Here is a 70319-nt window from a genome sequence, read left to right as displayed (position 1 = left end):
GGACTGCTGTCCTGGCTCTGGAGGTGCAGAGCTGAGAAGCCCAGGGGTGGGCACAGTCAGGGCTTGAAGAAATGTCAGCAGGAGGAAATGGCAATACCTATGTGAATCTTTTTGGGTGCTCAGGTCCCTTTGCTGTGTTCTTGGTTGCAAATATCCCTCCCCAGCTAGGAAGAGCAATTAAAAAAAAAAAAATCCTATTCTGACATTTCCACTTACTTTTTTCCTGCTGATGTTGTGTGGATGCTGCTGGAGCAAGGGTTCAGGTTTCTGCTGTGAGAACCCACATTACACACTTTGCTTGGCTCCAGTTTCCAGTTCATAAAGCAGCTGGAGCTGAGGGAAAGCTCCTGGATCACTCGGTGCTGCTCAGGATTAAGCTCTCAGCCATCCTTCTTTTACTGTTATTGCTTTTGAGGCTGTATCTTTTTTTATCATTTGGTAGTTTTTGTGAAGTGGCTGTGAAATGAAAACAATAACAAGAACCCTCTGAGGCTCTGAGCTGCAAACAGAGCTGGGATCTGCTCTCTGGTATCAGCTCTGCCTGCCCCAGGAAGCTGAAACTTCTGATGGGAAAGTGTCTGTCCTGGGGAATCCAGGAGAGGGTGATGAGGAGAAAGGTGCTGAGCTGGTTGGTGTGTGCTCACAGCATCAGTGATGGAGGAAATCCTCAACTGGACCCTTCCTTTCCAAACCTGGGAGGCCACAGATAGGGTTTTTCTCCTTTTGGGAGAATAGTGCCAATTATTAATTACTATTTATAATATATAATAAAATTATATAAAAATAATGCAACTCATTATGTATTTATATAATATAATAAAATTATATATAACAATATTATGAATTATTAATGCCAAATAAGACCAAACAGCTCTTCCAGGGGGCTGTTGGATGGAGATGGCCCAAGATGAGCAGTGCCTGGTGGTGCTGCACTGATCAGTGTTTGAAGTCCCAGAGCTGCAGGTCTGGAGGCAGAGCCAGGGTGTAGCCTGAGGTGCAGCTTCAAAAGAATTTGAGCTGTCAGAAGCAGAAAAGGGCATTTGAAAACATAACACTTCACTTTCCCAGTTACATGTGTGACTGAATCAGCTCACCCATGTGTCATCCACTCCCAGTTCTCCTTTTATAGTAAAAATGAATACTGGACAGACTGGGGGCCAAATGCTTTTTTTTTTTCCTTTTTTTCTTTTTTTTCCTTCCTCTGTCCATCTGTACTGCAGGCATGGTTTGCAGAGCTGCTGAGCTATCACATCTTAACCAGAGGTGGGAGGAGATGGTTTGTACCTCCCAGAGCTGGGCTGCTCCTCTGCCCTCCTGGGAAGCTCTGTGTCCCCAGGCAGGATGCTCACATCTCCTGTCACACCCCCCAATATCCCCCTGCACACATCTCTGGGTTTGTTCCTCTTGTGGCAGATCCACGCTCTCCTGACTTCATTGGGGCAGCTTCATTTTTGGTGCAGAAGCTCTGGAAAATCTCTTCGAGTGTGTGCAGAGCTGGGGCTGGGAGTTTAAACTGGCTCCTGGGTAGAGCTTGCAGGAAACAGAGTTTGTGTTTAAAAAAGCTTTTCTGTAAACTCTTTAAAGCAGGTGAAAGGAGATTTCACCAAGGTGACCAAAGAGTAGATGTGCTCCTAGGAGTCTTGAATAAAAAATAAGTGTTGGTCAAAGATGTACCAGCCTTGAAGGCTTTATCAAACTGGAATTATTTAACTAGGATTTTCCTTGGGATCAGTAAGGGATGGGAGGCTGCAGGAACTGGGCATGGGGGACTTTATGCTGTCAAAGTATTTCAGACTTCAATCTGTAAATGTTTTTCCACTTCAAAGTGCAGAATTTTGTACTTTGTATAACAACAACCACAGCAACACAAGGTGGAAAGCTTAAATATTTGACTTTTTCTGGAACGTAGAGGGTGTTTTAGTTCAGAAAGCAGCCAGATTTTCACATCCTCTGTCCCTTGTCCCTGCATCCCTGGCAGGGGATGAACCCTGCAGAGGAGGGCAGAGAGCTCAGGGGTCCTTTCTAAAACACAGACTTTTGCAACCCCATTCTTCCATTCCTGCTCTTAGTTGCTTTTTCCACGGTTGCTTCATGGCATCGGGATTGCACTGCGGGGAAATGGATCTCTCCGGAGTTGTTGTTTTGGGGTAAAAGAGGTGGATTGAGTTCCAGCAGCAGCCGTGCCAGGTACGAGCCGGCAGCACCATCTAGTGAGGGCCTGGAGCAGCAGCTGGGATCCTCTGGATGGCACCCGATTTTATTTATTTTGTCATGAACTAAACCACAGTCAGTATAAAAGCTGCAGGCACTGACCCTGACCCTGCAGTGCTGCCCACTCCTGTCATGGGACAGTGCTGGGTTTCTCCTGGAGAGAGGCTTAAATACAGCTCAGACAAGTGTGTGTGCCTGCTGGATGGAATAATTCACCTTAGTTTTGCATTTCCTAATCCTGTAGGAGGGATTAGTGTGTTTAAGCATGTATGCCTGATATATGTTATTGTTCATTGAATGCCCCGGGGTTCTGGGTATGGTGTGGACGTGGTGCTGAGGGATGTGGTTCAGGGGTGGACTTGGCAGTGTGCTAGATGGTGTTTGAATTAGGTGATCTTAAAAGTCTTTTCCAACCAGAATGTTTTTATGATTCTGAGATAATGTCTGGCCTGCTGGAGCTCAGGGGTCAGTCTGGGAAATGATGCCCATCAGGGGATCTCAGTGGAAGCCTCTGCTGACTTAATCCAGGTTACTGCTGCTGGGCTCTTACACACTCCCTTTGATCTGCCTCGCAGAAGTTTTCCCCCTGGTTCATCAGAATTCAGTGTAAATGTAAACTTCACCCCTGGTTCTCTCTTGGTGGTTGCAGGTTTGTGTTTTCCTTGCCTGGGCAGAATCTCCCCGAGATGCTGGAGGCTGCTGGGGGCCCTGGGTGTCAGCCTGGAGCAAGGGATGCTGTGGGGTGAGCTGAGGGGCAAAGCAGGACAGGAGATCCAGCAGTGACTTTATCCCAGGGGATCAGGAGCAGAGGGCTGGTTCCCAGCAGGCTGATACTGAGGGAGGCTGAACTGAGAGAGGGGATTGCTCACTGCCCCATAGCTCTCTGGCTTTGATAACAGAGCTCTGAGCTGGACAAATCTGCCTCCACAAACTCCCCTGCAAGCTTTTTCAGATCCATTTCTTTCTCATCTCTCCACTCTTTAAAATCAGAGGAGGAGATGAAGGCAGCAGCCTGGGACTGGCCTTTGCTCTCTGCCACCACCTTCCCTCCCTTTGGTCCTGGGAGAGATCCCCCCATCCAGAGCCATCAGTGTCCTGACATTCCCTTCTCCTGCTCCTCACAGGGTACCCGGGTCCCCTCCTCCTTGCAGACCACAGGCACTGCTCATGGTGCACAAATGAGGTGAAATATTAGTTTTATTATTATTTATCTTGGCAATTTCCAAGGATGAAGCCCAGGCCCTGCTGACTCCCCCCATGGGAGCAGAGACCAGCAGCACCCTCATACCCCAGCTCCTCAGGCCAGAGCACACATTCATTCTAAAAACCACTGGACTACTCTATTCAGTTCTGTATTTTTAGATAAATATCTGGTATATGTACCTATTTTGGTAGTTATTTTTACTCATTAGCACAACCATTTTTTGGTGTACTGCTATTTATTGCTTCTTCCCTACATGACTTAATGATAAGAAAAAATAACTTTGGTTCTGGCAGGAAGCATTGTTTTGCTGCTTGAAGTAATGATAGTATTTTAATAGCTTCAGATAAAGAGCTAGCACTTGGGTTTGGCCAAGAGCTGCTTTTACTGCTTGAAATAGTCTGGAGGGTGCATTTTGAACGGGCAACTTGCCACTAAAAGTTATTTGTACCACCCAAAAGAACAAAGCCCAACTATTTTTACTGCTGGGATAAACCAGGCAAGATGAGGCAGAGGAGCCCATCCTCACTGGGGCTTGGGTGAGCACAGCAGCCTGGGCAGCTTCCCTTGTTCTTAGGCTGTGAGAGGCTGGAGCATCCTTGGGCAGGTTAGGAACTGCAGTTTATGGGGCTGATTCAAACCCTCTGGATCTCTGGGAAATGTCTGGTGGGTTTAGATCAGGCTCCACCTTCTTTTTTGGGGAAAACCAAGGTCCAATTTGTACTGAATTGGGTCAAAGCTACTGAGTCCCTAAGGTGAACACCTGCCAAGTCATCACACATGGATGATCAAGGAAACAAAGAGCCTGAGGAAACATCAGAGAAAGGCACCAGCAGAGAGGCTTCCCCAGGGGCTGGCAGAGGTGGTTGCCATGCTTGGTGTCCCTGCACAGGGCTTCCACTGAGATGGAAAGGCAAAGCAGCAGGGTCAGCAGGTTTCAGTGCTGATGGCTGCAGCAGAGAGTCAGGACGTGCCTGAAGGTCCATCGTGTGGGAGGGATGCTGAGGGGTTGATAAGGACTGATGGGAGCCAGTTTCCCACTGAAAGTGCTTCTCTGATATCTGTAAATATTTGTTTAGCTCACTGTCCATCTGTAGCCAGCTCAGGGTTTAGTTTTCTAGTGCAAACCAGCACCCAGAAAGGTCACCTCAGGTTTTGAGTGCTGGCTTTGGATGAGAAGCTGCTTTTCTGCTGTTTGGAGAGGGGGTGTTGGTGGGAGTGAGGAGGTGATGGATGAGGAGAACTGGGGGTTTCTGGGTTGTAGCATCCTTGTCATCCCTTCCTGCATCCTTCACCTTTTCCATGAAGAAAAGGAACAACTTCACTCTCTTGGCAGGGCAGAGCTGAGCTTTCCTTAGTGTCTGGGATCCCCTTTCCAGGCCAGGCAGCAGCTTCCCTGCTGGAGGGTCCCATGTGCTGCAGGAACTCCCCTGCCACCTGCTTTCCAGGACACTGGCTCTCTCCAAGGTTCACAAGCTCCTCTAAAGCTCCTGTAGCCCTCCCTGAGCCTTTCAGAAGCAGCCCTGGCACTGCCCTGATCGTTGCTGGGAGAGGGGAAGCTCCTCCCTGGGGAGCAGCACCCCAGTGGCTCCTCCATTTGCAACCAGAATCCCCAAATCCTCTTGTTTAATGCTGTTAAGCATAACCCATTATCTGATTCCACAGAAGCAAGATTTTCCTTTGCTGTTTGCTTTTCTGTAGCTTGTTGTTTGCTTGGTTGTTTGGGGTTTTTTGGGGTTTTTTTGTTTTTGTTTTTTTTGGTTTTTTTTGGGGGGGGTTTGTTTGGTTTTTTGTTGGGGTTTTTTTTTTGGTTTTTTTTTTTTGGTGGTTTTTTGTGGTTTTTTTTTTTTGGGGGGGGGTTTTTTTGTTTTTTAGTTTTTTTGGGTTTTTTCCCCAGTGGACAGGAACTGTTCAGGAACAATGTTATCAGGACCCAGCAGGCCCTTCAGTAAGGCTTTGGTTTTCCTTTGTACCATTCCATTCACATGCATGTAGGGGTGTGAACAGTTCTGGTTTTGAGCTCTGTAGAATGATTCTCTGTAGTGTTTAACTGGGTGTGTGGTGCCAAGTTCCTGCTGGGATGCTGAAGCCTGGTGGGAGCAGAGCTGAGGGATGCAGGGTGGCTCTGTCTGCACCAGGGACGTGCTCCCTGCTGAGGGGGTTTGTGTCTGTCTGTCTGTCCCAGTGTTCATCCTGTGTCCCCAGAGGAGCTCTGCAAGTGGGGAATGGGGCAGGTCCCAGGCTGGGGATGGGAACCCCTCCTCTGGCTCACCCCCCAGCCCTGGTGAGCTGAATTTCCATCCTCTGGTGTCATTCACACTGCTAAACATAACTGTGTTGGAGGCTGTTGTTGCACAGACTGAACATAATTAAAACCAGCTTGCATTTGGAGTGTTGATAGTCTTAGCTACATTAATTATATCCCCAAGTGGAGCTGCCAGTCTCCTCTGTCCAAGTTTGCATCTGAAAACCCAAATCTTGCTTGGCTGTCCCTACAAAAGGCTTCAGCACTGGGGCTGGAAGCTGGTGTCACAGCCTGGCAGCCCCATGGCAGGGCTGGTGACCTCCCCTGGTGCTGTGGGGGGCAGCCCTGCCTTCCCCCTGTCCCCACCTCTCCTCTCCGTGCCTTCCAGCAGCTGGGGTTCCCTCCAGCATCCCCGGGTGATGTGCCGAGTGCTGGCACCACACGGACAGGGTGGCAAAGAGCAGAGCCCTCCAGACACATGGCAAATGGGCTTTATTAACAGGGAATCCAATTAGGCGTTTCCTGAGGCAGGCTTGGGCTTGGCTGGGGAAGGGATAATCTGGTGTTAGTAACTCTGCCCTGGGGCAGCTGCCAGGGGGTGGTTGGAGCCTTGAATGCTTAAGCTTAAGCTCTAAAGAAAACAATAATAATTAAAAACTCCCCAGTAATACTGCTGTTAAAGCTTCACAGGTTGGTTTGGAAGGACCCGGAGGGTTGGCAGCTCCTCCAGCTGCTGCCATGATGGACCAAGAGCTGGTTCTGGTGAGGCTGTGGCACCCACCCGTGCCCCAGAGCACCAGGGCTGGGCTGTGTTAGCTCTGCCCTGCCCAAAACCAGTTCTCTGCCACTCACTTGGTGCTTCCAGTTCTGCTCCCATCTGGAGCTGGAGGGGTTCCTTCCCCAGCACAGGGGACCCCATGCAGCATCATCAGAGGCATTCCGACATCTCTGCAAACCCTTCTGCCCCTGCTAGACCCAAAGCAGGGGGAAGGTGGGGAACCTGAGGGCAACCTGGCTGCCATCTGACCACCTCCCTCTCCAGTGGGTTGCAGGGGCTACCCAGCACTTCCCTTCCTGACAAGCTCCTGCTTTGACGTTAATTCATGAATTCTCAGACCCTGCATTTTTTGGCAGAAGGGAGTGGGTCCCAGGGGCTGGCTTGTGGTGCTGGGAGAGCAGAATGTGCAGAAAGCAAGTATTCCAGAGGAGATTGCTGGGATGGGCTCCTGTCTGCTCCTGCCCCGTGCAAATGGAATAGGAATGAAAGCAGGCAGTGAGCAGAACTCAGAGCAGCACTGTGTGCCCTGCTCTCGGGTCACTCTGATATTTTTATGCTGTTGTGCTGCTTGATTAACATATTAGTAGACTGTGTTTTCAAGTAATATCTTAAAAATAATAATTTCCAGACCTGAACCCTCTCCCAGCAGACATCAGTCAGTGTGTGGGAGGTTTGGAAAGGGTCTCTGTGTCATCTGGGCCCTGGCTGTGACCCAAAGGTGCTGCTGAGCCTTCAGCCCAAGGGTTGCTGTGGAACCACCCTGGGAGGGGTGAGCTCAGCCCCTAGGGCCCTGATCCCAGGATGCTTCCCAGTTCTGCCTTCAAGGTGGGGTTCTTGGAAACCACTGGAAGCTGCCTGACACGGGTTAGGGAGTAAGCTGGGGTTTTTTTTTGTTTTGTTTTGTTTTGTTTTGTTTTGTTTTGTTTTTTTACCAAAATGCTGCTTAATCAAAATATCTGTCATGGTGGAGCTTTGATCTCATGCCCTTGACTACAGCTTCTTCATTAGATGTTAATGTGGTGCCGGAAGAAACTCTAATTATGTGGGGCCCCAGTGAGCTGCTGCTGACACTGGTGCTGCTGCAAAGTAATTGAGTGCTGAGGCTCCTTAATTTACAAAAGAGAAAAGCTTTGATTAGCTTGAGAAATGATGATGCTACAGGAAGTTTCTCTTTAATTGGATGGAAAAAGAAACCCCAGAACAAAGTCTCTGGTCCTGGAGGGCTGCCTGCCAACCCCACCAGCCAGAGAGGGAAGAGTCTGGAGGTGATAGCTGAGGAGCAGAGCAGCCTAAGCCCCAAACTCCCTGACTTTGGTCAAAGTCTATCTCAGCCTTGGTGTTGATTTAAAGTGGAGCTAAATGTTCATGTTTACAGACTATTGCAATTTCCAAAGACATCACCATAGTAACAACCACACAGTTGGTTTATTTACTCCAAATTTTGGATATTTTTAACCTGGTTATTTAAACCATTTCCACTGGACTGGAGTTGGGTACTTACACTCTTATCTCCATCTTTTGTTGTAAACAGGCTTTCTTTTAATGCTTGCACATTAAAAATAGGCATTCAGGTTCTCCTGGTAACCTGTACAGAAATCCAGTGTATTTTAGAGTGAAAAGAAAGGATTTGTTGGGGTATAATAGTTAAAATAAGAGCCTGGAAGGTTTATCTGGGGCCAGTAGGCTTACATGGTCTATGAACTACTTGACCACTGAACCTAAAATCATCTGGGATGCTTTCCTCACAGCCTGAGGAGGCTGTTCCTATGTTTGATCTGGATGCAATGGAGATAATCAGGCACTCACTGAGTTACTTCTCACAGGGAAGCTCTGTGCTGCTCATTGGTCCCATTGCTTGGAGAGCTGTGCCAGGGACAACCTTGCCTTCTGCAGGAGGGGTGGGACACTTCAAATGAAGCCTGTAGTTTCTTGTTTTCATAGGAAGAAATAACAGATTGATTTAGCCTCCAGAGGAGGGAACGTGCTGGCAGCAGAGCAGTCTGGTGAATCAGGGTGATGGGTGCCCAGCCCCTGCCTCCTGTGCTGGGCAGAAGGTGTCAAGCCATTCCCTGCCTCCTCCACAGGCTCTTCCCTTGCCCGGGCTGGCCTTTCCTGATCAGCTGTTGTGTGATGGATGTCACTGGATAAAGGCTTTGTGAAAGGAATTGGGCCTGGTGTCGGGAGGACCCGTTGCCACCAGGGGTTGTTTCCAGAGCAGCACCGAAGGACACACAGAGCCCGTGTCACACCGGTAGAGTTAAAATGAGCTGGAAAGGTGGAACTGCGGGCAGAGCAGGGGTCCTGGGTGGCTGGAGGGAGTCCTGGCTGCTTTCCCCCCCTCTGCTGCCCCTGATCCAGATGGAATCGGCACCTTTGAGCTCTCCACCTCCTCTCCCGCTCCCCACGGAAGGGTTCGGGGTCACGGGAAGTTCTTGGTGCCTTTCTCCTGCCCCTCTGCTTACCCCGGGCTCCCTCCCAGCCCGGCCGGAGGTTCGGTCCGTCCATTCCGTGGGCTGTGGTGCTGCAGGGCTATGTCACCCACGCAGGGTGTCAGTGTTGCTCCACGGCAGCGCAGGAACCGCGCTGCTGGCAGCCGGGCGGTGCGGGGACACCGGAGCTGCTCTGGCCTGGGACATCTCCGGTGTCCAACCTCGAGGCTTCCTCACTCAGTGGTGTTTCCCGTGGGCTGTGGGTGACCCGGAGCTGGAGTGTCCCCTGATGCCTTCGGTACCCCCGGGGGGGCGGGATGGCAGGGAGGGGATGTCCCAGGGCAGAGGAAGGTGTCGTGTACACTGCCAGCAAGTCAGGGTTTGGGATGGGCACCTGCGTGGGGTTGGAAGCCTTCACCCACCCACTGGGGACTCAGGGACCCCCAGCCCTGGGGTTTGGGTGACAGCTGATCCCAGGTGCCAACACCGGCCCCGGGGGATCTGCTGGGGGGGCTGGGGGCTGTGCTGTGGTGTGGTGGCATGAGGATGCTCAGCACCTCCCAGCAGCACCAGGAGCCAGGCAGCACCCAGCACCACCTCCAGCCAGGGGGGTAAAGACACTGTCCCCTCCTGCAGAGCCTGGGGACACCCCCCTGCACCCCTGGGACGTGGATGTGGGTGCCCCCCACCCTTCCAGGGCTGGAGGCAGAGGTGCTGGGTGCCCTGCTCAGGGTGAGTCCTGCCTGCTGACAGCCTTCCTGCAAATGTTTTCTCCCTGTAGAATTTTGAGGACAATTTTTGCCGCAGCCTTTTCAAGAGACAGCTCTGGATAATCTCCTCTCTTTTGTTAATTCCCTCCCCCCCCCCCCCCCCCATCATTAGCAGAACATTTGTTTGTGTGACAGTTCCCATTTAGCTTTTGACAAGCTCTATAGCTGGTCGATTTATTTCACTTTTTGACTGAAATGGTGAATAAAGAGAAAACATGACTTCCTTTTGCCTGCTTTCCACAGATATTTGCCTTTGTTAAATAATTATTATTTATGGCTCCTTTAGTAGTGGCACAGCACAATTTTGTGGTGTTAGTGGTAAAATTCTGGTCCTAACGGGACAGAACCTGAGTTTTCTGCAGTCAGCTGTCAGATCCTGGGCATGCAGCAGCACACTGCTGGTTTTCAGGTGCGCTCACTTCTGTATTCTGGATTTGCAAAGGGAAGAGGAGGCTTAACCCAGGTGTGAGAGTGCAGCTACAAATCTGGCCTCCTGATTTTATTTGTTCTTCTGCACAGATAAGACACCCAAAACTGGCCAAGAGATGTACAGTTATTGCTTAAATTTGCAGCTTAAAGTTAATGTGATTAAATATGAATATTTAAATGAAAGTATGCTACTAACTGTGAGAATAAATAACGGTGGAAAAGCACTTGTGTCAGAAAAAAGGCATTTCAGCCTCAATCCTGGGTCCAGTTTGCATCACTGATAAGTTTGACTGGAACAGCTGATTAACCAAGAGTAAGAATTTATGAGCTATTTGTACACCCTCTTCATTTGCAGTGTGTACAAACTTGGCATCTGCCTTTCCCTGCAAGCCTGAGCTAGCAATTATTCTGATAGCCTGCATAAAAGCTTTTGATTTATAGATCTGCTGCTTTCCAGCAGTCAGCCCCACACTGACTCTGCTGTGCTTGCAGGTGGGGTGTGTGATGCCAGGGGTCCCATTCAGCCCAGGAGCAGAGGAGGTGCCAGCTCTGCTCAGGTACAGGTCACACAAGGTACGATGAAAAGAGGGGGGAAAAAGTCCTTAATCCAGCCTGTTTGAGCCCAAACAGCCCCACTTGCCTGCTGCTGGCAGAGGTGCTGCCTGCCTGGTGTTTTTTTCCCCTTTATTTTCTACCATGAAGATCACCTTAACAGATAAACAGGACAGCCGTGGCTTTATTCTCCAGGAATAATTGGCCAGAAATAGCTTTTCCCTCCTCTGCTTTTTTTAAAATGAACTTTCATTTTAACATTTATTATTCATCTTGTGTGGCCCACCCACAGCATTCTGAAACCAGGCTGGTGTCCCACACTCCTCAGACAAGCTTGGGAGCTTTTGGAAAATCACATTTATTTGTGTTCTTCCATATATTTTACCTTTCTGCTACAAGACACTTGCATTTCCCAGCTTCTCTGGGCAACTGAAGAAAGTCTTGATTCCTTGATGGAATCAGAGGTTCTCAGACCTTCAGGAGCTGCATTTGGAGTCTCTCTCCAGGCTGTGCCTCCTGTCCTGGTGGGCTTGGAGCTGGAGCACAGGTGGTGGGATGGGGCTGGGATGGCAGCAGCAAACCTCAGCACTGCCCTGAGCTCTGGGCCCTGCAGCTCATGGTTGGACTTTGGCAGGTTCTGTGGCCTAGAGAATTATTATCCCACTCTGGTTTTTCAAAACATGGAACTTAACAGGCTTAAAAATGATCTTTAAGTGACAGAAAAACCACTCCCTGTTCTAAACCAGTTTTGTTTATGTGGCTCCATTAAGTTTAAAATAACAGAGATGGTATCGTGCATAATCGTGGCAGTCGTTTTACAGCAGAAATCCGCTGGGGCTGATGATGGCTTCGAGTTTAAGTGCTGCTGCTGCTCCGCACCGCACGCTGCAGCCCCAGCGCTCTGTGCCTCCCGCACTCCCTCCCGCAGCATCCTCCCTGCCCCGCTCCCTGCCCGGCTCCGTTCCCTGGGCAGACACAATCTCTGGCTGAGTCTGCAATTACAAATGAGTTTGAGGATGCCGCTAGTCATTTGCTTTTTCCCCCCTAGCAAATATCTGATCTCTGGAGTCTCGTCCCCGGGGGGAGATGCGGGCTCTGTCCCTGTGCTGTCCCCCGGCAGCCTGCAGCAGCCTTTAAAATCCTGGTTAAATCCCAAAGCCCTTCTCGTTGTATCCAAAGGTTCATTGCCTGCAGCAGGACCTGTGCCACCTGCCAGGGAGAGCAAAAACAATTCCAGCAGCGGGTGGGAACCTGGCACGCAGCGTGGGGAGAGGTTCAGCGCTGCTCCTTTTGTTCCGTGTTCTGCTGCCGGGTTCGGGAGCTGGGAGAGGCGGGGTTGGCCGGGCAGGAGCAGGGCTCAGAGGGGGATGCTCAGCCCGTGGCGGTGACACCAGTGTCCGTGGGACACTCAGGAGCAGCGGAGCCTCTGCTGGCGGCACAGCCCAGAGCCGGGGTCCCTGCAGGCGGGGGGGACACTGGGGCTGAGCCCCTGTGTCTGGAGCTGCAGTGACAGCCCAGGGCTGGGGGGGATCTGGCGTGGCTCTTTGGGTCAGAGATCACAGCTGGGGCTGAAGAAGACCTTGACTTGTGAGGTTCAGCTAAAAGCTGTTACCTGCCCCGTGGGTGCTTCCTGGGCACCGTGCTGGTTTTGTACAAAATGCCCTCTGTGGGAAGACCCTCATTTTCCCAAAACTCAGTGTCTGTCCATCCTGAGGGACTGGGATCAGCCCAGCCATGCCTCTCACTCCTGGGAACAGGGGGACCCTGGGCAAGCACAGCTCTGCCAGACAAGACCCCCAGCTCCTTCAGAGGCCACCACCAGCCACTAACCATGGGCTGGTCCCACAGCCAGAGCAAAATGTGTGTCTGTGACAGGACTGGTGGCTTTGGAAAGGGAATATAAGCCCTGTCCTGCAGCTAAGGGTCACTAGGGGTAGGAGGCTCTGAGAGCTGCAAGGCAAGGTGAGCAGCTTGAAGGTCTGATTAGAGGATTGGTTATGCAAGAGTCACCCATGAACGTTGTGTATGCAAGGTTATTAAGAAGTTAATGCAAGAGAGCACAAGAGTTAGGCAGGCATGATTACTGTCCTTAGAAATCAGGGAGCACTTGGACATGGTTTGGAAATTTCACAAGAGCCTGGAGGTAGCTCAGTGGCCCCCAGCCATCCTTGGAGCACTCGGTTTTTTGCCCTTGCTCCTGCAGGAAGAACAGTGTCTCTGCCTGAGGAGGAATGGTCCCTCTCCTGGGCACTGCTGTGTGTTGCTGGGGATGGATGTGGCACTGGGACTTCTCTGTTTTCCCCTTACTAGGTCTTGCCTTGCACAGGGTGTCTCTGACACGCAGGGTCTCTCTCCTGCAGGGTGGGCTTTGTCTCCTGCAGGTGCACCCCATCCTGGACTTCCCTGACCCCCAGATCTCCCTGGCCTCAGCCCTGGCAGAGCATCTCCTGCACCTCACCACCTCCTGCAGCAGGGAGGGACCTGCAGCCCTGCCACCCCTTCTGGGGCTGGGCACTCAGCTCCTGAGACACTGGGGGATCTGGAGAGGAATAGGCCACTTCATCTTTTATTTAGAGATGATCTTTAGCAAATGAGAGAAATCCTAATCACCAAAAGCTTAATTATCGAGCAAAATACCAGGGAAATAATTTTTCAGCTGTTTATGGGTAGGTGTAGCCAACTTGTGGTTGTTACTGTTCCTTTTACCTTTTCAAAGCCCTGGCAAGCATTATTTATTACCACTATTTTTATCTTTGAAGCTTATTTTGAATAAACATTAGGATTTCACTCCATCTGATCCTCGCTGGGGCGTTGTAATCTCTGCTGCTGCTATTACAGATGTGATGGCAAATGCAAAACTTCAGCTAGAACATAGTGTCTCTGCAGCCACAGGAAAGAGAAGGTTTCACATAAAAATGCAAGTCAACTGAAAGACCAAAATAAACTGAAAGGGAGATGGTTTGATTTTTCCATGTGGTCTGTCAAGACCAGCTCCTTGGCCAAACCCTGCCTTCCAGCTCCATTCCAGCCCGGAGCCTCCACTCCCCAGCACAGAGGGCATTTTGCTCAGGGGGTTGCTGCAGCCTCTGGGAGGGCAGGTGCTGAGACCCCCCCAGCACAGAGGGGCCCTGTGTCCCCAGCAGCCATTCCCACCAGTGCTTGCTGGTGCTGGGCCAGGTCCCAGGGCAGGGAGCAGCCTTCACACACCCACCTCAGCCACCCGGCAGATGGGACCTCACCCTGGAATGGAAACGAGGGCTTAAAGCCTTTAAGGAATTATCTTAAATTAGGTATAAATGCAGTAAAAGGGGGTTAGTATGCAGGGCCAGAGCAGCTGCAGGCAGGGAGTTTCTGGAGGCTGCAGTCTGCTGGCTGGAGGGTCTCCTTTGGGCAGACACAGCAGCCCCTGGGGTGCTCCAGGACCACCAGCACCCAGTGGGACATGGACCCTGTCAAGGTCACCAGGGACATTCGTGTCTGCAAACAGCATGGAGAAGGGGCAGAAAGCCCTGCTGCTGCTCCCTCCTGACCACTTGTATCCCAGGATCAGGTCAATATGTCCCTTGTGGGTGTTTCTGCTCTCCTTGCAGGGCTGTGTCCCTCAGGGGTGTGTTGTATTGCCAGAGGTTCTCAGCCCTGCTGCTCTCTTTCTGTCCCTGATTTATTTGTCTGTGTTCCTGGGTTGCCACATAATCCATAGCAATGCATTTTAAAATCTGATCAGCAAGTCTGACTGTCAAGGATTTCAGTACCACCCTCTGAGGGGTGGCTGAGGGGCTGTGGGGTGGGTGCTGCCTGGATGGGGACACCCTCTGCACAGCTTTCTGCTTCCTAGAGCCAGGGCTGGGGACACCTGGGCAGGATGCTTTGGGCAGATGTACCTAATGGAGTTTCAGGCTTGGTTTGGTCTGGTTTGAAGGGTTAAACCTGGGTGTGAGCTGAGCTGCAGCACCTCCTCCAGCACTCGAGAGCCCAGGACCTCGGGGAGACCTAAAGTGCTGCACAGCAGCATTGAAATGGGTCTGAATTGGTGCAATTCAGCTGCTAAATGGAGGACAACCATAAGAGCACAGAAAGAGATGGAAACAGCTCTCCTGTGTCAGGCAGTCAGGACTGGCAGGGGTGCAGGGCTGGGACCAGAGGCCATCCTGGGCTGCTGGAGGAGAGCACACAGCACCCCAGGGTGAGGAGGAAAGGCAGGAGGGTGTTTTCCTTCTGAGCCACCAACAGAGAGGGACCAGACAGTTTGGATAAGCTGTAGAAGCAATCCAAATAGCCTAAATAATCATCAGGCCAGACTCCCCCTGGACTGAGCAGTTGCTAGTGGTTGTTCAGAAACAAACACAAACCCCACTGTGCTCTCACAGAGTCATCCTGGAGGCATGAGATAAACTTCATCCCTGGTGCTGCTGCTGCCAGGGGGGACCAGCCCAGCCAGGAGGCTCTGGTCAAACTGCCCCAGCTTGTGGTGGCAGCTCTGGGACAGCTGGTGGGGACACCCAGGCCAATGATGTCCTCCCTGGGCACGGGGGGAGTGCTGGGGACAGAGGGACCAAACCCTCCCCCAGGTAAGGTGGGATGAGCATCCCTGGGTGAAGGCACATGTGGGAAGGAGAGATGGGCACCCAACACCCTGAGACTGCCTTGGGGTGGGAGTCCTGCCATTCCTGGTGTTTGTTTTTCTTTAATAGGACTCTAACTATATTTAGATAAAAAATAAATACATTCTTGGCTCGGGCAGACTTTTCAATGCCTGATGAATGAGCAGGACCTCTTCCACAGGAAACTATAAAATTCCTGGGGTGAGGGTTTGCCTCTCCTGGGGTGAAGGGAGGCAGAGCTCTGTGCTCAGCCTTGCCTGCCAGCCCCTGCTGGGTGTCACAGCTCGTGGCTGTCACCAAGGACTGCACAGGGATGAGGAAGGGACCTTCTGGTGCTGAAATCCTTATCCTGTGTTTCGTTCTTGCTGGGTGAGAGCAGAGGTGCCCTGGCCCTGCTGCACTGTTGGAGATGCTGGCAGGGGACAGGACCTGAGCTTGGCCATTTTCTGTCCCAGCCCCATCACTGGGGGTTCAGGGCTCATCCCTTCAGACCTTGTTGCCTGGGGATGGGTCCAGCCTGCTCCCAGCACACCCACCCTGGGTAACACACAATCCTCTGTGTGCTTCTGCTTCTACCACCTCTAAAAAAACCTTTCCTCTCTCTGCTGGAGCAGGGCTGCTGCTCTGTGTTGGAAAGCCAAAAGCACACTGGAGAAACTCTTCCAAAAACTGCATCTTCCCAGGAAAAGGATTGGTTCTCAGTGCATGGCTGTGTCTGTCTTTCTCAGGGGTGAGATTCTTTGCATACTGACCTGCTGACACCTCCTGCCTGGGTGGAGGAGCTCAGCACTGGGCTGCTTTTCCTCTCACGTTTCTGGGTCCCAAAGGTTTCTTTCCCAGCGTCAGAGGCTCCATGAGGCTCTCAAGATGGTAACATCCTCTTTGTGTGTTGTGCTTGTTGATCATCAGTTCAGATCCCATTTTAGGACACATTTTCCCTAATTTGATGCCTTATTTGGGCTTTTCCTCTGGTGGTTCCTGTGACATCACCCCCCAAGCAGTGACTCAAAGGGCTGTCACCCTGGACAGTCTCTCTGCAGTGGGGGTCATGGGGCCAGTGTCCCCTCCCAGAGGGACCTGGGGACACTGCTGAGCCTGGCACATGTCCTGGCAGCCTGGGATGTGTTTGGAGGGAGCAGGGACACAGCACAGGGACTGGGGCTGTGCTGCTGGCACAGGACACGTGTCCCCATCCTGCCTGAGCATCTCTGTGTGGGAACCCAGCCCCTGGCACCCATGGAGCCCCTTCCCAGTCAGTTGGGTTCGTCTGGTACAAGGAAGGCATCCTTTTCCCTTGGAATAATCATAAACCACCTTCTGAGCTGTTCCCCCAACCCCTCTGGTTACTGAATAATCCATGTGGAGGAGGTCAGGTCCTTCCCAGCTTTGTCAGGTCACCCCCAGGGGTTTTCTGCCACTGTCCCACTCACCCAATGTCACAGTGACCCCTTGGCAGCTCTTGGTGGCTCTTGCCTGGCATCCCTGGCTGGATGGGAACACTGGGGAATGAGGAGCTATCCCCATGGGACAGGCTAAGGACCTGCCCCCAAAGTCCTGCCCTAGTGTCTCTGGGGCTAGTTCCTCCATGGCATGGCTGGAAAACCTGGATTTATTTCATTAGGATGTCCTGGGAAACCTGGCTTTATTTCCCCTGGGAAACCTGGATTTGTTTCCCTGGGATGGCCTGGGACAACGGTCCTTAGTTCCCTTCTCCAGAACTTATATATATGTATATATAGATATACACATATATTCTGTTCCAAGAGCTAATTGGAAATGAAGAAATTAGTTTTGAAAAATCAGCTGAAGTGGGATGTTTCTGGGTTAGGGCTATTCCCCGACTGCATAAACCCAAACAAAACAAAACTCACATATTAACAACTCCTAAGAGATAAACCAATTTGTTTTGCTATGTTTAGGAATTAATATGAGTCATCTTGTTACAAGAAGTGGTTTTTGCCAGCTTGGTATTTCTGGCAATACACTGGCTGAGGACAGTTTAGTGAGGATGCCCCTGGCCACCAGGCAGCTCAGTGCCCACCCCTGGTGGGTGCTCCCTCATCCCTCAGGAAACCAACCCTGATTTTCAACCCCACGTAGCCTGTGGGTGATGAGACAGCTCAGGGAGGTGTCCCGGGGGACAGGGAGCAGGACAGCCTTGGGGACAGTTTTGGGTGGAGATGCTGGGGCTGCTGCAGGTGCCTCAGTGTCCCTGCCACCAGGACATGCACAGGGACAGAAATGATACCTGGGGCTCTGTGCATGAAGCATCAGAAGAGCTGCAGTAGCTCCTGTGCTCACTCGGTGGGTGTTGGCTTCTTGCAGTGATTGCTGAGGGGGAGCAGCTCAGCTGGGGAAGCCATCAGCCAGCCAGGCTCCCCTGCTCCCTGCTGAACCAGGAAATTCCTCTCCCACGCACCCACGGGAAGGGTTTGGGCAGTTCCTGCCCTTGCAGCAAACAATGAGGGGCAGGTTTGCAGCTCCTGGGCAGCTCTGGTGGGCTGGGAGGGCAGGGACAGCCACAGGGCTCCCTCCTCCATCCCTGCTACCGGGGGACAGCAACAGAAAGAGCAAAGCTTGGATACTCTGTGAGGAAAACACCAATTACACCCATCCTGTAACCCCCTGAAAAACACCATTACCGGGAGCTGTTTGGGGTTTTTTCTTCTTTTCCTCTCCCCCCAGGCCATGTGGTCCCCAGCAGGTGAGGTGTTTATTTGCCTGAGCTGGAGCTGGGAGCTGGGAGCTTGGACAGACCTGTTAGTGTCACTGTCACTGTCACTGTCAAGGCCCAGCCTAGCAAAGAGGAGATTTTATCTGTTGCTCTCTTCTGTCCTGGCTCCTTCAGAGCTGCCCTTTCCATAGCAGAGTAATTAGCAGCTGGGCAGCAGCTCAAAAGAGGTTGGGTGCTCAGCTGTGGAGCTCCTTGTTTTCCCAGCCAAGCAAATGTTTCTAACTCCTTCTTCTCGGGTTCAGAATTACTATTAATTACTTACAGGGCTTGCTATCAAAAAGGAATATGTTTTTAAGGATGAGAAAATACATTAATTGGTTTAGGCACTGAGAACATATGAAATAAATAGAATTTCACTTTGGGATTAAGGAGGAAAATCCAGGGAGGCTCCAAGACAAATTTGAGAAAACATGATAGCAGCAGTTAATTGAAGTGTTTCAACCACATTCCTCTTCTTAATCGTTTCAAATTTATTTTCCCAGAATCAGGATGTCTGACATGGAGCTGTGATTTGGGCTCACACACGCATCACTGTGTACTTGATACTCCCAAACCAACAGGAACTCTGTGTTTGGCTGTGGTTAATGCAGTGCCAGGATACGTCCTCGAGTACTGTCAGCGTTTTGTTTTTACAGGGGGTTTCTGCTCCTTTTCTTCCTTTCCAGCTCTCTGCTGGCTTTTTCCCAGCCAAACAACCTGAGGCAGCTCCCCCTGCTCTGGGGACCCCCTGGCTGCTGGGGAGGGGGCTCTGGGGGACCTTTCCTCCTTCCTCTGCTCCCAGCTCAGCTCCTCCCCAGCAGCCGTGTCCTGGCAGGGATGTTTTAGGGATGTTTCCCCAGTGCTTTCAGATGGGGCTTATTGACATTACCAGGGAAAGATTTATGAGCTGTATGAAATAATAATAAGGATTTCTATTTTATTCTAAGGCACTGGAAGGGAACAAAGTCCTTTCTGCATTCAGACAGACAGAACAAAGGAAACTCTAGGCTCATGTTCATCCTCAGAGGCACCTGGTGTAAAGCACTCTGATAAAGTGAGTGCAGAACCAGGGACCTGCCCCTGGAGCAGGCCTTGGCAGGCTGCAAATTCTGTTTTATGCAGTAAATCATTAAAAAAAAAAACACAATAAAATCCTTTCATCACTATTACTGACATTTGCTCAGCAGGCATTAAAAAATTGCAGTTAAAAATGAGCAAGATGAGCTCCAGCTGGAAGTTACCCACAGCCCTGGAACTGCTGCTGCTGGCTGAGCAGCCCTGGGGTTGTTTCTTAGGGAGCAGCAACCCAGCACACCCTGCTTCCTGAGCCAGCCGTGGGGGAGAAGCTGCAGGAAATAATGACATCTGATGGCCCTGGTGCCACCCCAAACCCTGGTGACAGGGGAGGGGACACCAGGGGGCCCTTACAGCATCTCCCCTGGAGGGGGGGCTCAGGACAAAAGGCAGAGCAGACCCTGGGGGCTCCCCGTGCCCCCTGCAGAGCCCTGGGAGAGGGGCTGGGGAGCTGCAGATTTCTGGGGTTGGGGTAGAAGCCCCAGGACAATCAATCTGCAGCTGTGTCCTGTGAATTTCCAGCCCTTTGGCAATGCATTTTCTCAGTGATGCAGCAGCTTCCTCTTACATCCATCCCCGTCTGCTTTGGGCTTTTCTTGGGTCCATTCCTTGATCCCTGCCACAAAGCTCTGGTGCTTTGCCAGCCCATTGTTTCTCTGCTGGAAACAGATGGTGTGGGCTAAAATCCTGATTGTGCTCCAACCCGATCCTCAGTGTTTCAACATCAACCTGCTGGCTGGATGTGTTCTGAGAGCTCTGTCCCTCCACCACCCATCCCCCTGTGGCAGGGGCTTCTCTCCCTCCTTGCTCCCAGGCTTTTCTTTTTGGGTAGCTCCTGGCCAAGCCTTGTGTTTACAGAGGTGTCTGGGAGCTCTAAGAGCTGGGCACAGACGACAGTGTTCTGCATGCTGCTCTGTCAGGTTAACACCTCCACATCCTTTGGGCAATGTTAATATTTGGACAGTGTTAAAATATAACCAGTGCTCCTCAGCTCAGATAAATGCCTTGGCTGCACCCCAGCCCTTGCCAACCTGTGAGACAGTGCCTGGATTCCCTCCCACTCCCGGAGCAGCACAGGGCTCAGGGCTTGGCACTGCCACTGGGTGTTTAAACAAAATGCACATTAATATCTGAGGAAGTAATGCCAGGGTAATAGCTGCAGGAACAGACATGATTAAGGGCTGTGGAGTAAAACAATTAAGCTGATCAGCCAAAATATTAGGAAAGCAACTCTGCAAATACCCTTTCTTGCCTCTCTCAGAAATTAAGAAGGAGCTGGAGGTTGCTGGGAGCTGTGCTCTGAATATTCATGGACATTTCTGGTCCTCAGGCAGCTCGTAGCCTTCAGGACAAGACAGGCCACCAGCTGTTAACCTTTGCTATGTTGTCTTTCCTCTCCAGGCTTGGTTCAGTGTGGAACAAGCTGGAAGTGGTGGCCAGGGGCTATCAGTGCTGTGGGAAATCCTGCTGGGCTCCCCTGATCCCTAGGAGATCCCACAAACCTGTGCCCAAGCCTGGGGGGAGGAGGAGGAGGAGGATTGTCCCATGGCCTGAAGGCACCAGCAGCACCCCTGGGGACTGCTGGACATGAACAGATGGAGAGCATTCCCACCAGGCTCTCCTGACCCTCTATCCCCCTTTCAGCCCTGGGAAAGTCCATCCCAAACCCCAGGGAATTTATGAAAGCTCCTCGACATTAGGTGCAGTCAGATTATCATGAGTAGTTAATTAAAGGCAACTCGTTGCTATTAATTTGGAGATTCCCAGAGTCTGCAATTGTTCGGTCTCTGTAAAAGCACCAGAGAAGAAAAATTGCTGCAATAACTTTTCCCTGGATTTGAAAAATGATCTTTCTTCTCTGAGTAAATTCTGAGCTGCAAAACCAGGAGGCTGGTGCCTTCCAGTTGAACAGCTTTCGAGTCCTGCTCCACTAAAAGGGCTGCTTTTCAAGCCTTGTCAATCTAAGGAAATTTATTTAGGCAGTCTCAGGGGAAGGCCTTGGCAAAGCATTAATAGGTTTCTTTTATAAAAGAGACCTTTATTCACTGGTCTTTAAGCTGGCCCATGTCTAGGTCGGCTTTTGGAGTTCATGTGCAGAGAGAACGTCAGCCTTTGACAGTCCCCCTGCTGCAGCCCTGCTCTGGGGCTCTGGAGGAATTTCCTAAGCCCATAATGAACCCTCTGGCTCAGCAATAACACAGCTGCCCACAGAGCCTGCCCCGGGCAGGGGCTGCAGCTCCTGGGGGCTGGGGCTGGGGCAGGCAGGGAGCAGCCCTGAGCCCAGGAGGGTATTGGAGCACCAACATCACTCCTGCTCAGGTGTTTTGCTCCCTGAGAACACAAACCCTGCTCCTTGTCCTGGTGTCAGCACCTCGGGGTGCAGCACCCTGGGGGCTGATGGAGATGCTCCCATCACCTCCTGAACCAGGGCACAAAATCCTCAGTGTAGAGATTTACTCTGGTTTTGGTGATTTGGCTGAAGAGGTTGAGTTAAAAAAAGTAAATAAAAGCTCCAGTTAGATTTATATAGGCTTAATTAACCCCAGTTTTTATAGAATAACACATGCCCATGTGAACTGTATTTAGCTCGGCCCCAAAGCAGCAGCAGCTGCTGGTCTCTGGGAGGGTTCTCTGAACACACCAGCAGTTCATGAATACTTGTTTTTGCACCTCTAAGCTTTTCTCTCTGGGGCTTTAAAGCCAGTTTTATTGTAGTGTTTATACAGCCACCTCAGCTGGCCTTTGGGTTATGTTTCTCTCACCTGAAGCCACTGAATCTGGAGTTTTATGGTTATAGGGATCTGAAATCACATTATGTTCAGAGTTGACCTCACTGATAGAACTCCTTAAAAGTTTCTGTTTAGGGCAATTGTCTTCTGCCCAGACAGCAGATTCTTACTGAGTTATAAGCCAGATTAACAACTTTTCTATGGCTTTTTGCTACCACTGAGGTAAATAACAAGAATCCCATCGATTTCGGCAAGTCGGGACTGAGTCAATTTGTCAGAGAAGTATCTAAGAAACATTTTTCTTGAAAAACACTGTAAAGGATGATGCAGCTTTTCTTTTCTTGTGGAGAATGAAGTGAAATGCAGCCTGATCATTATTGATCCAACCCTCCACCTCTTGAGCCAGAGCAAAACAGCCTCTTCCAAGCTGGAGGTAAGAATCCTGCAGAGCAGAACTGCTTCTGTGCAGGAAAAGCTCAGAAGAGTTTATTTCTTCCTCCTTTAAGGACTCCCTACCTTTTCTGCATGGCCTCAGAAATGCAGAGGTACAGAGTGGGTTCCAGCCCCACACATCAGCTCCACAAAATAAATATTTTAAATATAGACAAAGAACCAGGGTTCACTTAAGCTGAGGGCTCCTTTCTGCCCAGCCCACCTCCTTGCTCGAGGTGTGTGAGGCCACAGCTCCAGCCACTACTCATTTCTGAATTGTTTTCCCCCCCAGGACCCACAGCTGGGGCAATCCTTCCTCTGGCCCTGGGGCACACGTGGGGCCTTGCCTGGGAACAAGGCGTGGGATGATACCACCAGAAACCCACCCAGAGCCCCTGTCCTCAGTCAGCCTCTGCCTTTCCACTGGTGAAACCCTCCCAGCTCACAAACAGAGTGTCCCTTTTCCTTCCTCAAATAGTTCTTAAAAAAAAAAAAAAAAAGAAAAGGGACCACAAATAAGACAGCACTTCAAATATTTGTAGATCCAGATCAGTTAAGCTTTGAAAAATTTCAGCTTGCAAAACCTTCAGCTGAAATGTGGTTTCTCCCCAGTCATGGGTTATTTTCTCCCTGCTGATGGGCTCTGCCTTCCTTCCTTGCACCCTGGCCAGGGCTGGAACCTCATCCCTTTGCCCCTTGGCCACTGGTGTGTGCCAGCACAGCTACCATGCCCTGCCACACACCAGTATTAATTTCTCCTCCAGCAAAGAGTTTATTTTCAAAGCACTTTCTCTCTGAGGCCATATGGGGGTGACTGCACATAGGGGGGAAGCAGCAGCATCTCCCACTCCTCCCTCCCTCCTGCTCCCTGGCAGGAACCCTCATCCCTTGGCACCTCCTGCCCTTCCCTCGGCAGCATGCCCACCCCAAGACCTGGAAAGGATCTGAAAAGCAAGGCCAGGAAGACTTTCCTATCCAGAAATAGTTTATTTAAACATTTTAGGAACACTTTCCTGTATTGGCAGACATGTTATACTGAACGTTTGAGTTCGAGCTGAATGCTCATGCAGGAGGCACAAAGTCCTTGTCACTTCTGGCCAGGGACAGGAGGCCCTGATGATGCCCCCCGAGGTGCTGGGTGGGTGCAGTGGGACCTGTTCCCCTGGGGCTGTGGGGATTCTCTGCCCTGGCCCTTTGCAGAGAGCAAACCAGGGCAGCTGGGGGGAGCAGCTGCCACGGGGGCTTTGCACAGAGCCTGTCCCCGTGGTGCAGTCACCCCGTGAAACCTCTCAGGTTTGATGGGTGCTGTGGGCAGCCCCTCTCTGCACTGCTGCTCCAGCAGGCAGGCCAGCACAGCCCTACCCATCTAACTCCCTCCAGCACCAGAGCTCCTGACCCACAGAAGGAGCTGCAGCAGCCTCCTTTGCTCCAGATGATAAACCACAGCAAAATGCAGCCTAATGGCTTCACTGGGGGAGGTTCCTTTCATGCTTACACTGAATTTCAGCTTTAATACCAAAACTAAAGACTCACATATGTTCTGAGCTGCTAGATGCATTAATTTCACGCTTTTGCTCCTGACACTTGAGAGGCACAGGATTTTGTTAAGCTGTTTAATTGCATTGAGTTTCTTTAGCAGACACTACATACAAGCTGCAGAAACACCTGAAGGGCTCAAGTGGATGCCAGCAGCACAAAGAGGCCAAAACAAGAATGTCTGTGCTGAAAGAGGGCCTGCAGGGGAGAACCACTACCATTTACAGGCCGCAAAAGCAAACCCAAACAGGAACGTGCTACCATGGGTTTGTTTTTTCTGAGTAGCCAAATAAAGGTAGTAGTGATGGAGGGCTGGTAGCAGAGATGGCCTGTGTCAGAAGCTGAAGCTCCAGCTCCAGTGGTGGCATTTCAGTCCCTCTCTTTAAACAACCTGGCACCTCCAGGAACATCAACCACACACCAGCACAGGGCTGGACACAGTGTAGGAGGTGCTCACCCCCCACGGGTACATCCTTGCCCCAGATGGGGCTTCCCTAGGCAAGGACAGTGACCACCTGGACTCACCAACTCTAACCCTGCCACAGGAAGAGTTCCCCCCAGCTCTCACTCACAAGATGTTTTATCCAAGGCAAGCAAACACCCACAGCACGGAGCACACCCCAAAGGGAACCCCTTCTCTGCTGCAGCAGAAAGAAAACCCAGCACACTCACCTCTGCAAAAAATATTCCAGTTCTCTGGCAAATAATGCAGACATTTAATAGGAGCAAAAAGACAGAGCACACAGACACCTGCCAGCCCGGACTACCTGACAGTTCCAGTGACTACCAGAAGCATCACTTCAGGAACAAATACTTTTGGCAGAGACCCTGTGCCAGATCCTGGGATGGTGTCACCTCTGTCAAATCCAAGAGGTGATGGGGACCTTCCCTAAGGAGGAGGGGCTGTGGGATAAGGTCTGGTGAGAGTGCTGAAGGCTCCAAGAGGAAGGTGTGGTTATGCAGGGGGTCACTGATGCATTACAGTGAATTACACTGCAGAATCAGCACAATAACCCTCCCCACACCCCTCCAAGACAGATGGAAAGCTATTTTCCATAAAATTCCTGGTCAAACCCAGCTGGAATAAAAGCCCATGCTTTAAATGCTGTACGACCTCCCAGGTGGTGGTGGGAACACAAAGCTGCTCTGTGGCAACTCCCTGCCCTGGGACAGGCAGATGGAGGGGGGAGAGGGTCCCTGGGACCTGCTGGGAATGCTGATGCATTCCAGTGTCAGGGATAACTCTGACAGGGGCTGAGCTGCACCATCCCACCAGAGTTAAAGCCATCACCCACTTGCACAACTCATTATTTTTACATTATTGTACATGATGGAGGAGAAAGCTACAGTCACACATTGCTGCAGTTTTACATCATGTGCTTTCAGAAAATAATCACCCAGGTTAGTTAAATCCTCCACACCTGTTGCTTTAGTACAGTTGTCAGCAGCCTGTTAGTGTAAACTTCCAGTATGGATTGCAAAAAAAAAAGAGCAAGCCTTCTTTTTGACTGTGACCATAGGTTTAGTATGCCAAAAGTTACCTTTGAGATGTGTTATTTTCAAAAGACTATTGCAAGATCTTAGTTGCAAGAAGCTTGGAGAGACTTGATAAACACCAGCACGACACCGAAGCCCCTTTGCTGTCCTTCCTGGTCAGACATGCTGATGTCAGGAGCTTCCTTGGCTCCCTCCCTACAAAACACTCCTCCAAGAGGCAGTGCATGCAAGGGGGCACTTGGTTGCTTGAAAGTCAATAGCCAGGCTGATTTTTTTTTTTTTGGTTGGTTTTTCTGTTTTTTTAAACCTTCTCCTTCTGGTGAAATGCCCCCCAGCTCTGGTGGGACTCGGGGAGCTGCTCCCTGCTCAGAGGTGTCTGCTCTTGCTGCAGGTGATGCAGAGGAGGCCAGCGGTGTCCAGGACGAAGGCTTTGCCGGTCAGCAGTGTCTCACACTCCAGGCAGGAAAAGTGCTCCTTGTGCCAGGCCATGCCCTCTGCCTGCTGGTAATCCTCTGAGAAGATGAGCTGCAGGGCAGACAGACAGACAGACACCATTGCTCATTTCCACCACCTTGCCAAGGCAGAGCTGGGAGAACTCCATGCCTCCCACCAGGTCTGCTGGCCATGGAGGGCAGGCTTTGGGAAGGGGTTCATGAAATGGACAGGATTGCTTTGGCTGAAACCCCTCAGGCTTTACGTGCAGCTGAGGTGGGCTGTTGCTCTGAGACAGAGCCCAGAGCTGGCTGGGACCACCAGTAACACCAGTAACACCAGAGTAAGGGACTGGATGCTCTCAAAGATCTTCTCCAACCAGAACAACCCTACCATTAACAGCCCCTTCTCTGCAGGCACTGCCAGCTCCCCAGAGTGGCCCTGGGAGCTTTGGGTTGGTGTGAGAGGGTCTGGGGGTGTGGGTTGGTGTGAGGGGGTTTGGGGGTGTGGGTTGGTGTTTAGGTGTGGGTTGGTGTGAGGGGGTTTGGGGGTGTGGGTTGGTTTGGGGGTGTGGGTTGGTGTTTAGGTGTGGGTTGGTGTGAGGGGGTTTGGGGGTGTGGGTTGGTTTGGGGGTGTGGGTTGGTGTGAGGGGATCTGGGGGTGTGGGTTGGTTTAGGTGTGGGTTGGTTTAGGTGTGGGTTGGTGTGAGGGGTTTGTAGGCACAGCTGATGTCCCTGAGGGGTCCCGGGGGTCCGTACCTCGTCGCAGGCAGCGCAGCGTGGGCGCAGGCTCTCGCAGTAGTGCCTCCCGCACCAGGCTGCCCCGCTCTTCCAGAAGTAGATGAGGTCGACGAGGGGCTGGGCGCAGCGGCAGCAGACGAAGCAGGACGGGTGCCACAGCCGGGAGTAGCCGGCCCTGTCTGCGTACACCACCGGGCAGTCCCCGGGCACCGCCGCCTTGCAGGCCTCGCAGCGCTGCGGAGAGACGTGGGGGCTGGGAGCGGGGCACGGGGCTCTGCTGTCACACACCCCATCACGGGGACCCCTCCAGACTCACGGGCTGTCCCCAACGTGTCCCCCTCCCACAGCAGAGAACCCCCCGGCCCTGCAGCCCCACAGCCAGAACAAACACCGGCACCTTCCCAACTCCCACCTCGTTCATTGCCAACGAGAACTGTTAAAAAACAACCAAACCCACAACCCAACTTTGCTGTTTCTCTCCGTGGCAATTATTCACAGGGCTTTTCCTAAGCACTGCATAACCTCTATCCCCCTGCCATTTGCACACTAAATAAAGAGCAGCTCTTCAAACTTAAGATGGGATTGCAGCTCGGTACTCGTTTTACATCTCCACGGCATAGGGAGAGGAGTGAAGACTTTATTAGCAGAATTACCAGAGGTGTTGGCCAAGAAAGTGTCCCTCTCTCCTAAGCTTTTTTCCAACTCATTCTGCTGGCTGTGGTTTTGCAGTGACAGCTCCCACAGAAGCAGCTCCCCAGGCATCACCAGAGCTCTCACAGCACTGCTGGCCTCCAGGGTTTTGGGACAAGGGCTGATTTTGATCAGGGTTTGGTTTGATTCCAACACAGTGGCTTGTAACACCAGGAGGCTTTCCAGTTCTCAGGGGGTTAAAGACGATTCTGTGCTCAGTGGAGAACGTTCAGCTTGCAGGACACAGTCACTGCAGGGATGGGCCCCTGTCTGCAGCCCAGAAGAGCTCAAAAAGCTGAGCTTGAGCTCAGACACCTCTCTCATGGTGATTTACATTGGCCCTGCACGTTTTTCCTTTACACACCAATTTCAACACAGCCTGAATGTGCAATAAAGTTTAACAACCCGAGCACTGAGCCCACACAAACATCCCAGCTTGTGTCTGGGTGCAGCACGGGTGCCTTCTGGGTTTATTATCTTCTACAGCAAGGGTGGTGGTTTTGCGGTTTGCTTTTGCTTCCTTTTTTCCCCCCCACACCTGATCTTCATAAATCTATAGATCAGACTCCCACCTTGATCTGAAATAGGGTGAAGTCAAGCTGCTGGGGCTGATAAAAAGTTTGGTATTTAATAGATTCCGATCTGTGTTCTACTTCTAATGGACTCCATGATGAAGCATTGCACAAGGTCCTTGACAGTCAGGATCTCCAAAATGAGCTACTCAGCACCATGCTTTCCCTCTCTGCCCCTCAACCAAAGGCACTGTGTCTTCCCAAAAAGCTTTCCTCATTGCTGCAGTCCTGAAGGTCGTGGAGGGTTGGGACAAACTCCATGCCCTGGAAGGGTCCTAGGCAGCTGGTGGCACCCCTGGGCATCACCTCCTGGAGAGCAGCACTGGAGGGAGGCTCAGGGGAGCTTCCTCAGGCTTGGGAACAGGCAGTGTTTAACACCCACCCGTTAGGAGACATGTGGGTATGAAACCTCCACTCCTGGCCTGTGCTCATCTACACTGTAGCCCTGAACACATCAACAGTATTAACACCTCCAGTGCTGCTGGCTTTGTGAACTTCAGATTCTCAGTCCCTTTAAGACTCATTCTTGGTCTTCCTAGAGCTTATTTTGCTCATGTCTACTTTCAGCCTCACACATACGACAAAACAAAGCACTATAGCTCATTTTTCTACAGCAAAACATTCTGTCAAGGCCAGCAGCCCTTCTGACATTGTTCTGAAGTTCAGAACATTCCAGATCTTGGGACACAGTCCATTCCTATCAGGTCAGCTGCAGCAATTTGTGCACAGGAGATCAAATTCAAGCTGGCAGTGTTCTGTTAGAAGGGAAAGAGGAGCTCAGTATGGCCAGAAACTCCAGCACCCCACTGAAGCTGAGCTGTGCAGAGTGCTGGTCAAAATGGGTTTTCAAACTGCTATTGAAGCAGTTCCATTTTTCAGTGAGTGCCTCTAGAAAAATGATGCTTTAAGCTATGGAGAGTAACATCACAGTTATGTATTTATTTGGAAGGACAATCTTGCAGTCTAAATAAACCCCTATTGCCAAGATGACTTTTATTAATGAGTTTAATAGAAACCTTCCTTTCTTGGCTATTTTTAAAGCTTAAAATTCTTTGTCTGATTCAGTATTTTGTTGAAATAGTGAAAAACTTTCACTGTATCACTGGACTCTGAAAGTCAGAGTTAATAGAAAAGGCCATAGCAGAGGGGAGACATTACCCAATATGGAATGAAAACTGCTCTTAGCATCTTGCAGTCTCAGTGCAGTAATGGCTAGAGACATCTTGTCTTGAAAACACTCAGACACCACTTCTTCCCCAGCTTTAAATCCCCTGCTGCAAGTCACCCTGACGAGGGCCAGTACAAAATATCTTTCACTCACCATATTTTATGATAAGTTCAGCAAAAGCCTCTCCAGACAGTGCTGGGAGAATCTAAAAGGGTGCTAGGGGACGTCAGTCATCACCCCGTGGAAATGAGTTTTTATGGCCAGAGACGTGCCTGGTCTGTACAGAGTCCCCCAGAGCCATCCCAGCCCTGGGAGCACCATCTCTGTGTTCACTGCCTGGCACTCATCAGACTGAGCCAACACTCACTAGCTCACAGGAAAACTCCTTCTGCTCTTGAGCACCTGACTGATGCTCGGTCACCCAGGGACATGTCACCCCCAACCTCTCTGAGTCTGGAAGATTCCCTTACCATGGTGGTTCAGCACAGCTCTTGCTGCAGAAGGAGGGAGATAACCCAGCCTCTGAGATGGCCCCTGTGCTCAGCAGGGCTGCTGGGACCACACCAGGGGTCCTGCTGGGGAATCAAAGCACACTGTGGGGCAGCTGAGCATCCCAGCCCCGTGCTGGCAGCTTGGAAAAGCAGAGCAGCAGGCTGGGAGAAGCCCTGGAGCAGCACCAGGAACCAGACACAGGTCACCCTGGCTGGTGCTGTCTTTTTTCCCCTCTAGCTGAGACTGAATCTGACCCTGAAAGCTTTCCAGGCCCCCCCTGCCAGCCCATCCCAGCACACTTACGTAGATGCCCTCCGTGGGCTCCAGGGCCCCGTTGGACTCAGGGGTTTTGCTGCCGGTGATGCTCTCATCCTGAGCCTTCCCCTCCTCCTTCCTGGCACCACCCTGGCCTGGCAGTGCCACCTCCCCGACGCCCAGAGCTTCAGCTTTGTACTTCTTCACAAAGTCTTCCATCAGCTTCACCTCTCCCTCGGCCAGGCCCTGGCAGTGGGATGGGTCCTGGTCGTAGAGCGGGAGCTGTCTCATCAGCTGGTGCCGCCGGTACCGCGCCCCGTCCGTCCCTGCCACCGGCTGCAGCTCCTTGGGGATCAGCTCCATGTACTGCATGGCCTGGCATGGAGAGAGCACCCACGGTCACCCACCCCAGGCACCTCCAGCAGGCAGCACCACCTTCCTCTGGCAGAAAAGTGGCCTGAGGGGAGACCTGCTCGCTCCCCACCAGCAAGGTGGAGCAAGGGGAGGGCTTGGTCTCTTCTTCCGAGTGCTAAGACAAGGGAAACAGCTTCAAGTTGCCCAGGGGAGGTTTGGATTGGAGATTGGGAGCAATTTCTTTACTGAAAGGGTTGCCACAGACTGCCCAGGGAGGTGGTAAAATCACCGTCCCTGGAAGGACTGAAAAGATCCATAAACACGGCTTGGAGGGACATGGGTTAGTGGTGGGCTTGGCAGAGCTGGATTAATGGTTGGGCTGGGTGATCCTAAAGGTCTTTTCCAAGCAAAATGATCCTATGATTCTTATCACTGGTGCTTTAAAGACAAATGCTCAGCCCATGTAATGGAGTAGAGGCAGAAAACGTGCCCGTGCCCCTTCCCCTCTGAGCTGTTCTACTCTTCAGAACTAAAAAGCTGAACTTAATCAGATGCAAGCAGCAGCCAGGCTGTTGTTATAAATTCCATCCTCAGTAAACAGGTTGGGTGGTTTTTAGAGACATTTTTTTTTTTAAATTTAGGGTTTTTATTTTTAAAAACAATCCAGACTCCTCAGAAAAACAAAGCAGCAAAGAATTGCTTCACTACTTTGCAGCAGATCCCCCCCCTTGCTGGCACTAGCACACCACTATTCCAGGTAATTTGACCACAAGGCTGCTGAAAAGACCAGAAACACAAACATAAAAACCTGAGGCCAGCCAGCTTCCTGCTGCCTTCTGCCAGGACTGGGAGAGCTCTGGGAACAGGTCAGAGACTGCACCAAGGGCACCCCAGAATGCCTGTGAGCTGCACACAGCAGCTTACACTCAAAGATCCCTTCTTATCAATTAAAAATACAACCCTAATAGAGGAAAAAGCAGCCGGATAGCAGTGCAATCTGCAGGTCAGAGTGACAGCCACCAGCTCTGCCATTCTGCAGCAAAGGGAAGGTCCTTGGTCACTCCTACAACACGCAAAGCAAACCCAACAAACTCCCAAAGAAAGTCCCTGCTCACCTGGCCACTGGTCCCTGTCTCAGGAGCAGAGCAAACCCTGATCTTGTGAGATCCCCTCCAAGTGTTTGGGGGAGTTGGGCTCTGCACAATTAACTCCTGGCTGGGTGCTCAGGGAAGGGAGTTTCCCACTCGAGGCATTTTTCCTATTGTAGTGTGAAGAGCAAAGGGGCAGCCAGTTGGCTCCTGGCCATTCTGGTTTAAAGACCAGCATCCAGCTGCATTAAATTTGCTTCTTACTTGGTCAGCATTTGAAAAACTGAATTTTAAGAAAAGCAGAGGAGTGATTAACTGTTTACTGTACGCAGTCTGGCTCAGCATGGTCTTCTCAATACAGAAACATCTGAGCAACACTAAACAACTCATCAGCTCTTTGACAACTTTGACAAAGGCAGCTTCCACCTCATCTACTTTCAACCAAATCACTGTCTTGCAGAGCAAGATCCCTGCAGGATTCCACCCCAAGCTTCCAGCCTGCCTTCAGAAGGAAGTCACAGCAGCAAGGCTGAAAACATTTTGGCCCCAGCCCCTTCTGAACAATCCTGAGGAGGGCTGATGTCCAACACTTCTCCTAAAAGTATGACAAATAGATCTTCATCCTTTATCAAGGTTCTCTTCAGCTCCCCTGCACCCTAGGTCCTGCCCCTCCTTGGAGCTAATTGCTCTGCCCCAATTAGCACTCCAAGCCTGAATGCATCTCCTCCTCCTTTGCCCCTCCAAGGTGGGATGGCAAACAAGTTTTAAGAAGAAATAACAAGTCTGCCTCTTGGGTCTGCTGCTGCAATTCAACATTTCTTTCCCTAATTCTCCTTGAAAAAAAAATCTGGTTGCAACTTTCAGCAGCTTTAAATTATTTGTTTAATTTGAAGAGCAAAAGCTGTCCACTAATGACAGTGTTACATAGAATGGTTTTGGTACCACAACAGAGTTAAATGCTTTCCCTCAGGAACTGCTCTGCTGGCTAACACCTCCACATGCCAAAACCACTTCCACTCCTTCCCATAGCAATGGGAATCAGACACAGGAGGGGAGGTGGGACTGGGGGCTTGGTTTTGGATCCTGACATGGAACTGTGCTCCCCATCTTCCTTTTCCACTCCCAGTTGTCTTTAAATTACTGCCTCAGCAAGCAGAGAAAATAATTATTTATGAAAGACGAGTTATTTTGCTTCTGAACAGAATAACTGACAAACACAGTGCTGACTGAGATGCAGCATTGATTCCCATTGATTTATTTTCTCTGCTTTTGAGACAGACTGAAGCATAATTTCCTGAAGTGTTTGCTAAAAAACCCTCCCAGTGTCCCAGCCAGCTATCACAGCCTCACACCCAGATGATGAAGAGCTCAGGCTCCTCAGGCAAGGTAGGATCTCCCTCTCCAAAGGGATGCCCAAGCCTGGGGCAACTCCTGCCCAAACAAGTCACCCAAGCAGCTTGGACCAAGCTTCTGGGAGAAGCAGTGGAGACAGACCAGTGTTGCTTCAGAAGCATGGATGGGGCTCTGGAATTACCTTGTTGTCCTTGTGTGTGTCCCACAGCTTGCAGAGCCTCCTGCCTGCTTGGTGCCCTCCAGGGGTGCTTGGGGAGAGGGCCAAATCCCAGCCCAGACACCCCCAGATGGCTCCCACATCCAGCAGAGGGGTTGGGAATGCCTGGCTGGGCTGCACAGGCTGCAGCAGAGATGGGATCTGTCCTCAGCAATGTTTTTATTGGACATGAGCTTTACCAAAGCAGTGAGCTTTCAAGTTGTAAAGCCCATTAAGACTTTGAGAAACGTAAGCAAACCTATAAAAACCTCAAGGCAGTGCATTCCCCTCCCTTACCTACTCTGGTTATTTACATTTTTCCAAGACACAAAGTGCTACGCACATCCTTGCCCCGGGAGGCAAACCTGATGCTTTACTGGTACTCCCCCTGATCTTACTCCAAGCTGAGCTGTGTTCTCCACAAGTGCCAACTCCCTCCCAGCTCTTACCAGCTTCTGGGTGAGCCCCGGGGGAGCCCACTCGTAGGTGATGGTGTTGAAGGTGGGGTCCTTGCGCGAGACGATGGGGTTGGTGACGATCATGCGGTTCCTCTTGTAGATGCGGGCGCCGTCCCCTCCCTTGACCCGGGCAGTGAGTGAGGAGTACCTGGAGTCTGACAGCAGCCTCCCGATCTTCTGATCATCCTCCACATCTGAGCTCAGGATGTGATCCTCCTGGCTGCATTTGCACGTCTTGCAGATTTTCCTGCAGGTGAGAAGGGAGAGCATCTGCTGAGTGCTCAGCCACAGAGCACCCACCTCTTCCAAAGGGTAAATGCAGACCACCTGCCCCAGCCCCCTACTCTTACAGAGCTCTACCTGCCCATGAAAAAGTGACTGCAAAAAGAGGAATTGATACTTAAGGGGCTGCCTTTTAAATTATAGCAGTGAGGACACCCACAAGGCCACTCTCTGCTGGCCAGCTTTCCCATCAAATGCTGACAGCAAAAAAGAACAAACTCTGATACAACCCCCGGCATCTCAGCAGGGTCCTGGGGCCAGCAGGATTCTGGACAAAGCAGGATTCACCCCAGCCTTTAATTGGCCTGATTGAAAAAGAATCAGTGATTCACCCAAATGCCTGTTTTGCAGTTTGGGTTCCCACCCAGCTGAGGTTTGAAGCTGGGGATCAGGGCTGCAGCCTCCTGCAGCCTCTCCGCACAGCCAGCAGCTTTGGAGAACACTGCTCAGCACACAGGACCTCTCCAGCCTCACAGAAAAGAGTCTGGTGTTTTGCAAGACAGCCTCAGAGGGCACTAATTCTTTTCTAATTAATGACATCTGGATAGCTGCCTTCCCTTCAAAGCCCCCTTTGTTTCTCCCCTCTGGGTGTGCAGGAAGGGCTGCAGCCCAACGCCCCTGCCCAGAGCTGAGCACACGGAACCAGTTGGCTCCCACACCAGCTGATACTGGTGGCTATTTACCCAAATTTAGATTTTTAAGAGGAAAAACTGAAAATAAAGTTATCAAATAACAAGCTGTCTCCAGAGCATAGCATTTCAGCTGTCATGCTGCTGGGGACAGCCAGCAGCAACATCCACTGGGGTGCTGCCCAGAGGGACACAGGCAATGCTAGGGAAAACCCACCCCAGGGGTTTTAAAGCTTGAAACACTGGCTTTAAGCACTTGTGAAAGAGAGTTGCACCCCTAAAAAATGAAAAATCAGGGGAATGGGGAGGAGGAGGGTGGGGAGGAGGGTAATGGGGAGCAGGGGACATGAGCATCTTCCCAGCTCAGCAGCTGTCCCATCCCAACACGTGTCCTCTCCACCCCTGCCCAAGGGCTCTGCAGGTCTCTGCACTTGGGGTGCTTGGAGCCTGCCCATGGGCAGGTCCCCAGGGCTGGTGCTGGGGCAGGGCCCAGCCAGGCCAAGCCATTACCTCCAGGAATGTGGCTGGAAGCCCGGGCAGGTCCCTCTGCAGCGCAGACACGGCACCGCTCTTCCCGCCGGCGGCTGGCTCCCCGACATCTGGAAAACAGCACAGGGAGCTGGAAAGGCTTTATCCTCAAAGACCATCCCAGAACAGAGTGCTTACAGTGCTTTGTCCTTCAGCCATGCCTCATGTCCCATGAAGCCTCAAATCTCCCAAACACCGTCTGACTGCTCTCCCTGCAGCCCTTGCTGGTTTTTAAGGTTATTTTGGTTCAGTTCATATGTTTCATGTGAACCTGTGCAAGTCAGAGGTTTGAGGCAGTGAGGTGTGGAGCTGCACTGCCATGACCTGCTGCTAAACTGGTTTCCCTGCAGCTTTCACCTCCTTGGTCCCCCAGGTTCAGGTGTATGGAGGTGCCACGTCCCCATGCCATGTTCCCACCCCTCTGGTGGTGGGTTCTGCAGTGAGCAGGAAAGGTGGCAGGGAAGAGCTCTGAGAAAGACCTCTCACCCTGGGACTTCAGAAAAATACCTCTTAAAAAAATGTCTTAACCTGCTTCCCCTGCTCCTAACATCCAGAAAAACAGAACATTTGATTCCTCGGCTCTGTGCCAGCTCTCCAGAACAGATAAAGACATTTAAGTTTCCAGCACAGGCCATTAACAATCTGGCAAGCTCTGGAACTGTGTGAGAGGTACCTTCCAACTGATGGGGCTTTCTTACTGCCTCTGATGGTAACGACCCAGAGAGAAGCTGAGTATAGGCAAGGGACAATGAGTGGTTGTTTACTTAAAATACAAACATGTGGACTAAATAAACTAATTTGGAAAAGTTTCATTGCATCCGAGGGTAAAAACAAAGGGAAAAGCATCGCCAGTAGCAAGAGCAGCACATGAAGCCCCACCACAGCAACCTGATGCTTCAGTCTCCAAGTGCCAGTGCAGGAACTCAGTCACCTGGGGGGCCACCAGCTTATGACCTCCTCACTGAAACACAACCCATCCTTTCCCTTCGTCACTTCAGTGCTAAAACCACCCTGCTTTGGCAGTTTATTCAACTGGGTAATTTGTTCTACTGGTCCGAATGTGATTTCTGCTTCATGCCCCAGGCCCAGGTTTAACTGCTCTTGCCTCAGCCTGAAGCCTATGGCAGTATCCACTGCATCCCTCCCAGCACCCCAGGAACTGCCTTTGTCTCCCCAGTTACACATTTCTTCAGCCCAAACAAACACAGCAAAGTGGATCAGGTTCAACAGAGCAAATCTCAGCTCTTCACTCAACCCACTGTTATTGTGCCATTGCCCAGACCCGCTGGCACCAACAGGGCACCCCAGCCTCTGGGTTACACAGCAACAACTGATCACCCAGCTCCCAGAGACCAAACCAAGTCCTATCCCTAAGCAATATGAAAACTGAGAGGCTCTCCAAGGCCAGGGGTGGCTCCCCAAGCCCACCATGTCTGGAGGTCGGCGTCACCCCTCGCGCCCTCAGGAGCGCAGGGAGGTTTGAGGTGCTCCTTTCCATCTCTGTGCAGGGGCCAAACACAACAGGAGTGGCTGCCTGGTCAGCAGGACTTCCTGCCCAGATATGGAGCTTCTCCTCACAGCTCCTCAAATATGCATAAAAGGAGATTTCTTTTTCTTTTTTTTTTTTTTTTTTTTTTTTTAAAAGACACAAGACACTGCAAAAAACCGCAAACCCAGTAAGATAATGGGAAACAAATGCTCACCAACTGTCTTTGACTCCACCTATGCCCAAGCCCATCATCAGTGTTAATCAAGGAGATGCAAAAGTTTAAGATAAAAAATTTGAAGATATTTGTAATATGTATTTTTGTTTAAAAAAAAAAAAAGCCTGTGTCAACAAAGCTCCTGGACGAAAAGCAAGTTCTGCTCACCATGACTAGCTATACAATGCATCTTAAGATTTCTGTTTTGGCTTTTTATGTCTTATAGCATTCTTGCTGCTAAAGGAGAGAAAGCAAGTCAGTGCAGAGGAAATTCTTAGGTAGTGAAATGATAGGAAATTGAGGCTGTTCTACCCACAAAACCAGCTCTGAACAATCTCGGGCATACGCCAGCAATACCATGGCTCACTCTGACACCAGCCAGGGGCAGGGCCAGCTCAGACACTGCTAGGTTTGCTCAGGGGCTGGAATACAGAGAGACTATAATGACAAGTGACAAGGAGAAAACCAAGCATGGCTCCTTCTCGGGTCAGAGTTTAAGGACTCCTTGGAATGGAGCACTGAGCTACCAGAGCAAGTCTGGAGAGATCGTGCCCTCCTTAAGAGCAGGTCTGGGTCCAGCTCCACCATCCTGCTCCATTCACAGCTCAGCAGAGACTCCACAAAGTTCTCCTGCTCTACCATCAGTGCACCCTGGCCAATGACCCTTCTGCCCAATGAGCCACAGAGCAGCTGGAGTGTTGAGTTGGCTGTGAGGGAGCATCCAGCTGAAGAATTGGCTGAAGGTGCATGAGGCACACGTGGTCCCTCCCTTGCTGGCAATGCTTCACTTTCTTGTGCTCTCAGGCTCTCCCTGGAGCATCTCTGCTCAGCTGTGCACAAGACAGAGTCAGGGCAGATATGATCTCTTAGTTTTGACCCCCAGCAGCATGCTGCACATCATGAGGCCACAGCACTGACCTGGTGAGGTGACAGACAAGGTGGAAACAGGGAACTGGAGCCAGCTCCAGCTGCTAAAGCAGTCCCTGTAACAACAGGCTGGTAACTGAAGGAAGCAGATCCTTATCTGATCAGAGATCTTGAACCATACTCCTTTGGAAGCCCTTTAGTTCCCATCTCCTGCAAATCCAAGTGATCTTGATCTTAGCACAAACTGAGCTTGCCATTGTCCTGCAGATGGGACAGCACTGCCCTGAGAGGCCAAGGAGCCTCCTGGCAGGATGGTTGCACCAGCAGCAGCACAGGAAACCACAGGGCAGCTTCAGCCAGAAGGGGACATCCCCTCAGTCAGCAGCAGCAGTGACCACCATGCCTCCAAAAAGACTTTTGGGAGCAGCTGCCCCAGAAGGGAGCAGCCAACAGGGCTCCTGCAGAGCTTTCTGGATCCCCAAAGCCCTGGTTGCACAACACCCTATTTGGAGACTAAAACCGGCGATGGAGACACGTAACCACCTCAAGTATGTTTTCTCCTCCTTTTTAGGCAGGGAAGAGGAAAAGCTGGTTTCCAAAAAGCTACTACAAGTTCACAACAGCCCTTCAGAGCCCAGGTCCTTGTTTCACCTCTCCTCATGGGCAGATGGCTCTCCAGCACCCACAGCAGACACCCCGTGGAAGCCCCTGCCCCAGTGCTGGCATTGGACACCCCAGCCCAAGGAGCCAGAGCCAGGGCAGAGCTGCAGGGAAGCTCTGGGGACACCTGGAGGCTTTGGGTGGGGTCCCTCCATCTGGAAGGGATTTTAGAGATTAACAACTCTGATTTTGAGACAAAGTCCCTTGAACAAAAGGAAAGGGAGAAGTCATTTGATACTCCCATGGGCGGGATGTGTTTGCTCAGCACAGTTGTTGAGGGGTAGGGATGGGGAGCTATGAACTGGCTGTCACTGTTTAACTAGAATAGAGCAAAGCTGCATAATTACAGGGAGCTAACAGACTGCCAGGCTAGCAGGAACTGGAGTGTAAGTGTTGACATCCAACAGAAGAGGTATCAGTACCGGTACCGGTACCGTGGTGAGGGAGCACTGCAGGCTCTGGAAAAGCACCTGAGTGTCAGTCAGGGCTGAGCAGTATTTACATGGGCTGTGGGACCAAAGTCAGCCAAGCCCAACAGCAAAACACAAACACATCCAAGGGGCTGCGTGTTGGCTGAAAGCAGGAAGAAAGCCAGACTCAGTGCACACACAAAATTCCCTCTTTGGTTGCACTTTCCTTCCTCCCGTGGTCCAGCAGGGCAGATTTGCTATGATTGGTGTCTTAAATACAACCATTTGATGTGCCCAGCCCAAGGCACCCACCTTATGAGACAGCCCAGAATTAAAGGGCAGGCAGAACCCTGGTTTGCTCAGAAGGAATGGATCCTCTCCTGCTTCCCCAAATCCCCCCGTAACCAGAGCTGCCCTGGTTCTGCTCCCACATTGCTCTGTACACTCTGGGGAGTCTTCATTGAGGCATCCATGCTTGAATAGGTCCCTACAGAAGAGGTGACCTTGGTAAGAGCCACTCTGAGCTAACAAGTAACCCAGTGTCAAGCAGCCTCACTCCTGCTTTCGTTTCCTAATTCAGGCTGAAAAGCATATGGACCAGAAGAAATCAGATTCTCGGTGATCTGGTCAAATTATCCAGATTGTTTTTCCCCTTCACTGGTTCCTCTGCTGGCAAAAGCTTCACAGCAGTAGAACAAATCTGGTGATGGCTCAAATGAGGCCCTTTGATTCCCACCCTTGGCTACCTGCTGCACAAACTCTTAAGTGCAGGGGCAGCTCTTCCTGACAGCCCCTGGATGTGCCTGCATCCCTGCCTGCATCCCAGCACAGCTCTGCAGCCACACAGGGCAAGAGACGTGCCTGGCAGTAAAAAGAAACCAAACCTAAGTTTTGGTGTAACTTCATGATGGTCCAGAATGTCAGGTAAACACCAAAGGCACTAAAAACATGGCCTAAACATCCCAGCAGGATGGAAAGGGCTGAAAAACCCTACGGCTTGGCTTAGCTAAACAATTGCTTCCAGTCCCAAAAGACTGAGTTAAGATCCTTTTACCACGCAGGAGAGCCCAAATCAACCCTCTGCTGTGTGGCTGAAACCTCCTTTCCAGAGCTTGGCCTCAAGCACCTTAATTGCTGCTCCGAATGGGCAGTCTGTCCCCCTCAGCACTCTCCTAGCTTGCTCTCCCACCTTGGAAACCCCTCAATAAATTCCCTGAGGCTGGGGATCTCCTGCTTCTGCTTGAACCTGCCTCTCCAGCTTCTGGGGAAAAATTATCCCCAACAGACATCACTGGAAAGCTGAAAAGTTCCACACAGCTCTTCCGTGGAGTTGTTCCTCAGGGCAGGATCCGGCCCTGAGCATGTCCTGGTGCTCCAGCACTAGAGGAGCAGCTGACCCAAAACTAGAGCAGCTGAGGGCTCAGCCTGCAGGTACCACCTCTGGAACCCAGCAAACAAGCTCTGGGGGGATGAAATACCCCTGGTTCCAGGGGAAGGACAGGGAGCTGAGCCTGAGGCACCCCAGGGCTTGCTTTGGCTCATCCTCTTCTGCAGCAGAAGGTGCAGAAGTCTCAGATGGATCAGCCCCCTCTGGTTCCACTGCTCAGCCATTCATTAGGGAGGGTTTGCGAGGGCAAACATCCACTGTTGTAGTACCACAGCGTTGTTTAGATTTGTTTTCTTCTCATTTTTACAGATAGAAAGCATCTTTTATTTTAGCAACACAAAGAAGAGGGGGAGGCACCGACATCCAAGGGAACTATTCCAGTGGAGCTGCCAGGTCCCAACCTACAGGATGACAAACACAGCAGAACCAGAGGCTCTGCAAATGCCTCACTCCTCCAGGAGCACATAGTTGGCAGCATTCCTTTCTCCACTAACAATGTGTGAATTAATGATAAGGACAAACTTTGAAAAATAAGATGAACACATTTTTCCACAAGCAAGACAGTGCTACAGACCCTTGGTCTTAATTACCAAACCAAGGGAGGGAGTAGGTGTGTGTGATGGGAAGAATCCAACCAGATTTAATTGAACAGCAGCTGGGCTGACTTCCAGAGTGCTCAGATAAGTGTTTCATTGTTCATCAGTCACCTCCAGCCAGCCAGCTCCCTCCTCCCCACCTCCAGCTCCAGAAGGTGCTGGATTGTCACCAGGAATGGGAGGGTCCCCTCAGTGCACTGACTTGTTGCACTTCAGGACCTGCTCCCATCACATTTCTGTACACCACCACTGGTCAGGTCCTCCTAAACACCTCCTCAGCTCTGCTACGTGCACGTCCAGCTGAGAGGATCCAAACACAGGAAAGGTGCAGATGTGCCCCAAGGCAGGGTGCAGCAGCATGCTTGGCCACCCATCCTCCTCCTCCTCCCCATTCCTCTCTGCTGCACCTTCCCTGCAACAGCTCCACAAACCCCTCAGAAACCCAGCAGGCTCATCCAGCTGTGCAAGAATGCAGTAAAATGAAAGGCTTAGGCACAAAGTGTTTAAGAGGGAAGGGGGTAGCAAACCCAGAGCCCTCTGCCAGCTCCTGCAAAGCTGTCACCTCAGCCTCAGAGGCTGTGGTCCCATCCCCAGTGCCCAGACCCAGAGCAGGTCACTTAAACTAGCAGCTATACTGGGTCACTGGATTAAGACCCACTGCTGACAGGAGCTGGCTGGCCTCCTCCACACTCCCTGTTGTAGTTGGCACTCGTGGATGCTCTTTGGTTGTCCAAGCAGACTTGGCAGCAGGGGTGATAGGAACACAGAATATTTTTTTTCCTCCACTGGACCTTTATAATCTTGCCATAAGTTACCCTCCCACCCAGAGGGGAAATAAGGTGAGGTGCTTTGGTGTGGCACGTTTCTAGGACTTCAGAAATAGCAAATCAATGAGTCTGAGCTCATTTGGTAGCTGGTGATGGGCTGAAGCTGCTACTCGTGTCAGTTCTACCAACTGCTTCACTGTGCTCTGCATCAAACTGCCAAAGGGATGGGCACAGACCTGCAGAGAGCAAACCCAGCAAGAGGAGAGTCCCCCCTGCAGAGGGACAGAACCCCCCAGGAGCAGGGCAGAGGCTTTCAGGAGCTGAAGGGATGAGGCCAAAGGGTTTGGAGAAGGCAAGGTGGTGAGAGGATGTGATCAGTGGAAACCACACCAGGAAACTTCTCCTCTTCCAAAACTTACAAAAAGCTGCCCCAAAATCTTTCCCTTTCTCTGAGCCCCATCTTTAAAAGGAGCAACAGCTTCAAGCTAGGACATCCGAATACTTCTTTTCCTGAATGACTGAAATACAATATTTCCTTTTTAAATAGAGGGGAAAAAAAAATCTTAAACACTCTCAACACTGCAGGACGAGGGATTTTGTAACTTGTAAACTGTGTTTTATGGGACTCGATTTAGCTCTGAGTCCAAATCCCAAAATAAGCTCTTTAACCCGTGGGCTGCTTTATGATTTCATATCTATAAATACAGGCCCAGAGCTGAGCAGGTTTCTGCATTAGGATCCACATCTGCTTCCCATGACAGCTGCTTCCTCTCCAGGGCTCCAGTCCTGACCCTGCTCCTGGGCCAGGGGTTCAGTCCCAGGGGTACAAACCAGCTTCCAGCTGGGGGTACCCAGGGGGCCAGACCCACCCCCCAGATCCCCTCCTGTCACAGGGAGCAGCCCCCCTGCCCATCTAAAGGCTTCACAGAAGGGATGAACCTTGAGCTTCTGCCAGGCTGTGCAGAGACTACAACCAGAAATCACCACCATGAAAGATGTCTGGAAGGGGTAAATAACTTTCTGTGGTGTGACTGATAGAAATGGAGCTGCAATGGCTCTGCAGTTACTGACAGGCTTTACACAAAATCATGGGGGACCCTGAAGTGTCCAAGTTGCTTGGAAGTGGTTGTGGACAGAGTGGAGATATTGCAGATGTGTCCTACTTCTGGGCATAACCCTGTTCTTTGGGAGGGGAGCATCTTCCCCTGAGGCCATGCATCCCCCAGCCCTGCAGAGCATCACCAGACACAGTGCTGGGGGACACAGCCAGGGCTCCATTCAGCATGGGTGTCCTGCACACCTCGACTGAGGGACAGGCATAAAATGCATTAAAAAACTGAGCCTCCAGTTCACTCCTGGAATTCTGTCTCTGAGTTGTTGGCCTTTCCCAAGGCAAGTTCCCAGCTGCTCAGTGTCCCCGTGGCCCCTGTCCCCAGCGGTGACCACAGCAGCAGTGCTGCTGCCCTCCTGCCCTGCACCCTGCCTGCTCTGCCTCTTTGCAAAACCCCACGCTGCAGAACTGAAGGAAGAAAAACCTTAAAGAACCAAAATTTGCATTAACTGAGTAAACTTTACCTTGGCTTTGAACGGGGCTTTTAGCTTAGTGGGTTATTTTCTTCCCCGGACAAAAAATGGGCCGAGTTTAGGGAGAAGAGTACACAAACCCTGCTGCCTGCCCCATCCAGCTGAACCCACTCCAGCAGCACACAAAATGCCAGCCATCACGCTTTATCTTTGGTTCAGATTTTAACTCTCCATTTAGAATTTAATCTAAACAATCCATTTGCCAAACAGAGTGCCGTCCCACTCATGCTGGTTTAATTTCCTCAGAAAGAATCCCATAATACACTAGGCAAGACATCAACAATAATTAAACCCAACAGTGATTGAAAATCAAATTTTCAGGGCCCTGCAACAAGCCCTAATGAGTTCCAGACTTGCCTTCCCTGACTTGCTCAAGCTGCCTGTGTGACACTGCCAAGCCAAATTAAAACTTGACAGGAATCCACCCCATGCCCAGAAAAAGTGCCCTGCTCAGGATTCAGGAAATTGAACAGCCTGAGACACCCGTTTGTCTCTGGACAGATATTATTCAGACAGTGACCCAGGGCCGTATGACTTTCTGGTTTTTATTATGCCATGCCATACCTCTCCTGAAGTGCAAGCGAGCTGGGACTATTCCTTTTTGGCACTGCCAAGCCTGGTTCCAGCTCAGGTGATGGGGACTCAGGGTGTCACCGTGGGCACTGCCACCCCTCACAGCCACCAGCCAGCCCTGGTCCCTCCCCAGATGCCAGTGAAATGGAAGCAGAGGCCTCATCCTCTGTGCTTCCCCAAGGGGAGCTCAGTACCCAGCTGCTCAGCTTGGAAAGGCTTTCAGGGTGCACTGTGAGCCCTCTGATGTGCTGCTGTGTGCCCTGCTCCATGCCCTGCTCCATCCCCTGGGGATGATGCTCCAGAAGCTCCTGGGAGATGGGTTTGGCACAGGGACAGCTTAGCTGGGGAGGGGGATTCTGCTCCACAGCACAGATTTGCTCAGCCCTCAATCCAGAGCTGCAGTCACCCCTGAGGAAGGGTCAGTTCTCACTCCTGCAGGGTTGGGCTTCACCCAGGGCCTGGGCAGAGCTTCCCAAGGGCCTCCAGTTGGCACCCAGAGGTCCTGTGGCCATCAGGACCCTCTGGACATGCCTAAGGGTTACAAGCAACAGGGACCTGCTGGCAGAGGACATCCTGGGGATGCCAGACCAGAGATGACCTTCCCAGCATGTCCTCACCAAGCCCTGGCCACTGTCCTGTCCATGGGGACAGGGTCAGCTCACAGTGCCACACAGGAGGAGCCTCTCCTTGCTGGCAAGCACCGATGGGGACAGCAGGGACAGCAGAGGGGGCAAGGAAGGGAGGAATCCCTCAGTCCCACCTCAAAGCATCAGGTACTTCAGGCAGGGCACAGAGAGAGCAGCACCATCACACTGCTGAGGGGACATCCCTGCCACCCAGACCACAAGCTGTGCTGCCAAACACCAACATCTGCCCGGGGCAACCCAAGAGGAGCATCCAGTTTTTCACTAAACCCAGCAAACAAACAAACAAACAAACTTTCCTGGGGATCCAGCAGTGGGACAGCTGAGACCTAACAGGGTGGAGTGAGGACAGACAGGCTGACCTTCCCATCCTGACCACCAGGGAGGGACCTCCAGGGACAGCACTGGCAAGAAATCCCTCCTAGAAATTCATGGTCAAGGGTGCCATTCCCTGGGAAGGGTCAGGGGTGCCCCTGTGCCCCGGCAGACCCCGAGAGGCCAAGTCCTGGCACGGTGACTCTCCTGGCAGCAGGAGATGGGATGACAACCATATGGAAACCGAGGAGAGCTGGCAGGAGGTGCTGAACTCATCCCCTAATTCTGCAGTGACAAAGGTACCACCAGGAAGGTCGTGAGAGCAGCTGCTCCCTGGCGGCCCATTCCACATGTTTTTTATTTAGCAAACAAAATCCCTTCCCTTCAGCCCCAGGCCGTGCCAGGAGGGCAGCTGGGTTATTCTGGTTGCTTTGCTCACCCAAGGGCACTGTGGCAGAGGTGCAAAGGCTTCCCAGGGGCTCGGAGGGGACAGCAGCTCAGAGCAGCGGTGGGCAGAGCCTTCAGCAAGTTCATTTAGACAGCAAGCATCTGGTTTTGTTTTTCCAGCCGAAGCTTTGCTGAAGTAGATTCATTGTAGAGAAGGAAGCAAGGCTGGGCAGAGCCAGCACAGCCACGGCCACAGCCCAGCCGGATCTGCCCTCTTGAGGGAGAGGAAAAACCTCAGAGATCCTTCTGTCCCCTCTGTAACTCACACCACACACTGCCCGGACAGCTCTGCCCTGAGCCCCGGACCCGGGGAGCTTCAGTCCCGGTGCCTCGGGAGGGTCCGGACCAGAGCCCATAAACACCAGGGACAGAGGCAGCAAAGAGCCCCGGGGTGCCGGGCGGGCGCTCCACACGCAGGTACCGAACCACCGGAACCATCCCCGCCGCTAGCCCAGCGCAGAGGCTGCCGGAGGGGAGGGGAAGGAGCGGGGATATTGGGATCAGAACCATGAAACCCGGATGGCTCCCAGCCCGAACCCCCGCTCCGCACGCAGCCTAACGCAGCCTGACCGGGCAAGGGGAGAGAGGGAAGGGGGAAGCAGCCCCAGGGACCCCGTCCCGTCCCGTCCCGTCCCGTCCCGTCCCGTCCCCACCTCGCACAGTCCCGAGTTCGGTTCCGTCCTCAGCGCTCCCGCGGTCCCGGCCCGGCCGCCGCTTTTCATTGGCGACCGCGGCTGCCCCCGCGCCGCCCTCAGCCAATCAGCTGCCGGCACTAAACTTTCCTGGCCAATGGGGCGCGGCGGGGCGCGGGCAGCTCCTACGCGGCGCGCAGGGAGCGCGCAGGGAGCGCGCAGGGAGCGCGCAGGGAAGGGACTGGGGGGAAAAAAGGGAGGGGATGGGGGGAACAGGGAGGGGAGAGCAGCACCTGGGGCTGAGGAAATGAACATTAAGAAAAAAAAAAGAAAAGAAAAAAAAAAGAAAAAAAAAGAAAAGAAAAAAAGAAAAAAAAAAAGAAAGAAAAAAAAAAAAAAAAGGGGGATAGGGGGTAAAAAAAAAAAAAGGTGTTGAGTTTCTGAGCGTCCATCACAACCAGTCGTGTCCCTTCTGGTCCTCTGCTCCCACAGGTGACCCTGGCGGGATGTATCAGAGCTCACACTGAGTTCTGTCCCGGGTGTGCTTTTCCAAAAGGAAGGAATGCAGTTATAGTGGCTCTTGGGAAAGGGAAAATGAGGGAAGCAAAGGCTGGTGCCTCGCTGGGAGGAGATGGGGACACAGAGATGGTGCCCACAGTGCCCCTCTGCTGCTCCAGCAGAGATCTTTGCCTTGGTTCTCACAGGGTTCTTCAGTCTGTGAAGGGCTCTGTGCTGCTCCCAGCTGTGGGATGGAATGTCTGGGCCCCTATGGGCAGGGGGGATTGGCACAGAGCTCTGGGGGCAGGGGGGATTCTCCCCATTCAAGAGAGATAATCAGGGTGGAAATAATCACGTAGGTGACACTGGCCTTGTGCAGCAAGTGGCCAAAGGCACCAGGGGCTGCTGGACCCCCTTGGTGAAGAAGTATCTAAACAGCTTAAAAAAAACCCCAACAAAATCTGGGTGAAAAAGCAAAGGCAGGAGAGAAGTTATGGAGTGACAAAGTCCCTGTGGGGATAATGTTCAACCCTGACCTTGCCAGGCATCTGGGCAGGGAGCAGAGGGGACAGCACAGGGATATTGTGGAGGGCTTGGCAGCCCTTGGCAGCCCCAGGCCAGGCCTGGAATGGCAGGGAGGTGACATTATCCCCTTTTCCTGGGGCACACAGCACACACAGCCACCTGGAAAATAGGAAAGAAGTTACAAAGGGGCTCCTGGGAGGCAGGAGGCAGGGGTGAGGGGCAGCAGGCATGGTGGCACTGTCCCCAGGGAAGGTCCCTGTTGGCTCCTGTGCTCCCTGGAGACCTCAGAGATGCTTTGGAGTCATCTGTTCCCAGGTGGGAAACCTGTGCTGCAGGGAGATGTTACACCTAAAAGTGATGGGTCTTGGTTTGGTTTTTATTTGTTATTTGGTTGGTTGGTTGGTTTGGTTTGGTTTTGTATTTCTTGTTTTTTGTTGGCCACAGCAGCTGCAGAGCTGTGCACAGCAGGCACTGGGTGCCAGGGCAGCCACCAGGCTCTCCCTGGGCACTGAAGGGCTTTTGTCACCACCTGGTGTAATTAGGGGCTGTGGTTTCTTACTGTTAGCAGATGATGAAGACAAGATTAGAATAAGTTTTTTAAAACCTACCCCAGATACCTGTATTTACAATAAACCTGTCTGGAGGTGCTGTAACTGATGGTAACAGGTACCTGAGTGCAGGCAGGCGAGGAGCCAGGATGCTGCTGGAGGGCAGAAACCCCTCAAGAAGCACCTGGTGGAGGCTGGTCTCCAGCTCTCAGCCACTCTTGGTGGGTATTCCTTGGGTTTCCAGGTTCCCATTACCAGGAACCCCCACATATCTGGGGCTGAGGGCAGGGAGCAGAGCCCAGGGTGGTCCAGGAAGTTGGAGTCAGCTCCAGCTCAGCACAGGGAAGGATGCCAGGGCCACTTAGCACCCAGGGCCTCTGGATAATGAGTCTGGGCTATACTTAGCTCTTTGCTAGGAAGAGACAAATCCATCCTGTGACTGAACACAGCTGAAGCTGCTGTAGTCATTCCCCACCAATTGCCAGCAAGGGGAAAGATGCTCCATTAGGAAAAACAGAGATTTCAGCTCCCTCTAGAGTGTCACTGCCTTCTTTTACCAGGGCAAAACTCTCCCTGCAGAGGTGGCACCAGGCTGTGGCTCCCTGAAGTGCTGAGCTCTGAGGGCAGGAGCCTGTACCATGGGCAAGAAGAAGAGTTACTAGCTGATGGAATGGCAGTGAGGGGCTGGCCTGATCCCCCTGCAGCCCAGACCCACCCAGAGGTGGGAAGAAGAGGCTGAAAAAGGAGAGGAGCCAAGAGGAATGGCCATCAGGTGAATGTTCATGGTGTCACCAAGGTGCTGCAGCCCCACTCTGCTGCTGAGGCTGGAAGGGATGACTGCAAACTCTGCCCTGTTCTCTGGTGACAGAATCTCTGCTATCCCATTCTTGGATTATTTCCTCTTTTTTTTTTTTTTTTTTTTTTTTCTCTTTTGTGAAAACAGAAAGGGGTAAATGAAGTAGCCAAGCCTGCTGTGCAGCTGCTCCTGGGTACCCTTTTTTGCCCCTTTTGCATCAGTGTAGCAGTCAAAGTGCACATTTGGGTGAAATATCACTGAAGATGTTTTCATCTCAATCAGAGCCATGCAAGCAGGGGAAAAAGAAATGGGAGAAATCAATCAAATAGACAGACAAATGACACCTAAACCCAGACAGCCCTTTTCCTATTGATTATTGAATAAAACAATCCAGATTCCTCTATGTGCTGATTTTTCCCATGATTGGCTGTCGAGAAGTATATGATTGCAATAGAAAGATAAAAAAATACTGCATCATCTCTAAGAAATATTTTGTGGCCACATACTATGTTTTTTTTCACTGGTTGTGATCAAATGAGTCACCCAGTTTGTAGTCAAAAATAGATCCAGTAATGTAGATGAAAAAATGAAGCAGCAATAGATGTGGTTATGGACACAGCTGTTATGATAGGGGTTTCCTAATTTGGCTATATTCATGCAAGGTCTTTCTTCCAAAGCTCTACGCAGCGAGTTTCATCATCAAAAGATTATTTGTAGTGAGTGAAGCTCTTAAAAACATGGATCAGTCTGAGTCCCTGGATCGTGGAAGCCTGTCTGTAAGGTAGGAAATGACATACAGCATTTATGAAGAGAATGAATCACTCTTTGTGCCTTTTCATTCTGAATCAAGGACTTTTTTCACTTTTGCCTTGGCTGTGCTGCTGAGGGGAAGCTGATCCAGTGTGGATGGACCTGATGGGAAGTGGCTGTGGGGCACAACCAGGTCCTGTGCCCAGCCAGAACAGCCTCCAGCACCACACAGGGGCTGGCTGGGCTGTAGGACCCACCACTGGGCTGCAGAACCCATCAGTGGGCTGCAGGATCCATCACTGGACTGCAGGACCCACCACTGGGCTGCAGAACCCATCATTGGGCTGCAGGACCCATCACTGGGATACAGGACCCATCACTGGGATACAGGACCCATCATTTGGATATAGGACCCATCATTGGGCTGCAGGACCCATCACTGGGCTGCAGGACCCATCATTGGGATATAGGACCCATCAGTGGGCTATAGAACCCGTCATTGGGCTATAGGACCCATCATTGGGCTCCAGGACCCACCACTGGGCTGCAGGACCCATCACTGGGCTCCAGGACCCATCAGTAGGTTCCAGAGGGATATCCTGGGCACAGCTCTGGGGCTGGCATGAACTGTCCCAGTGCTGAGGGTGTCACCTCACATCCACATCACCCAGGGAGCATCCCCCTGGCCAAGCTGCCAAGCAGGGATGGCTTTGTCCCACCTGGTAGGAAGGCAGATCTGGGAAGGGAGGAAATCACATCTGGATGAGGCAAAAGCTCTTGAGAAAGCTGTGGGCATGCAGAAGGAGACCAAGAAATGTCCCAGAAAGTCTGTCCCAGGGTGCTGGGCTGTGCTCAGCTGATGTCTGTGCCTGGGGAAGGTCAGGGGACAGCCCTGGAAGTCCCTGCACAGCCATGGCCTTGGGGGGGCTGTGGAGCTGGTGAGTGGGGCAGATGAAAACCAGCTGTGGAACATCATGGCAGGGCAAGAGTGGGTTGGTTCTGAGCCCACAAACACCACAGTCCTGACCCAGCAGCCTGGGCTCCTGGTTGTGCAGGGAAATAGAGCAGTGTCCTTCTGGCTTGGTCCCACATCAGGTGCTGGGATCCCCAGCTCTGTATCCAGGCTGCTGGAGCTGCCTCTGTTCCTGAAGCATGGTGGGATCCAGACCTTTGCTGACACAGTGCCAGAAAACAAAAGTAACTCAAGTAATTTTTCAGGTCATTGTAGTTAAAAAATAGAGCCATTAATGAGGCAGGACTAACCTTATCTGATGTGACTGCAGAGTCTGGTAAGTAGTTTTCTGGATTAAACAGTTTTTCATTTTGACACAGAGCCCTCTTTCAGCTTTCCAAGAAGCACATCTGAAAACTCAGGAATCTCAAAAAGAAAACACTCGAATGCAAAGATTCCTCCTCTGCAAAGCATCTTCTTAATTGGAAAGCAGCCCCTAAAGTCTCTCTCCCAGCCCCAACTTCAAACCCTCCTCTGAAGAATGTAAGAGTGGGCTGTGCCAGCCCCTGCAGCAGAGCTCCCCAGCCCCAGGAGCATCCCTGCATCCCTGGCAGGGACACCTCGTGGTACCCTTGGTGAGGAGAACCCTCGTTGGGGTTGGGACTGTTTTCCCACTTTCCTGCTTTTTCACTGCCCCGGGAGGTGGATGCCCAGAGGTGCCCCAGTGATGGGTCCTGTGCCTGGGCTGGGACCATCTGGTGCTGCCAGGGGATGTCCTGGCATCCACAGGGGCTTCTTCAGGCTTGGGTCATTCCCTTCATCAGTCACCACATCACTGCCACTGTTGAAGGCAGAGGGACCCCTTGTAGTTTAGGGTCTTGTTTGCTTAAATTAACCCTGTCCTGCAGAACGGCTGCTGTTTGCTACAGTAATAAATATGAATCAGCCTCTGAAAGAAGAAAAGTGCCATTGTTGGAAGGAAGTAAGAGAAAATTTTATGTTACCCTAGGCTGTCTTGTTTCTGCAGGGAAATGCTGTTTATCATTTGGTGTTTCAACAGAAAAACACTGAAGGGCCTTTCTAAATCCATCTGGCTTAACTGCTTGTGAGCTCAAAAAAACCCCCTATGGATTTCAAAGAAAGTATTTATTTCCCTATAGTTTAGCTACAGCCTGTCTCATGTTCTCACGAGCTGGAACCACACAGCAGTGAAGAATGAAAGGCACCTCTGTAGCCAGGGGGCTGCAGACCACATCCCAAAGGAGCAGTGTCCATCATTGGCTCCAGTGGCTGTAAGGACACCGAGCAGCACCTCTGCCCCCCAGCAGGACCTCCCAGCCCCTGCTTCCAGAGCCCAGCCCTACCCCAGCCTGACATCCCTAAGGATCACCCTGCTGGAGCTATGGGACCTCCTGGAGGGGACATCTCCATCCCCCCTGGTGCCACTGGAGCTGGGGGCTGATGGGTCTGTCAGCTCCAAGAGGTGACTCCTTCTCCCAAGGCTCCCCCAAGAGAAGATTCTGTCCCTGACCTGACCCAGAGTGTGCCCAGCTCAGTCTGAGGGGCAGGGAAGGTGAGCAGAGGTGCTGACACTGCCAGGGACCCTGCAGCAGCTTCAGCCTCCTGGATCCCCTTCCTGCTCCCCACCAGCTCCAGAGCAGATCCTTCCAGGTCTGTTCACACAGGGCAGGGGTTTGGGCTGTGATTCAGTGGGTCTGAGGTACCTGCTCCTGCTCAGACCTGGGCACACAGCCCCCCTGACATGCAGGGGCATTCCCTGGATCTGTCTCCATTCCTCCATTACTTGGGTGTTAATCTTGTTTATTACCTCCTTGTTACTCTTTAAAAGCTGTCAGCTCATTCCTCTGGCAGAGGCTCCCACTCAGATGCTGTCTGCTAATCTGATTTAAGGGGATGTAACTCCTCTGACCTGAAACCAGCACTGAAACCTCTGTCTGGGAATACGGGAGAGGATGTTTCATGATTTTTTAAGATAAGGCTATTTCTGTTCTCTGATCGGGTCTTTGAAACATCTCCTTCCTGGGAAGCTCACGTAAATCAGAGACACACTCAAGCTGCTATCTGAAAAACACCAATATATTAATATTTTAATTCTGTAATGTAGGCTCTGCAAAACAAACAATCCCAAAATGCAGAAGGCAGTGATGTGCAAAATAGAAAGTCTCTCCTCATTTGCTGGAAGCAGAAACGATCATGTTTCATTTAAGCCAGAGAGCTTCCAGTCAGAGTGATGGTGCAGAACATTTTTCTGTGTGTGCATCATGAATGGAGCTGAAATACACTCGAATAATAGCAGTTGATCATAACATAATAGGAAAAATGAGAGAAGGATGTTGGAGCCTGCAGCATATCTGGATCCTACACAAGCAGAGTCAGCCTGCTCTGCAGCAACCCAAACCCATGTTCCTCTGCAGGACCCAACAGGTAGATGTGTGCCCAGGGGAGGCCCTGGAGCCCCAGCCAGCAGGCTGAGGGGTGCTGGGGTTGGCTCAGACTTTTCCACTGGGTGTGAGATAACAAGCACCATCAGACCTGGTGTAAAGCTGGTGGAGCATGGACACCACACCTGGCCTGGTGTGAAAGGAGGGGACCAACAACACACCTGGACCTCCCAAGTCTCTTTGTCCTCAACCTCTTCTTGGAGGGTTTGTTAAGGACAAGGAACCCTAAAGATGGTACAGGAGCATCACACCGTGGTCTGAGTTACCCCTGGAGAAGCTGCCCCTTGATATAAACCTTACCTGTGAGGCTGGGGGAAATCTGGGGAAGGAAGCAAGGGAGTGGGTGGCAGTGGGGGGGGAGTGTGTGTCCCCCATCCATCCATCACAGCCTGGCACCCAGACCCAGTCACACCACCAGCCTGGAATGTGGCTGCTGGCTGCAGACAGAGGAGGATTTATGGCTCCTGGTTGTGCTGCAGCCTGGGGAAGTAAATCTGGGCAAAGGAATTTCCTCCTACCTGGCATCATGCAGACCTTACACAGAAGGGTTCCAGCAGCATCTCTTGTCTGATAATCATATCAGCACCAGCAGAAACAGAGTGCTCAGGAGGAGAGATGGGTCTGGGTCCCTGCAGCTGGAGACTGGCAGAGCAGAGCCCTGAGGCAGAGCCAGTCCTGGCTGTCCCCATCAGGTGACAAAACTGAGCTGAGCAGGGCTGGCAGGGGAGCAGGAACATGGACATGGAAAAGGCTGAGCAGAAAGCCTGGGGACAGGTACTCCAGGGCTGGTCACTGACTTCTCTCCTGCCTGTCCTTGCTGGCTCATGAGTAAGGAAAGGGAGGAAAAAGAATAGAAAGTGCTAGCAAGCTGGAGTGTAAGTGAGAGCTACCCAGGGATTTTTCTAATTAATTTCCTGGCCTCAGTTACTGTCTTGTGTGTCTCTTCCCTTTAAGCAGTCCATAAAACTAGCCCTTGCTATGGCAACTGCCTCCTCCATCCCTCGGGCAGAGGCATCCCACCAGCCTAAGGATGCTCATGCCAGTTAGCACCCAGAACTGCCCCAGACACAGTGTTTTAGAGGAGCTACTCGGCCACAGTAGCATTTGCCATTAACATGCTTACTTTTAATCATTCAGAACGTGTGTTCCTGGGCTGCTTCCAGCTCCCCGTGGGGCTGAGCCTTCCCTGGGAGCAGGGGGAGGCAGCATCCCGGTCTTTGATGCCTGCATGGATCAGGGCTGTAAGCACTGGCACTGGAGAGTCCCAGCAGAGCACAGTTCTGAATAAAAAGACAAAAAAAATTGCTTTTTTTTAGTTTGACTTCCAGCTGCAGCACGGTACATACCATATTTGCAAAGCAGAGCTCTGCATAACTCAGTGCTGTGGAAAGAGTCATCAGGATGATGTATTGAAAGGCAGCCATCTCCATTATGGTATGCCATGTATGTTTTTAAAAGCTATTTTTAAAATTAATAGTACTCTGTAATGCTGATAAAGTAGAAAGCATTTATAATTTGTTGCACTCCCAACCTCTTTCTAAATCCACATTAGTCTGCTTTCCACTTGACTGAAGTGCATTTTTTCTAAAGATATGATGGTTTGAAATGTATTAATAGTGTATTGAGGAAACAAAACCTTTATTATTTCAGAGGTATATCATTTCAAAGTGCTGTAGAAGAGCTGTTGTGCTTACCTTCCACTGCTAATTTCCCTCTCAATATCTTTTCTCTGTGCTCCTGGTGCTGGCTGCCCCAGGCACCCCTGTGCTCATCTCCTGGGCTGCTTTCTCCTGCCCAAGGGGCTGCAGGAGGTCTGGTTCTGCTGTACCAGGAGACACAACCTCTGCCACAGCTCTGCCTGCTCCGTGTCCCTGCAGACACTGCTGGGGACATCAGGGGAAGGGTTCCACTAAGGGCACGTGGTGCTGCCAGGGCTTGGAACCATCGGGGCTGGAGGACCTGGATTTCCAGGAACCTGAGGTTCAAATGGGATGAATTATCCTTCAGCTTCCTCCTTTAAACAGACATCTCTCTCTCTGGGCCTGCAAATAGCACAAAGAGTGGGACCCTGGGGCAATTTACCCCTTTTCTGTCTCAGGAAGTCAGGACCTGGAGGACCAGAGGTGACTTCCACAGAGCTCCTGCCTTCCCACCCCTTCCCTCTGCTGCTCCGTGCCCCTTGCAGCTCTCACCACCCTGGGCTGTGTCCCCAAAGGCTTTGCAGCCACCGAGAATCAGCAATAATTTTGGTACCAGGTGATGCTAAGGAGGTGGCCCAAGCAGCAACCTTTCCCCTGAGGAAGGACCTGGAAGTGACAGCGTTGTTGCCAGGAGGGAGCTGCAGGTCTTTGGGTTCAGGAGATTGTCCAGATCTGCCCCTACCTGGGGGTGGTTGTCCCTGAGCCCCCGTGCTCACCCCGTGGGGCTGGTGCATCATCCTGGCAGGGTGGAGGGGACCAAATGTGTCCCTGAGGACACAGCACCTGAGTGAGCAGGGACATGGGTGACCTCTGCCTGGTCTCCTCTGCTGCCAGGTTCTGCTGCACAGGGTGCTGGGTGCAGGTGGACAAAGACTAGGGCATAGCCATGCCTGAAAGAACCTATCAAAATTATTAATGGTGTTTTTCTAACCTTTTTTAATGAGGAGATACTCACTTCCAACAGCACTGCCAGTGCTGGCACCCGTGTGGCTTTTTTTTCCAAAGAGGTTTAATTGAGCTAGGTATAAATAGCATATCAGTAAACAAGACCCTTTGGCTCTGTGAATCATGTCTAAAATATTTGCAAGCCCTCCACAGCCTCTCTGATGGTGAAGAATGTGCTCATTAGGCTGGTCCAGATGCATTCTGCAATCCAGGGAGAACCTCACTTCTCCTGCAGATAAATCACCCCCCATTAATGCACTTGTTTGCAGACAACATGCAGAGGCAGCTGCTCCAAGGACCCGGGGGGCTGTGCCTGCCAGGACACCCAGGTTTGCAGAGCTCCACCCGAAAAGGGCCTTGAGACAACAACTGCAGGAACCTGTGCTGATTTAATTCTGTTTTATTTACCCCCTGCCTCTGAGCAGCCCAGAATGACTCTTAAAGAAACCCCACAAACAAACCTGCAAAATGGACACTGGGAAAACCAGCCAGCTTTACTCTGAGCTTCCTTACTGGGGAATCTCTCAGCTGACTGCTTCTATGACAAACATCTCTATTTAATCTTGCTTTGGTAAAGTCAGTGAATGGTCCCTCATGTCTTCAGGAATGCATTTTGTTTCCTCTCAGTAGTCTCCATGGCATTAATTGCCTGTGCTTAAATGCATGGGGAAGTGTGTGCAGCACTGGGAACTCTCTCCTTATTTCCAAAGTCAAGCTAGACATAAAAACACACACACAGGTGGATACATACCCACACACTGCCCAGCTAATTGCTTCCATTTGTAAAACAGACCTGTGCAGCTGAGGCAAAAAACCAGAGGCAGAGACACTGCCTGGAAGGTGAAGGGTACAGAGAGGTGCTCTGACCTGAGCAGGAACACTGGGATGCTTAGATCAAAAAGAATCTAGAATGTACTTTGGTCACAGATTCTTCAAATTTCCTTAAAATGCAAATATAGAGATTGGAACTTTTCTGATCTTGCTTAAATCCTCTCAGAAATGTAGTTTGTTGCAGGTATGGGCTGCCTTTTATCTGAGGACTCCAAAGCGTGCTGGCGAGCCGAGCTGAAGGGGCTGTGTGCTGGGGGGAAAGGTCCTGAGCAGGGCAGGGAAAACAAGTTTGTAAGAGAGAGAACAGAAAAGAAGAAGAGAGAAGCCCAAAGGCTGGTGGCACAGAGGAGCCCAGCTCACCTGGCTGTCCCTTGCCCTTGGGGTGGGCTCTGGGCTGATGCCCAGGCAGCACCAAGAGGTCTGACACCTGGGATTTCCATCAACAATCCCCAGCCTGGCAGGGACTGAACTGCTGCTGCTTTTATGTCCCCTGCCCCCTGAGAATCACACGCATAATAACAGCAGGAAATGGGGTTTATAAAGCTTTCCAGCTCTGCATCAGAGTAACTGCATCCACACAGCTGAGGTTTTACCCCTTCTGGGGGGGATTTAATAGGGGAAAGCTGCAATTGTGCATGGCATGAGCATGGCCTGGGGGGCTCTCAGGTGTTAGGATTTTCCTGTGGGCATTTCCCTACCTGCACATCTCAGGTCTGAGAGAGCAGAGCCCTTGCTGTGCTCAGGAGACCCCCTGAGGGTTCCTTCTGGGGTCACCTTGCCCAGGGCTCCCCAGAGCTGCTCACAGCACTGCCAGCACCCACCACTGCCTCTCGGCTCAGAAAACCCTCAGATGTAATGGATGATTTTATTTAGGTAGTCCTCAGTGCTAAGTAAACCCAGAGATAAAAAATACAGGGACAGCCAATAACCAACTACATACTGAATGTTTGTTTCTTCCAAGTATTTTATGGCCAAGAGGAGCAGAGCAGCCACTCCCAGGCTTGGCTCCCTCAGAGGGACTCAAAGCACAGGTTGTGCCCAGAGCTATAGGGAATGGTCACACTTGGTTGGGATTCAGTCCTTCCCAAATCTGGCATTTGTGGTCAGGAAAACACAAAAGATTCTTCTTTGGGGAAAAGTGGAAGGGTGAAAGGAAAAGAAAAGTGTTCTTGCCCATTTCAGACATCCCTGCTGTGTAACTGCTGGGGAGGCTCCCCCAGCTCTGTCACACCCCCCAGCCCAGCAGCCAGGATGGGGACACGAGGGACAGACCCCCCCAAATGGGGCCAGACCCCCTCTAAATGGGGCCAGACCCCCAGTGGTCAGAGCTGGTCCCTGAGGGGCAGCTGAGGGTGCAGGTTTCCAGCTGAGCCCTGCAGGACTCATCATCTGCAATGAATTACAGGTGGTTGTGCAATTTCTGAGGGTGTGGAACAAGGTCAGTGTGAGTTTGTTCCTCTTCTGATCCCTGAGTGCATTGGATGGGGTGGTCTCAAATGCACATTATCATGTGCCACTTCTAAAAAAAATATAAAAGTATTTTAGTTCTATCTCCCATTTCCAGGCACTGCACTTCCATGTGCTGGGAAAGCTCAGAAATTCCAATGAATCACAGGCTTTTTCTTGTGTAATCACCAGATCCCTGAACTGGCAGGGCAGTAACAATTCACTTAAACTATTTGTAATCCTAGGACAAGCTCCACCGTGCCTGTAAATCAGCATCTCCCTGCTGGCTCCACCAGAGCCACACTGATTTACTCCAGATCTGAAACTGCTCTGCTCACTGGGCTAGCTGAGCCTCCTCTGCTGCTGTGGCACCTGTGAAGGTCACAGCTGTGTCTGTGGGATTGATGCTGTAGGGAAGGAGACAGGAGCAGGAGCAGTGCCCAGAGGAGCAGAGAGTTCCTGCTGGGTGGTTGGGATGAGGTCCCCATGGTGCAGAGTGGTCCCTGGGGTCCTGCAGCCCTCCCTGGGTCCTGCCATGGGGGAACAGCTCCTTCACCCCTGAAGAATAATAATTCTGCTGAGACTGCCAGACACGTGGGCTCTCAGTCCAGACTGGGGCAAAGCCTCCTGGGGCTTGGCCACCAGCCTGTGAGGAGCCACTTGTCAGCTTTGTTTCAGTGCTGGGTGTCCATAACCCCTGGGAAAACAGAAACTGGACCCATGCAAGTTGCATCTTACTGAAACCCATAAAATTCCTCATGGACTGGAGAACTCCTCTGAGTAAAGCAGGGGCCCTGCTGCCTTGAACTGGGTCTGTTAAGGTCATGGCCCTTACTCAGCAAGAGCTTCTCCTCTGTGTCATTCAAAGGACAACATCTGGCTCCTTGCTCATAGTGTGAAGAATTCCCCAGAGTAACCCTGGCAGCAGGGTGAGGTGACCTCTGGTGAGAGCACCCTCAGCTGGTGCCCATGGCTCAGCCCCAGAGGTGTCCCATGGGCTCACACACTGCCCAGGGACCTGGCTCTGCTCCAGCCTGGGGAGGGTCTCTGCCCAAGGGAGAGGGAATGCAGGGGGGTGATGTGCTCCTCTCTGTGGGAAACCCGTCCCTGTGCTCACACTCAGCCTTCAGGTGTGGATTGGAATCACGGAGCCCCCACCCAAACACGAAGACAAAAGTGATGGAGCGAGAGCCCCGTTGGGTCAGGTCCCATCTGCCACCTAGGGAGCTGTGCGAGAAATGCAGAGAAACCTCTGTGGGGAGAGTTGGGAATCAGCTTTTCCCGGGATGCAGCCGGGCTGGGTTCATTCCCACCTGCATGGCTGGGTCTCTGTATCCCAGGAGCTGGAGGATGTGTCCCTGTATCCCGGGGGGTGCTGTCCCTGTATCCCAGGGGGTGCAGGCTGTGTCCCTGTATCCCAGGAGGTGCAAGCTGTGTCCCTGTATCCCGGGGGGTGCAGGATTTGTCCCTGTGTCCCGGGGGGTGCAGGATGTGTCCCTGTATCCCGGGGGGTGCAGGATTTGTCCCTGTATCCCGGGGGTGCAGGATGTGTCCCTGTATCCCAGGGGGTGCAGGATTTGTCCCTGTATCCCGGGGGTGCAGGCTGTGTCTCCATTACTGCCAGAGGACACCAGAGCAGAGCAGGTGCTGCTGCCCAGGGTTGGTGCTCCCATGGGTTTGGTGGTGTCCAAGCATCAGGAAAAGGTCCCTGGAGAGCAGCAGACTGGAAGCCACCAGAGGCCCCTGCTTGGATCTTGTTTCTTTAGGTAATTATCTGCCCGTTGGCACCTGCTTTTAACCTGGTGTTGCTCTTCTCTCTCTCTCTCTCCATCTCTGTCCACTTCTTGCCACCCTGAGAAATAAACCAGTCCAGAAAACAGAGAGCTTATTCCCCCAGCAAGAGCACAGGACCTAATGGTGACTCAGCCCAAGTCTCTCCACCACCACCACAGCAAAACCACAGGTAATTTATTTGATAAATTCTGCCTCATTTTCTTGTCCTGAATTGCAGTGTTCACTATTCAGTTCATCACAAAGTAATTTGTGCAGACAATTCTTGATCTGAAGTTCATTTGTAGTTCATCTTCAGAATTAATTTCTTTTTGTTGGACACATTAATGGCATATTACTTGTAATTCTTCTAATGAGGCTTCCAGCATGAACATTTGCATTACAAGTTCAAAATAGGGTTTATGAAAATATTCCCCCTCTGGTTAAAATCAATTTACAAAAACGTCCAAGTAAATTTCTAAATATTCATGAGAAGTGGATATGAAATCCCCCAGAGCAAATGTGAAATCAGATCTGGCCCAGCATTTTGGGGAAGCATTTCTGGCTGGGAGGTGAGGGCAGCTGGAGGGTCCCCTGTTCATTGCCCTGCCTGGGGACAGCTCACTCCAGCCTGGCAATGGGGACTTGGTGTCTCTTAGCTGACTGATTTTCAAATGTTTTTAATCTTCGTCTCCAATCTCTACAAGAAAAGTCTGTCTACATTGACTTTTTTATCCATTCTGTGGGAGGTGTTGACTTCTCTGTCTTAAACGAATAGAGAGTTAATGAGTCGCTCTACTTCTGCACTGAATCTTAACTCTTTTTTAGTACAAAATCAGAACCAATAATCCCTTGATCAAAAAGATGGAAGTTTGAGACAATAATATTTTCCATGTCTCTATTGAGAGCAGACGTGTTTGATGCTTCTGCAGGGATGCCAGGATCAGAAGCAGGGTTATCTCTGCTGGCTTTCTTTCAGCTCTGTGTCTCTTGGAAAACAAAAGGCTTTATTGAAAAGCTCCAGCCTTTCCCACTGCATCCCTCTTCTGAGGTCCCTGTCCCCTAAGGACAGAGACCCTGAGCTGAGGGCCCCCAGGTACCTGCCTGGCTCTGCTGTGCTCCTTACCCAGCAGCAGGAATAAAAATCCCATCTGGCTCCTTCGGGTTTTGTGCTGCAGTCCCAGGGATTTGTCCCCACAGAGAGCCATGCACAGGAGCACCACATCTGCTGCAGCTCCAGCAAACAGAAACCCAGCTGAGCAAAGTCTCTCCCTAATCCTCTGTTACTCCTGGAAACAGCCAGGGCTTGAAGGGATTTGCAGCTTGGTTCTGAGGCTGAAATCCTGGTGATTAACATTCAGACCAGGGCTGCTCCTCCTACACCTTTAATTACAGCTCCCCAGAGCAGTGGGGTGGTTAAGGGGCAGGATGGCAGGGGAACATCTATCTTGTCTGGAGGCTCCTGCAGCCTGGGGATGCCTCCAGCCAGTCCTCCTTGCAGCATCCTGGCTGGCAGGACACCTGGCAGCATTTGGGGTCTGTACAGTGAAATAAACCCAGAGGAAACAGCCAAAGGTTGAGGGGAGAGCCCTGTGGGCAGGTTAAGGTTTGCCCTGCCCTGTCATGCCACAGGTGTCAACACACATGGAGTTTTCTAGAGGAGGATGTGTGTGGGCTTGTGTTGCCTGAGGTTTTGAAAGGACCAAAGAAGATGGAGAAGGTTGAAGAGTGGCAAGGGTCCTGCAGAGCAGCCTGGAACTGCAGGGATCAGTGACGTGATGGGCAGAGAGGGAGCATCCCCTGGGATATGGGCAGCACCCCCAGCCTGGGGCTGGGACATTTCATCTCCTTCCCCTTGGTGAAGCCCCCAGGGGACACGTTTGGCACAGGGGGCACTGCAGGGAAGGGCCCTGGTCCCCATGTGAGTGTGCTGGGAAAGCAGCAGTGCCAAGCAGCCAGCACGTGTCTCCTGCTAAACCTGGGCAGCTTCTGTTGGTGTTTTAAACTTGGCCTTGATCCTACTGCATCTCCTTAGTTCCAGTGAGTAATGACAGATCAATGGGGATGTTGATTGAGAAAGTGCTGAAACCTTTGGCTCCAAAAATGGAAAATCTGACCATCCAACAACATAATCCAGAGAGCTCTCCTTAGATAGTAATGAAAAAACATCCCCTCAGTGAGCCCGGGTGATTCCTTACATATTTCTTGTTCACTCCTTAGAGAACACTCTCTGTCCCTTAAAAACAGAAGACAGGGAAGAAATGGGAGCGATGTCCTGAGCTCAGAGCTGGCAGCAGCTCCCTACTGGGAACCCTCCCATCTCTCCCAGTTCCCAGCAGCTGGTGATGCTCCTGGCAGGCAGCAGGGCCCTGGGGCTGCCTCCTGCTCTGTCCTGCAGCAATTCCTCTGCTGGTCCCAGGGGAAAGGCTCCATCCCCTGCAGCAGAGCTGGGCTCAGGCTGTGAGCTGGGATGGCACGTCCAGTATGAGTCTGGCAGATTCCTGTGGATACTTTGCATGTTCTATAGCATAAGGCTTTTCTATAATTAGATATAAGGAATGTTTGCCTTTAAGGAAGCAACGAAATAAGTGTCTTGAGTCAGCAACTCATGCTGATCCATGATTAATGACACACTGCCTTTAAAGTCAGACTGCCCCCACTCCCCCAGGAGAACTAAAAGGAGCTGTTTGTGGAATGGAGAACAAAAATGTCACTTTTTGCTTTTCATGGAGTGCATTTCTAATGCTGATTTGGAAAAAAACCAATAAATCCACAGGTTGTACAAAAGGCTCATCTCTGGAATCAGCTGTGGCTTTGTGAGCTGTCAGAGCAGTGATGGAAGGAAGGGAGGAAAGGAAGGAAGGGAGGAAAGGAAGGAAGGGAGGAAGGGAGGGAGGAAGGGAGGAAGGGAGGGAGGAAGGGAGGAAGGGAGGAAGGAAGGAAGGAAGGAAGGAAGGAAGGAAGGAAGGAAGGAAGGAAGGAAGGAAGGAAGGAAGGAAGGAAGGAAGGAAGGAAGGAAGGAAGGAAGGAAGGAAGGAAGGAAGGAAGGAAGGAAGGAAGGAAGGAAGGAAGGAAGGAAGGAAGGAAGGAAGGAAGGAGGGACATTCCTTTGCAAAGCTAGCACATTTATTTAGGCATTTTATATGCTACCTGTGAAAGTAAAATGGCATCAGCCATTCCAGAACTTGGCAGGACTTATTTATAGTCATATATTTGGTATTTATTTATTTTGTATTTGTTTGCTTTCACTGCATGAGAAATCATAACAGGTAAGGAGAGACTTTGTTGTTTCCTATTCCTAGCTCCCACTTCAGTGCTTCCTCTTAGGCATTACCTAAATTAATTCTTTATTCTTTACCCAGCAATGATCAAACACAGATGTTTCAGAGGAAACCCTGGAGCAGGCAGCTAGAGCTTGACCTTAGTCCTTTTAAAATCAACAGAAAGCCTCCCAGAGAATTGAGCCTGGTGTAATCTCTCCGTAAACTCCTTATTCTTCAACAATTAGAGGCTGATTTCCAGCCTGGAGGCTGAGATGCTTCACCTGTTAGAGGGGCCACTCAGCCCCCCCCTTGCTGCTGGGACAGGGGTGCTGCTGGGATGGGCAGCTCAGAATCCTGCTGGGTCTGAGTCCATCCCTGGGATGGGAATTTCCCTTTTATTTCATCTGCCCTGGGAAATTAAGGATATCAGTCACCAGCTGAGATGCTCCTCCTGGCAAATCTAAATTCTGCTGAAAAGAAACAGAAATTGTGCTAATCCAAGCAGGTGCTCCAGGTGAATGCCTCAACTTGGCTTTTTCCTGTTGCCCAGAAGGTCTTTGGAAGGACCAAGGGATCTCCCAGCCAGCTGCAGACACTTCCAACAGCTGGACAGGTCTGGCAGAGACATTTCCACTGCACACACCTGGAGCTGAGGCAGGAGCTGACAGATTTGGGCACAGCTACACAAACATCTGTAGCAGGGCTGTAAAGTGAAGCACAATATCCTCAATATTAGACCAATCTTTTCATTCCCAGGGGGTCCCTCTCAGTGTGATTTCTCCAGAAAGGAGTAACAGTAAATGGGAGAAAACCTATGAATGGATTTTTTTTGGTTGGTGTGTGACCCAGTATTGCACAAAGAGTTGAATATATCTGCTTGATGGATCATTTTTCATGGCAAAGATGAGCAGAACAATAAAGTCATGGGAGGTGGAACAGATATATGGAGTTTCCATTATTGAATATGTGACAAAATAATTTTTTCTCCTCAAAAGTCGAGCTGAGAAAATGTAGGCAGTGGGCACACTGCAAATGTAGGTGCAATGAACCGAGTGTCTTTGGTGATTTACAAGAACAAGTGATGCTATTTGTTTGTCACGATGCAGTCCTGGAGTTTGGGATACAAAAAGGAGCATTTTTCTGTAGATTATTTCTATATTATGACATGATGCAGTGCAACAGCAACCCCAGATTCTAAGAGTTCAAAGGCTTCCCTGCTCTGCTTTGCTGCCTTGGGCTGAGGCTCAGCCCTTTTAGTTAAACTCCTGTTCTGTACTTCTCAGGACTGAAGCAAACCCACATGGCTTGAAATGCAAATCCTCTATTAAAAGCTGTAATGTTACCAGGAGACATCTGAGATGCTAAAACATCTCCACACACTCACAGCAGCTGGAGAATGAGCAGCAGGGCTTGTGCAGCATCTCTCCCTGCACAGGTCCCCAAAGGGCTCTGCAGATCCCATCCTGCAGCAGGGATTGTAGCCAGAACACAAAACATCTGGGCCAGGGAAGTTAAAAAATGCCATTTTAATTCCAGCTCTGCTCCCCCCTAAAGGCAATGGACTGTTCTGCCTTCCAGAGTTGAATCAAGCCCTTTGTTTTCTTTTGGTCCTCGGAAATAAAAGCTAAATGAATGATGATAGTTTTGTTCATTCTCTCTTGCAGGGCCCTGGGCTCTCCAGAGGACACAACCTGGTCAGGAGGACTGTGGGACACCTGGAAATGCCAGGTGAGTGTTACCAGCCTTCACAGCCTTTGACAAAGTCCTGAGCTCCTGAGTAACTGTGAGGGTATTTGGTAGCTTTAGGGGTGGCAGCACAAGGCAGCCCCAGACTGCCTGCTCCTGGGAGAGGGACTGCAACCCCTGGGGGTCACCCGGGATGCAGAACCATCAAGGTTGAAATTGTTTTTTCCCCATCACTGGGAGATGCTCAAAGCTTGGGCACTTTGTTGGGCAACACTTCGGTGTTTTCCTGAAAGGTGCAAACAGCTTTTTTGGATAGTACAAAGGCAGAAAAAGACAAAATTTCATCAGAGGCACAAAAATCTCTGAAGTCTTTGAGGAAAACTTCCCCGTTACTCTGGGCTGTAAATCACTGTGTGTATGAAAGGAGATGGAGGGTAAGGGGGGGAGAGCTGTCTGGGAGGGAATGAGAGTGGGGAGAAAGGAAGCTTGGTAGAAAGGAGCAAGATGGATCTTTGTAAGCAAAACAGACAGAAAATGAAAATAATGAAGAGAAGAATAGGCTGGGAAACTTTATTAGAGCTGCAGAGTGTTTCTGTTTAGCTTGGCTGTCAGTTCTGGTGACTGACAGAGAGTCAAAATGCACATGAGATCCCCCTGTGCCTCCTGCATGGGTCCTGCCTTGTGAAATCCAGTGTACAAATCCAGCAGTGCCTGACTGGGAATCCCTCCCAAGAAAAGGAATATGGGCCCTCTGCCTCCCCCAGCCCTCTCCAGACAGACAGACAGACAGACAGCTAACTGGGGCTGGCAGTGGCACCAGCTTTGTCACCCTTTAGAATGTATTTTTTAATTCCTCAAGCAGTGATGCTACATCCCTGCAGACAGTAAAATCAATGAATTTTGCTTTTCTGGACATTTTCCTTCACTGTCTTGTTTCTGAAATGCTGGAGGCCATGCACGTGTGCTGCTGGGCTCGCATTGCCTTGGCTGCCAGTGACTGCAAGGCAGTACAAAAGGCATCTTCCTCCTGTCCTTTTACACGGTGCAGATTGTGAATCTCCACAGCTCAGAACTAGAGATCAGCATCTTCCTTGCCTGTGTCTTGTCAGGGATGAGACAACTGATTCTGCTGCAGGGTATTTGCTTGGTGGCTCCTGAGGGAGATGTTTCCCCCTCTGTACATCCAGACCACTCCAGCACCAGCCTGAGAATGGCAGGGCCACCACAGCAGCAAAGTATTAACTCATCCAAATGCTTAGTGGTATCACCTAAAGGATTAAACTTCCCTTAATTCTGCTAACATGTTAATGCTTACTAAATGACTATCATGAAATTATCCTTGAAATTATTACTAATTTTATATAAAGCATATACAGCACTTCTCTTGGCAGAGCCCTTCCAGTCACACAGCACACCTGAATCTGAGTCTAATTCTTTGTGGATTTCTGGATTATTCATGAAGGGGAGAAAATATTAGCAGGACATTCTTTCTAGGAATCAAGTAGACAGCCTCAGGATCATCAAACGGTTTAAAATACCTTTCTGTGAATTTCTATCAAATATGTTTCCAGATTTAGATGAAACGCGTGTTGAAGGAAAACCTTCCAGGAAGGCTGTCAGTGAGGATCAGGGATCACAGCAGTAAAGCTCAGGAAGGGAGGTGTGGATACCTCTGGAGAGGGAAGTCCCCCCAGGGTAGCAGTGAACCAGGGAGCTGGGATTCCTGCAGGGAAGAGAAACACCTTGGCAAGAAGGAAAGCCATTGTCCATGGGACAGGGTTGTTCTGCTCCCAGTTAACCCCTGCTGTGGCTCTGCAGTTCAGGTGTGCTCTGAGCCCTGCCTGGGAGCTGAGCTGGGCAGGGTCCCTGCAGCCAGACACCCGGAGGGGAGGAGTATTCCTAAGGCTTTCAAAGGGTCTGGAGGCTGCAGTCATACAAATCCCATTGAAATTCTGTGGCTTTTGGGTCCTCCTGTGTTTGTGCTTTTGACCTTGGGGACCACAAACCTTTCCGGGCTGGTGTGAGTTTGCAGCACACCCATCACTGCCCTCTGAATGTGCTCTTGTTTGCCGGGTTCCAGGAGGTTTCTGGAATATTTCCTGGTACTCAGGAATATTTTAATCTCTTCCTCTGAGTAAGTTTTCATACCCCAGGGGCACCTTTCTCTTAGGGCCTTTCTGTTCTCTGGACGAGGTGATGCTGCTCAGGGACATGGGTTGTCAGCACGTGGTGATTTTCCTCCTGTGTGCCACTGATCCATTGCCATGCTGTGTCCCCGAGGTGCTGTCTGGCTGCCTGTCAGATATTTGCAGCTGGGTGAGCAGCAATTTTCTGTAGCTGAGGCTGGTGAAGGCTTTCACCGACTTGACCCTTTGATGTTTGGACCTTGAAATCATCCAGGTTTATTCTGTCATCCAGATGAAATTTAGCTTATCCAGTGCTTTCATCTGCTGCTGCAGAGGAGAGGCAGAAGTCACACTGATCCCACACCCATGTAATTCACTCCTGGTTGAATGCCCTGACTGACAAACGGGGGCTGTGGGGAAACAGCTCAGTCCAGGGATCCATGGGGCCCCTGCTTGCTTACAGGAGACAAAAACCTCTTCCTTTCTGCATCAGAAGCAGGACTGGAAACACACCTTTGATCTTCATTCAGAGCTTCACTCTGGCACCAGGTAGCTTGGTGTAAATGCAAAGCTGATTTTAATTAGTAACATATCGTGGAGTCATATGGAGTGCTTTAAGTTCTTGACTCATCATTGCCAGAATAAAACATCTGCACTGACGAGCACACCTCAAGGCCTGGTGTGCCTTTAATTTATTTCCTTTGGTGTTGGGAAAGGCACCTGCAGAATGAATCCAGAAATTAAAGTGGCTGCAATTTGATTGATAGGTGAATGACTTAACCTCTGCAGTGCAGAAACCCAGCCAGACACCAGCAGAGTGCAGCCCTTACAGCACAGCTCCTGGAAGTCAGACACAGGAGGGATTCCTGGAGCTGCAGGGAGGGCTTTTCAGCTGCTTGTTTAATTTACTTGTGAGATGAAGTTCAGTCTCGAGCAGAGAGAGGGTGACAAAGCAGTGTGACCTGAGGAGCACCAGGGCTTTGTCTCAGTGTGAATGGAAGTGGCAGAGAACTGGGACAAGAACTGTCCCCTGAAATCACTGTGCTTCCATTCCAGGTCTTCTGGACAAAGAACAACATCGCTGGGCAAACCCAGCAGCACTTCCTTGCCAGAGGACCAGAGACCATCTCAGGGTCTGCAGGATGCTCCCCCAGCTCAGGAATGGCAGAGCAGCCCACATCAAACATGCAGCAGAATCCACTTCCCAAAGTGACTTAATAAAGCATGGATTTGCTGACCTAAAACCCATGCTGTCCCCCCAGTCTTCTTTACACAAACTAAATGGAAAAGCTCTTTCTGACAGCAATGAGATCTGGACAAAGTATTTATTTCCAAAGGTACATCGAATAATCCTGAGATAAAAAAGAACCTTTGGCTGTTTCTAACTCGAGCCACATTTTGACCAGAGATGCAGGAAGAGAAGTTCTGATTCCACTCTGTCTCCTAAGCCAAGCTTTTCTGTCCGAGGTTATAGTTTCACCTCTTGTTTTGTGCAGTGATTGCTGGTGTCACAGGTCAGCTGAGTTATAGATATTCAGTTAGATAACTCCTCTCTCTTGGAAGACTTTCTCTTTTTTTCCTGCTGAGGACTTTGTAAGTGACCCTGATGGCTGGGAAGTTCACATATGTCCAGGGGAAAAAGAGTCTAAAAACTTGTTCTGGAGAAATGAGTCTCCCAGAGACCTGAGCAGAGCAGCAGCCCTCATGCATCATGTATGCAGCCACCTCACACAGAAGCATGAAGCCACTGCTCCTCCTCATCAGATTTCCTGTTTGCTTAAACTGCAACACTGAACTGAAATAACTTTTTAAAATCTTATGGTCAGTTCTTTTACCTTGATAACAAAAATCAAAACCAAAAGACCCCACTCCACTGCAACTGCAGAAGCAACACCATGGGGATCCTGTTGGAAAGAGCAGATTTCTGTAAGTGATAGCCAGGAAGCTGGTTCTGCTGATGATGTCTGTGTAGCAAAGCTGCAATTTAATTGAGGGAATTTTCTCTCTCTCTTCTGAAAGGTGAAGAACCTGATGGGTTCTTTTATCTACTGGGTGTTTCCCTGCCTCCACACACACACAAAAAATCTCGACTATTTTACTGTTTTTAACTACTTGGAAAAAAAAAAAAAAATAGAAAAAGCTGCATTCCAAAGCAGGTGAGGTACCTGGGGGAGGGCAGAGGGCAGCATTCATTACCCTGTGCCAGGCTCTGCTGCAGCCACTGCCCTGACAGCACCTGCAAAACCCCAAATCCTGCAGCAGCTCCTCAGACTGCTCCATCCTCTGCCTCCATTCCCAGCCCCATGAATCATCAGCCCAGCTGCCTGCCCTCCTCCTGTCATTTTCTGGTTTATTAATGGTCGATGTCTTTCCCAGATACATTCCACATAGAAATAACCAGATTGCAAGGACCAAACCAACATGAGATGTCACAACTCATTATGCACAAACTGAGTTTCGAGCTTCTCTGAAACCAATGAGAAAATTCCCTCCTTGTGGAAGGCAGCTGGTCCAGAACTGTGTCTGGGAGAGAATCCAGCCCAGGTCCTTTTCTGCAGTGCTGACCACTGCATCCTGCCAGGTGCTGGGGGCTCTTGTGTGTTCCCTGGGAGCAAGGCACAATAAATCTGGACAGGACAGCTCGGCTCCTCTTTTTCTTCATCCCTGCAGAAAGAATTCTCTCCCGACAAGAACTCCAAATGCTTCTAGTTTCTAGATTTGCAAAATGCCTTCTGCCACCCCATATGGCTGCATCCTGTTAGCAGGGTGAACTTCTTGTGACAGAGAGGGCAAAAGGGAGACCCGAGAGAAGAAACCCTGTCACTGTCAGTGCTTTGAGTTACAGAAAGTGAGAAAAATTTAGGAAGTCCTAGAACAGAAACCCCCATCCCCCAGCCACAGAAACAAACCCCCCATGCATCTGGGTTTAGAAATTCTGCTGCAATTTCTGCTAGAAATTCTAAATAACCCCCCTACATTTCCAATAGCCCAGCACTTCAGATTATAACCCAGCAGGAACAGCAAACTCTCATGTCCCAGTGCTCCTCTCATCTGTATTATTCAGCACTATTCATGGCTCTATGGGATGCCTGCCTGGCCCTGAGCTGTCTCAGGAGCAATGGCTTGTTGGGTTCATTCCTGCATGGCAAAGCCATGAATAAATACATCTCAGACCTCATCACAACCAGCCAGACAGCCCTTGTAACAAGGGCACTTGGATTCCCCTGATCTGCAGGTTATGTGGTTAGAAAACAGTGAGAACCTTCTCCTCTTAATGGTGCAGATGGTGTGTTCTCCTGATGAAGCCTGAGTGTGAGAGAAAAATAAACTTTAATTATTAAATTAATTTTAATTTTAATTGTCTCAGTAAATTATCTGCTTATTTCACTCACAATTTCTGCTCTTTGTAATTCAGAACCAGATGGGAAATAACCAGTTTACATTCAATCCAGTGCTTATTACAGCTGCTTGCAGATACTTTGCTAGGGTAGAATAAATTCTTTATGAAAACAGGATTTTTTTTTTTTTTTTTTGCATGCAAATGTATTACTTCCACAGAACTCTGGAGTCGAGTAACCAGGCAGCTCCCTTCCACCAACAGAGTGTGTTAGCAGCGTGCTTGGACAAATTCAGAGGGCTGGGGCTGTCAAATAAGATGAAATTACTCTATTTGCTGCAGACAGCTTGGGATTTGTTTATTTATTCATTGCTTTGCAACTGCACTGCTGGTGACAATCCAAAGGGAGGCAGGCAGGTTGTTGGAAGTAAATGTTGGAGCATTAACATCCCCTCCCCAGCAGACATTCCTGGAGTCAGGAGGGGGTAAAACCTTATACCCCCTCACCCCAGTATTTCCCATCTGCTGCTCACCCAGAGTGCCCATCATCCACCTGCTCCTGGGCATCCTACCCAAGGCACTGCTTGGCTGGGGTCTGTGGGGGCCCCCAGGGACAGGTGACACCAATAAACTCTGGCTGGCATCTCAGGAAAGAAGGGAAAAACGGCAGGGAAAACAAAGAGCCTCTCCCCAGCTCCTTCCTGTAGGGCTGGGGTCATGGCACTGCCCTTGGTGTCAGTTCAGGTGACAGGACACAGCCCGGCCAGGGGCTCAGCCTGGAGGAGAAATCACTTGATTTATCTTGATTGAGACAAATATCCTGAGTGAGAGCCTAAGAGAATAAATCACTTCTGTGCCTCATGTTCCCCCTCCCTGGGTGCTCCTCTGGCAGCCAGGCCACCAGCCCCCCATGGGGACCTGTCCCCAGCCCCCTCTGTGGCCACCACCTCAGACCCATCTGTGGCCACTCTGAAGCTCCAACAACTCTGACTTTTTGGTATCAGCAGCAGGTGTGTGTTCACTCATCCCCACCCAGGGTTCTAAGACTGAAATTGGAATCTGGGAAACTCTGTTTCCCAGCAAGGGAGGAAATCCAGCTGCAAATGCTTCTGCTGCCCTGGGGAGCTGGGCTCCAGGGAAGGGCTCATCTCTGGTTTTCTGGGTGGGACCTGCTCAGTCCTTTCCCAGCTGTTCCTGCAAAGTTCCCATTGCTGCCAAGCTTCAGCACTGGCAGGCACTGAGGAATTTTCATAGGTGTGGAGTTCACCCTAGAGCCACACCTTTCCCAAACACCTCCATCACTCAGAGCCATGGACTCATATCAGGAAAAGCAAGAGCCCAAACAATCTCTGTATTCTGCGTTCCCACTGACACTCTCTCCTGGCTCTGCAGAGCTCCTCTCTAGGCACCCCCTGAGGTTTATCTGAGCTGCATCTGAATTAGGGGCAAGCTGTGATTTCTTGTAGCACATGGGGAAGCTGGGGTTCTCAACACCTTAAGTTCTGTAAGAAGGAATCAATGACTTGGAAGTATAATCTGTGCTTCTGCTTAGAAAGTTAGAGGACAGAGGCAATGTGTCATTTGATTGGAGACCTGACAAAGAGCAGAATGTTTCCTGCAGCTATCCTGGCCTATAGATGAGCCTCAGAAAAAGATTAAGAAGTG

At 51.0% G+C, this 70319-nt stretch overlaps 1 protein-coding gene across 1 annotated transcript; it reads right to left on the bottom strand.

Annotated features, from left to right (window-relative positions):
* Positions 1-25466: 25466 nt before the first annotated feature.
* Positions 25467-45071, bottom strand: LMCD1 (LIM and cysteine rich domains 1). Its single transcript, XM_030458709.1, has 6 exons — positions 45041-45071; positions 34417-34505; positions 32987-33242; positions 29595-29921; positions 26388-26603; positions 25467-25722 (listed from the first exon to the last, which is right to left on the bottom strand). Exons 2-6 carry the CDS (start codon positions 34503-34505, stop codon positions 25564-25566), a joined length of 1047 nt encoding a protein of 348 aa, XP_030314569.1. The 5' UTR covers positions 45041-45071; the 3' UTR covers positions 25467-25563.
* Between the last annotated feature and the right edge of the window lie 25248 nt (positions 45072-70319).

The sequence above is a fragment of the Calypte anna genome, chromosome 12, assembly GCF_003957555.1.
Source record: "Calypte anna isolate BGI_N300 chromosome 12, bCalAnn1_v1.p, whole genome shotgun sequence".
Classification (NCBI taxonomy): Eukaryota; Metazoa; Chordata; class Aves; order Apodiformes; family Trochilidae; genus Calypte; species Calypte anna.
The sequence above is the reverse complement of the archived record's forward strand: the minus strand, read 5'-3'. Positions and strand labels throughout refer to the sequence as shown.

Coding starts and splice junctions, on each gene's coding strand:
- LMCD1 (XM_030458709.1), bottom strand. CDS start 34,505: ATGTCGGGGAGCCAGCCGCCGGCGGGAAGAGCGGTGCCGTGTCTGCGC. Junction 26,604..29,594: donor AGCCCACGGAGGGCATCTAC/GTAAGTGTGCTG, acceptor GTCTCTCCGCAG/CGCTGCGAGGCCTGCAAGGC. Junction 25,723..26,387: donor GCTGCGCTGCCTGCGACGAG/GTACGGACCCCC, acceptor TCTGCCCTGCAG/CTCATCTTCTCAGAGGATTA.